Consider the following 72,089-nt stretch of genomic DNA (forward strand, 5'->3'; position numbering starts at 1 on the left):
TCAGCTGGCTGCAGTCTCAGTAGAACTTGGAGATCCATGGGTGAAGTCCAAAGTCTGGGCTCTGCACTTTATTCCCAATCTTCTCTTACAGCAGCACCTCCCCCTGGAGCCTGCAGGGGTCCACGTTGCACTTGAGTTGTGTTTGAAAGCATAGGTGATTCATGCGGCCTTTCTCCATGCTTCTACACTTCTAATCTGCCTCGTTTAAGGGGAAGAATGATGTCTTCTAACCAATCATGAAAAGTAGGGGAAGATGGCAGGGTAGTGGGATCCATGCCCCTGACTCTTCTGGTTCAGGGAATATCATCTGCTATAACATGAAATTTATCCTGTTAAATTGCTCATTGAACACTACATTATTGTCTTCCATGGCATGACAATGGACAGCTGATCCAGAGTTTTGTTATGCTGCATGACTGAAACTCTGTTGCACAACAACCCATTTCCCATCCCCCAAGCTCTACTCCCCCAAGTAGAATGGCATCCACCATTCTACTTTCTATTTCTGTGAGTTTGACTACTTTAGGTCCCTCATAGAAGTAGAATCATGCAGTATTTGTCCTTCTGTGACTGAATTACTTCACTCAACATGATGTGTACTGTGCTAAGTCACTTCAGTCATGTCTGACTCTTTTGCACCCCCATGGACTCTAGCCCACCAGGCTCCTCTGTTCACAGGATTTCCCAGGAAAGAATACTGGAGTAGGGTGCCCTTTCCTTCTCCAAGGGATCTTCCCCATCCAGAAGTCAAACACGCATCTCTTGCATCTCCTGCATTGGCAGGCGGGTTCTTTACCACTAGTGCCACCTGGGAAGCCCCATTTCACTCAGCATAATGGCCTTCAATTTAATCCATGTTGTCACATAGGATAGGCTTTTATTTTTTAAGGCTGAACAATATTCCATTTTATGTACAGACCATTTAAAAAAAATCCATTCATCAATTGATAGATATTTAAGTTGTTTCCACCTCTTGGCTATTGTGAATAATGCTGCAGTGGACATGGGAGCATAAATATCTCTTTGAGAGCCTGTGTTGAATTCTTTTGGCTATATACCCAGTAGCGGCATTGCTGGCTCTCATGACAGCTTATTTCTCATTATGAAGGGAGTCTCCATACTACTTTCTATAATGGCTTTACAAATTTACATCCTTAGCAACCATGTATAAAGTTTTCAATTTTCCACATCCTTGCCAACTCTTGTTATTTTCTGGGTTTTTGAGTTTATTTGTTGATTTTTAAAATAATGACCCTAGTGCTAGTGGTAAAGAATGTGCCTGCCAATGCAGTAGACATAAGAGATGTGGGTTTGGAGAAGGGCATGACAAGCCACTCCAGTATTCTCACCTGGAAAAATTTCATGGACAGAGGAGCCTAGTGGGCAACAGTTCATGGTGTCACAAAGAGTCAGACTGAGCAACTGAACATAGCACAAAATAATGACCATACTAGGAAGTGTGGTTCAGTCTTATTATATTTTTTGCCTACTGCATTTTTGCATATTGCAGGAGTGGGGCAAGATCCTTAGAGGCAAGAGAGACAAAGTACCATGGGGGACACCACATGATTTCGTGGCTTTCTCGTCTTTGAAAGGGATTTGTGTTTACTTTTCTGCCTTCCCAGTGTGGACCATATTTGTTTGTACTGTGACCTTATTCCTGATAAGGAATAGAATAAGAATCAATTGCCTTCCAGAGATTCATGCACTTATGGGAACTGGTCTCTCTGATGAGAGAAAGCTGTGTTGAGGGTTGGAAAAAACTGGCCCAACTTGCCTCAGAGATTGCTCTCTGATGACTGATATTGGACTGTATTTTCAGTTAAATGGGCCTCCTCCTGTTGGTGAGAAATGGTGACAATAGTGGTTCACAAACCAGGTTCAAGGCTCCAACAACTGAAAATGGGCTCTTTCCTTTTCTTTCACATGAAAAGTCAACCACTCCTGTGAATGTGCCTCTCTGACTACAAGCCATAAATGAAGGAGCCTGATTCATAAATGAAGGACTGTTTCATAAATGAAGGACTGATTCATCCAGCACTCCCAGGAGCACTGTCACTGGTCAGAATTGAAATGCCCGCCAGAGACAATACTACCAATGGTCACCACTGCCAAGCCCACTGTCACGGTGCTTCAGCTCTAGACACTGGTGGAGGGGGGGTGGGGAGGTGGGGGAGAGGGACAACAAAATCCATTCTCTTCCAAATTTCAGATGTTCCTGCTCAACTCATTAAGAGAAATGCTGAAATAGAAGCAGACATGGGAATTCTAGTATGAGCTAGTGCTTTTGTGCCAGGAGCCACATAAGAAGCAGGACTCTCAAGCTACTCCTTCACCTTGGAAGAGGCTTAGTGGAGGACACAGTGCAGAGGGAGCTGCTCCAGGGGAAGTGTCCGGCAGGTGCAAACTGTGCATTTCTGTAATTGGATCACTTTCGACTTACAACAGGGAATAGAGAACATGGCTTCTGTTCTGCATGGCAGGTGAGAGCTCCAATCTGTTAGAAAATGAAAAGTATGAAAGGAGTAGCTGTGGGTACCCTGAACATCACCCTCAAGAGCGTGTGGTCATTAGAGTCTGAAATCTGCTTTCTCCTATCCCAAAGGCTGTTAGGATGGATGGTGAGAAATGGGCTTTCCAAAAAGGGCAAAGCACTTCCATGTGGCTTGAACTGCACATGGGTGAGTCCAGGGCAGTTTCATCTGGGGTCCCCACAGCCTTGATGCTTTTGGAGTCTGACTTGCTTATTTTGCTCCTTCCCTTTCCTCAGGTTAAAATGTGTGAGTATTGAGGCGAAATTTCATTCAGATGTAGCTGAATCATTTAGTATGATAAAAAGGTCTAAGGGCCTTTTGACATCGTGATAATTGACAAAACCTTCACTAGCCCCTTTTTTCTGACTCAGAAGCAGAGCCACCACTGCTTCGGCTTCATTTCCGAAGTTTGAAGTCCAGAGTCTTCGAGGAGCACAACTCTGGCAGGAAGTTCATATTGTCCCCTTATAGGGCTGCCCTGGGTTTCAAGATATGGGTTCAATTGGTGAGGGAAGAAACACGTTTCAGATACATTAGGAGGCCCCAACAGCTGGCATCCTGGTTTTGCATGCCTGCCAGATTGGGGAAAACAATAGAATGGGAAAGACTAGAGTTCTCTTTAAAAGACTTGGAGATTCCAAGTGAATATTTCATACAAAGATAGGCACAATAAAGGACAAAAACAGCAAGGACCTAACAGAAGCAGATGAGATTAAGAAGAGGTGGCAAGAATACACAGAAGAACTGTACAAAAAGTTCTTAATGACCAAGATAACCACAACTGTGTGGTCACTCACCTAGAACCGACATCTTGTAGTGTGAAGTCAAGTGGGCCTTAGAAAGCATTACTGCAAACAAAACTAGTAGAGGTGATAGAACTCCAACTGAGCTATTGTAAATCCTAAAACATGATGCTGTGAAAGTGCTGCACTCAATATGCCAGCACATTTGGAAAACTCAGCAGTGGCCACAGGACTGGAAAAGTCAGTTTTCATTCCAATCCCAAAGAAAGGCAATGCCAAAGAATTTTCAAATTGCCACACAATTGCACTCATTTCACATGCTAGCAAAGTAAAGGTCAAGTCCTTCAAGCTAGGCTTCAGCAATATGTAAAACGAGAACTTCCAGATATACAAGCTGGATTTAGTAAAAGTCAGAGGAACCAGAGATCAAACTGCCAACATCCATTGGATCATAGAAAAAGCAAGGGAATTCCAGAAAAACACCTACTTCTGCTTCATTGATTCCACTAAAGCCTTTGACTGTGTGGATCACAACAAACTATGGAAAATTCTTAATGAGATGAGAATACCAGACCACCTTACCTGCCTCCTGAGGAACCTGTTTGCAGGTCAAGAAGCAACAGTTAGAAGTGGACATGGAACAATGGACTGGTTCCAAATTGGGAAAAGTATATCAAGGCTCTATATTGTCACTCTGCTTATTTAACTTATATGCAGAGTACATCATATGAAATACTGGGCTGGATCACTCACAAGCTGGAATCAAGATTGTCAGGAGAAATAATAACCTCAGATATGCAGATGATACCACTTTAATGGCAGAAAGTAAAGAGGAACTAAAGAGCCTCTTGATGAAAATGAAAGAGGAGAGTGAAAAAGCTGGCTTAAACTCAGCATTCAAAAAAGTAAGATCATGGCATCCAGTCCCATCACTTACTGCAAATACAAAGGGAAAAAGTGGCTGATTTTATTTTCTGGGCTCCAAAATCACTGCAGATGGTGATTGCAGCCATAAAATTAAAAGATGTTTGCTCCTTGGAAATAAAGCTATGACAAACCTAGGCAGTGTGTTAAAAAGCAGAGACATCACTTTGCTGACAAAGGTCCATCTAGTCAAAGCTATGGTTTTTTCCGGTACTCATATATGTATATGAGAGTTGGACCATAAAGAAGACTGAGCACTGAAGGATTGATGCTTCGATTTGTGGTTCTGGAGAAGACTCTTGTGAGTCCCTTGGACAGCAAGGAGATCAAGCCAGTCAATACTAAAGTAAGTTAACCCTGAATATTCATTGGAAGGACTGATGCTGAGGTTGAACCTCCAATAATTTAGCAACCTGTTGTGAAGAGCCGACTCACTGGAAAAGACCCTGATGCTGGGAAAGATTGAGGGCAGGAGGAAAAGATGGTGATGGAGTATGAGATGGTTGGATAGCATCACCCACTCAGTGGACATGAGTTCAAGCAAACTCCAGGAAATAGTGAAGGAAATGACACGCCACAGTTGATGTGTTGCAACTTACCAACTGAACAACAAGAACAACAACCACAGGCATAACAGAAGGAAAGGTTTGTGTGCTTGAAGACTTAGCAGTAGGAGCCATCTAGAATGAAACACTGAGTGTCCATCAATGTATACAAAGGATAATACACCAAGATCAAGTGGAGTTTGTACCAGGAATGCAGGGTTGGTTTAACATTTGAAAATCAATGTAATTCATGTCATTAACAAGCTATAAATTAAATGAATATGATCATATCAATAGATGCAGAAAGAGTATTTGACAATATACAATGCACGTTCCTTGGGCATTCCTGGTGGCTCAGTGGTGATGAATGTGCCTGCCAATGCAGGAGAGGGAGGTTCGATCCCAGGGTCAGGATGATCCCCTGGAGAAGGAAGTAGCAATCCACTCCAGTATTCTTGCCTGGTAAATCCCATGGACAGAGGAGCCTGGTGGTCTGAAGAGCAGGGGGTCAAAAAAGAATCAACCATGACTAAGCAACAAGCAAACATTCCTCACAGAAACTCTTAAGAAACCAGAAATAGATGAGAAAATTCTCAGCCTAAACAAAGGAAAACAAAAAGCCTTAGACACTAGAGCTGAATTATAAAGGTTTTAGGCAATAAAATCTCTCCCAACAGTAAACAGTGTATTCCACACAACAGAGAGGAGTAATTTTTAATACCCATTCAATAGAACAATTTTCTATTTATAATTCACAAAATAAAGGAAATAATAATGTCCAGAAAATAAACATAGTATAAAATCTATTGATCATTTTATATCTAATTATAATCTGTAAAAGTGTAAGGGAATTTTTAAGAAAAAATACCTGAAAAGATACAGTTTAAGCAGCCCCAATTAATATGATTTTATTTTCTTTGTTCCATAGTCTCAAAATAACTGACAATTAATGAATTTCACTATAAAGCATATTTTTCAACATCAGCAAGATATTTATGTTCAAATATAAGAAGATGTTTTACTTTTCAAGCTCAAAAATTTTGTACCTTGCAGTGAGTACTTTGTTTCACTGATTTAGACATAAATAAAAGCACATTGTGTGTCTTTACCTTGACAATCTTTATGGTATCACTGTGTATTTAGAATCAACTGTTTGAACGTGGGGTGTCTCTTAGTACCTTCCCTCAGGGACTGCAGGCTGTGCAGGAAGTGGTCTCAAGGCCTTTCAAACCATTAAGGATGCTCTGTGGAATGGAGCAGTGGTAACCATGGCGGCCTGTGTTGATGGCAGCCATCTAACAGGGACTTATCTTAACTAACTCCCTCATAGAAGATAATGAATTTTTAAAGATAACTACTAAAACTGTGGTTGTATGAAATTATATACACACACACACACACACATATATATATATATATACACACACACACATATATACTAAAATTTAGTACCTTGTAAATAATACATAAAATATTAAAACGTGACATAAATGACAACAAACTTTAAAATTTAAACCAACAAAATTTGGTTTTGCAGAGGAAAAGTATTTAATTACTGACATTATTTTAGAATACTGGATTATGGAGATGGTAATTAAAACAGAAACAGCTTTGATTTGGTTTTATTCTTGTACTAAAACTCTTCATGGGCAATGAACCCCAGTATTGCCTGCACTGGATGTGGATCACTCCCCCTGCCCCACCTGTGGGTGTCCACTGCTTCATTCTAAATTCCTTAGCTGCTGCTAAATCACTTCAGTCGTGTCCGACTATGTGCGACCCCATAGACGGCAGCCCGCCAGGCTCCCCCGTCCCTGGGATTCTCCAGGCAAGAACACTGGAGTGGGTTGCCATTTCCTTCTCCAATGCATGAAAGTGAAAAGTGAAAGCGAAGTCGCTCAGTCGTGTCCAACCCTCAGCGACCCCATGGACTGCAGCCTACCAGGCTCCTCCATCCATGGGATTTTCCAGGCAAGAGTACTGGAGTGGGGTGCCACTGCCTTCTCCGAAATTCCTTAGCAAAAAAGAGCCTAATCAATGTTGGCTTTGTGACCTCCAAAAACGCCACTATTTTCCTTCCTTTCTTCCCTCCTTCCTCCCCCTTCTTTCTTTCCTTTTCTTTCTTATTATACAATTGTTAAAGTTTATCTTCCACTTATAGTTATTACAAAATACCGGCTCTATTTCCCATGTTGCAGAATACATCCTTAAGCTCATCTTACACCTAACATTTTGTGCCTCCCACTCCCCTACCTTTATATTGTCCCTCCCCCTCCCCTCCCCTCTGGTAACCAGTAGATTGTTATCTTTATCTCTGAGTCTCCATTTTTGTTATATTTTCTATTTTATTGTATTTTTAGGTTCTATGAGTGATATCATAGAGTATTTGCCTTTCTCTAAGTTACTCTACTTAGTATTATACCCTCCATGTTGTTGAAAAGGGCATTATTTCATTATTTTTATGGCTGAGTAGTATTCCATAGGTCTTTCTTGGTGGCTCAGTGGCAAAGAATCTGCCTGTCAAGCAGGAGATGTGGGTTCAATCCCTAGGTAAGGAAGATCCCTTGCAGAAGGAAATGGCAACCCACTGGAGTATTCTTGCCTGGAAAATTCCATGGACAGAGGAGCCTGGATAGGGTCACAAAGAGTGGGACATAACTTAGTAACTGGACAACAATGAGTGCCCCATAGTACATATATGCCACATCTTTATCCATTCATCTATTATATGATGGACATTTAGGTTGCTTCCATGTCTTGGTGAATGGTGTGCTTCAAGGAACATTGGGGTACATGTGTCTTTTGAATTAATGTTGTGGGTTTTTTAAAAATATATAACCAAAGTGAAATTGCTAGGTCATGTGCTGTTCTATTTTTAGTGTTTTAAGAAATCTCCATACTTAAAACCACCATTATTTTACTCATAAGGACTATCTTTCAGTAAGCAAGATTGAGTTTTTGAGGCTGTAGTTGCTGACATCATATCTTGAGGCGTAATAAACACTACTATAAGGTAGGTGCCCTAGGAGCAACTACTCTGTATGCCTTTTTAGGAAATGGCACTGCCACCCCACACATGACACGGCTCCCCAGCTAAGTTCCCACCTCTGCACTCTCACACAGAAACACCAAGTCCTCTGCCTCTTCTCCCATAGTAAGTTTATCTTTGGGGCTCAGTCTGGACCCAGTTCTTCCCCCTACTTTCTGGCTAACTGGACCTTCTGGTCCCATCTCCAACTCCACAGGACCCATCTCCCTCCCTCCTCACACACATGCCTTCCCTGCCCTCTCTGCGCCACACTATCTATCAGAGAGCTCAGAGACATACATAATTTAACAGCAGGTTGATTTTATTTACTTTTCCTTATTAATGCTGCTGTTGGTATAAGTTTCAATGCCTGTACTGTTGGTCATTTCTTAATGGTGAGACTTCTGAAGATTTCTGAGGTCTTTAGCCATGCTCTGAGGTCCCTGGCTGCCCACTGGTCCAGCTGGATCGGCAGGGGTCTCCATGATCTCTGGGACCTCCTCCAGTTTGTTCTGATTCAGCTCTTCGTTCACCTTGGAACACTGGCTACAGAGCTTTGAACCTCTAATTTTAAGTTTCTTTGAGGTGGCAGTTTTTTGAGAAGCTTTGTTGGCCACTTTTTCTTGAATGTACTTATTCATCTTCACGGTTGCCCTGGTCACCTGGAGAAAACAAGAGAGGGAGCCAGAATGGCATTGGTTTAGGGAAGAGGGTGAAGATGGATGGGAATGACAGCTTCAGGAGAATGGGTGTGGGCAGAGAAGGGGTATGTGCCAGGCAAGGACAGGGGAGGGGGTCTTATGGGATGGTGTCAATGGGCAAGAGGAGCTTGGGTGGATTCAGCTCACCTTGACACTTCCTTTGGACCTCAGTTGACAGGAGGTCTTCATCTTTTTGTCCTGGGTGTCTGGAGTTGGCTGCTCCATAACCTCTCTAGAACTTTGTGGCTTCCCAGTCACCTTGGTCATTTTGAAGTCTCCCAGTGGTCTTCTGCAGAGCCCCTGAGCACCCTTATACATATATACTCCTCCCCAGAGGGCCACACCCTTATGCTTTATGAGGTCAGCAAGTCATTTCCCCAGTCAATGGTGGCCCTGGGTGAGCCTTGACATCACAAAGCCCCATCTTGACACCTCTAGGGGAGGATGGAGAGCAACTCAGACATTTTGGTGGGAGAAATGAGGCATTTTTAATGCCCCTAAAGAGCCCTCCAAACTCACTTGCCATCCTCATCTCTCTAAGTCAACTCTGATGTGTCACATGGCAGGGAGAGTGTGTCTCCTCCAAACCTTGCCTCACAGCCACACTATTCAGAGTTTCAATCTGTTCTCTTACCTTTCACCATTATCTAGTTTTTAATATCTTGCCTAAAATCCTTCCATGGTAATTAGGCTGTATTTAAGTGTCTGTGGAAATGAGAATCACTCCACTTTTCTTGTACAGGGTGGCCTTAATGCACCTTTAAGAATTTAATTCTGGGCCACCTACCAGAAACCTTTTCTATCCCACCTCCTTCTCTCAGTGTTCACATAGCTCTCCTCAGTTTTCTAGTTTCCAGTCTAAAACCCCTGTCTTCAGGCTGTGAGACTGTACTGAATACACTTGCTTTTGCTCCATTTGCATCTGTCTTGTTTCAAGTCTAGGAGTCATGGTCACTTCACTAGGGGTACTACCCAGGCTTGGGTTTTAACAGGGTGATGGGGATGAGGCAGATAAATGCATGCTTCAGGTTGTGCTGGGTGATCCCATTCAGGAAATGACAACCTGAGACTGATTAGCATTCCCAGGAAGGGGTGGAGCTTGCCCAGAGGTGTGTGAGCCTCGTGTGCAAAGGTTTTCTCAACATGTGCCTGCACAAATCTCTTTTCTCACCTTGTTTTCCTGCTGGCAGCTCCATTGGAGCTTACCTCACGGTTGAGACCATGGGGGAATTCATTTCCATGAATAGCTAACACAAGCTTCCAGCTTCTTGGAGGAAACACTGAGTAATCATGTCCTGTCCATCTAGTTCCCAAAGGCTCTCTTTAAGGTTGTTGGCTCTGGAGGAAAGGGGAATGAGTTTGTGTGCTTCACCATACTCCTTGTGTTCCTAATTGGCTAGCAGGGTCAGCCAGCCTGAGGTGTGCCCGTGGGGACAGTTTTTTGGCTTAGTGGGACTTCCTGGGTTTCCTGTGAAGTGCTCACTTCCTAGTATCCACTGGTTGCTTATTCATGCAGGATGAATCACAGTGTCTAAAATTTAAGAGGTAGAACAAAGCACACCAAAAACAAGCCCAAATGATGACTCTTAAAATCTTTAGAACAAGGAACCTAAAACCTGATAGAAAAATATGAAAAACATACAAGCCACAACAGTTTATAAGAAAAATGTAGCACTGACCTTTAACTTTATTAAGAAATGTTTAAAAGACATGAGCAGCCAATTCACAAGAAAGGTATGGAACTAGCCCCTAACCACATTAGAAAGATATTTAATCTCAGTAAGGTAAGAAAAATCAAATTAAAATTCCCTTGAAAAATCAAACTGACCCAGAAGTGGCCTATATTTTAGAATTTGCAGACAGAAACATTAAAATACTTGGAATAATTCTGTTTTGTATGTTCTAAAGTTAAATAGAACAGTATGAAAAGGCAAAATGATAGGATACTGAAAGAGGAACTCCTCAGGTCAGTAGGTGCCCAATATGCTACTGATATAGATCAGTAGAGATCAGTGGAGAAATAACTCCAGAAAGAATGAAGGGATGGAGCCAAAGCAAAAAGAATACCCAGCTGTGGATGTGACTGGTGATAGAAGCAAGGTCCGATGCTGTAAAGAGCAATATTGCATAGGAACCTGGAATGTCAGGTCCATGAATCAAGGCAAATTGGAAGTGGTCAAACGGGAGATGGCAAGAGTGAATGTCAACATTCTAGGAATCAGCGAACTAAAATGGACTGGAATGGGTGAATTTAACTCAGATGACCATTATATCTACTACTGCGGGCAGGAATCCCTCAGAAGAAATGGAGTAGCCATCATGGTCAACAAAAGAGTCCGAAATGCAGTACTTGGATGCAATCTCAAAAAAGACAGAATGATCTCTGTTCGTTTCCAAGGCAAATCACTCAATATCACAGTAATCTAAGTCTATGCCCCAACCAGTAACGCTGAAGAAGCTGAAGTTGAATGGTTCTATGAAGACCTACAAGACCTTTTAGAACTAACACCCAAGAAAGATGTCCTTTTCATTATAGGGGACTGGAATGCAAAAGTAGGAAGTCAAGAAACACCTGGAGTAACAGGCAAATTTGGCCTTGGAATACGGAATGAAGCAGGGCAAAGACTAATAGAGTTTTGCCAAGAGAACGCACTGGTCATAGCAAACACCATCTTCCAACAACACAGGAGAAGACTCTACACATGGACATCACCAGATGGTCAACACCGAAATCAGATTGATTATGTTCTTTGCAGCCAAAGATGGAGAAGCTCTATACAGTCAACAAAAACAAGACTGGAAGCTGACTGTGGCTCAGATCATGAACTCCTTATTGCCAAATTCAGACTTAAATTGAAGAAAGTAGGGAAAACCACTAGACCATTCAGGTATGACCTAAACCAAATCCCTTATGATTATACAGTGGAAGTGAGAAATAGATTTAAGGGCCTAGATCTGATAGAGTGCCTGATGAACTATGGAATGAGGTTCGTGACATTGTACAGGAGACAGGGATCAAGACCATCCCCATGGAAAAGAAATGCAGAAAATGGCTGTCTGGGGAGGCCTTACAAATAGCTGTGAAAAGAAGAGAAGCGAAAAGCAAAGAAGAAAAGGAAAAATATAAGCATCTGAATGCAGAGTTCCAAAGAATGGCAAGAAGAGATAGGAAAGCCTTCCTCTGTGATCAATGCAAAGAAATAGAGGAAAATAACAGAATGGGAAAGACTAGAGATCTCTTCAAGAAAATTAGAGATACCAAGGGAACATTTCATGCAAAGATGGGCTCGATAAAGGACAGAAATGATATGGACCTAACAGAAGCAGAAGATTTTAAGAAGAGGTGGTATTTAAAAAAAAAAAGAAGAGGTGGCAAGAATACACAGAAGAACTGTACAAAAAAGATCTTCACGACACAGATAATCACAATGGTCTGATCACTCACCGAGAGCCAGACATCCTTGAATGTGAAGTCCAGTGGGCCTTAGAAAGCATCACTATGAACAAAGCTAGTGGAGGTGATGGAATTCCAGTTGAGCTCTTTCAAATCCTGAAAGATGATGCTGTGAAAGTGCTCCACTCAATATGCCAGCAAATTTGGAAGACTCAGCAGTGGCCACAGGACTGGAAAAGGTCAGTTTTCATTGCAATCCCAAAGAAAGGCAATGCCAAAGAATGCTCAAACTACCGCACAATTGCACTCATCTCACATGCTAGTAAAGTAATGCTCAAAATTCTCCAAGCCAGGCTTCAGCAATACATGAACTATGAACTTCCTGATGTTCAAGCTGGTTTTAGAAAAGGCAGAGTAACCAGAGATCAAATTGCCAACATCCACTGGATCATGGAAAAAGCAAGAGAGTTCCAGAAAAACATCTATTGCTGCTTTCTTGACTATGCCAAAGCCTTTGACTGTGTGGATCACAATCAACTGTGGAAAATTCTGAAAGAGATGGGAATACCAGACCACCTGATCTGCCTCTTGAGAAATCTATATGCAGGTCAGGAAGCAACAGTTAGAACTGAACATGGAACAACAGACTGGTTCCAAATAGGAAAAGGAGTTCGTCAAGGCTGTATATTGTCACCCTGGTTACTTAACTTATATGCAGAGTACATCATGAGAAACGCTGGACTGGAAGAAACACAAGCTGGAATCAAGATTTCCGGGAGAAATATCAATAACCTCAGATATGCAGATGACACCACCCTTATGGCAGAAAGTGAAGAGGAACTCAAAAGCCTCTTGATGAAAGTGAAAGTGGAGAGTGAAAAAGTTGGCTTAAAGCTCAACATTCAGAAAACGAAGATCATGGCATCTGGTTCCATCACTTCATGGGAAATAGATGGGGAAACAGTGGAAACAGTGTCAGACTTTATTTTTTGGGTCTCCAAAATCACTGCAGATAGTGATTGCAGCCATGAAATTAAAAGACGCTTACTCCTTGGAAGGAAAGTTATGACCAACCTAGATAGCATATTCAAAAGCAGAGACATTACTTTACCAACAAAGGTCCATCTAGTCAAGGCTATGATTTTTCCTGTGGTCACGTATGGATGTGAGAGTTGGACTGTGAAGAAAGCTGTGTGCCGAAGAATTGATGCTTTTGAACTGTGGTGTTGGAGAAGACTCTTGAGAGTCCCTTGGACTGCAAGGAGATCCAGCCAGCCCATTCTGAAGGAGATCAGCCCTGGGATTTCTTTGGAGGGAATGATGCTGAAGCTGAAACTCCAGTACTTTGGCCACCTCATGCAAAGAGCTGACTCATTGGAAAAGACTCTGATGCTGGGAGGGATTGGGGGCAGAAGGAGAAGGGGACGACAGAGGATGAGATGGCTGGATGGCATCACTGACTCGATGGACTTGAGTCTGGGTGAACTCCGGGAGTTGTGATGGACAGGGAGGCCTGGCGTGCTGTGATTCATGGGGTCACAAAGAGTCAGACACGACTGAGCGACTGGACTGAACTGAACTGAACTGAACTGAAAGTTAAATAGAAACCTGAAAACCATAAAGTAGACCTAAATTGATCTTATAGATATGAAAGCTGTCACGTCAGTTGACAAAAACAGTGGATAGAATAGATGACAGATTAAACAGGGAAGCTGGTGTAAACTGTGCACTTGAAGAGGTGGCAGTAGAATGTGTCCAGAATGAAGCACTAAGTCCATCAATATATACAAAGTATGACACACCATGATATATTGAGTTTTGTCCCCCAACCCCCAAGAATGCAGCATTGGTTAAACATTTGAAAATCATTCTGTGTAGTTCATCTTACTAAAGAACTAAATAGGTACTGAAGCTGAGCTCCAATATTTAGACCAATTGATGTGAAGAAGTGACTCATTAGAAAATGCCTTGATCCAGTGAAAGATTGAATGTAGAAAGAGAAGGGGATGACAAATGCTGAGATGGTTGGATGGCACCAGCCATGGACATGCATTTTAGTAACTCTGGAAGTTGGTAATATATTGGGAAGCCTGGCATGCTGCAGTCCCTGGGGTCGTAAAGAATTGGACATGACTGAGAGACTGAACAGAAATGAACAAAAAGAACTAAAAATGAAAAGCTGTAGGGTCATCACAATAAATGCAGAAAAATAATTTGATAAAGTCTAACATCTTCCTCTATTGGGAAGATCTGCTGGAGAAGGGATAGGCTACCCTCTCCAGTATTCCTGGGCTTCCCTGGTGGCTCATATGGTAAAGAATCTGCCTGCCATGTGGGAGATCTGGGTTCAGTTCCTGGACTGGGAAGATCCTCTGGTGGAGGCATGGCAACCCACTCTAGTATTCTTGCCTGGAGAATCCCCATGGACAGAGGAGCCTGGCGGGCTACAGTCCATGGGGTCACAAAGAGTTTGACATGACTAAGTGACTGAGCACATTGTGTATAAAAACTCTCAGCAAACTAGAAACAGAAAACCTCCTCAAACTGATGAAGATAATAAACAGTATAACTAACATCACACTTACCAGGGACCACGCTTGATCACTCAAGAGCTTTTGTGCAGCAGAGTTTTATTAAAGTGGGAGAGAACAGAGAAATCTTCTGACATAGACATCAGAAGGGGGACAAAGAGTGCCCCACTGCTACTCTTAGAAAAGGGAGTTATATACTTTTTCAATTGGTTATTACAATAAATCAAAAGGATGTCTCAAGGATGTAAAAGATCTTACTGGATCCACTCACACAATTTACATTTTAAGATGACAGGATTAGAACTAACAATAGAAAGATCTTACCAGACACACTTCCACAGTATACAAGTTTTAAGATAACAAGATTAGTCAGAAGGTTTTTGTTAAGGAGAAACATATCCTTGAGCAAGATACAAAGCAATGCAGAAAAAAAAAAATGTTTGTCCTTTTCTCCTCCTTGAGAGCCTCAGACTCCTTTCTACTTCTCGAGGGCCCTGGGCCCCTTTCTCCTCCTTGGGGACCCTGGACTTCTTATCAACCTACCTAGGAATTGACTCTCTCATTCCCCCCTTTTCTTTTAGGAGAATTATTTTACCAAGGGAGAGGGGCATTGTTTTCATTCCATAATTACTTCCTGCTGCTGAGGGGCATTGTCCCTAAATTCTTGAAGCAACATATTCTTCTAACCCTCATACTGAGGATCTCTGATTCAGGGGTCCCAAATAATAGTTGAAGGAGGCTGTAGCACTCATAGGAACTTGAACAACCATTTGTAACTTAGAAGCTTTCAAACGGTTAGAAACAAATCCCGTTATACAGTTACAGATGTAAGGTGAAATAGTCATTAAACCAAGTTAAAATATAATCAAAATTAAAAGTTACATTATGTCCATAGTTACATCAGTCCATCTTAGGACTGTTAGATGTCATCAGATCAAGAAGAGACGTCACATTTGATTGGTGTTGGTGAAGGTATATGCAGAGTTGAAGAAAGTCCTTCCCTTGAAGCAGAGAAACCCGCCATGTGAAACCTTTAATTGATGATGAGGGGAGCACTCCGAAGACCCAGCAATTAGACCAATTATGGAATGCAGCATAAGAATGAGCCTATGACAGGAAGGCATTGTCTTGAATGTCAAATGGCAGACTCAGGACTTTTGGAGTCAGCAGATGCAGGCCCACATAGATTATCAGGTCTATTTGAAAAGTAAAAGGTGAATGCATAGAGGATAAAGACATGAAATAACATTGTTTTAGTTTTGGTCAGGGTGCCAGCTTTTAACTCAAGTGTGGTGCACCCAGGAATCAATTCCTGGCACCTTGACAGCTGTGGGAGAAGAAAGAATAAACTGGTAAGGGCCTTCCCAGAGGGCCTTAAAAGATTGCCCTCCAGATCCCAATGTTTTTATCAGGACCTTGGTGCCTGTCTCAAACAGCAGCTTGTTTGACTCAAAGGCTGGGTCAGGAGTTAGCCTCCTGGGAATGTCTATTGAAAAGCTAAAAGTTTAGTCACATAGTTAATTTCAAGGCTTCAGGATCTATGAAGGATCTATGATATCTATGACAATATCTGTGCACAAAAACGGTCTACTATAGAGACAATCCCTTCTTAGGAACAGTTCAAGCCCTTGTTAGAGCTATGGGTAAAACTTTAAACCAACTGTCTTGTGTTTCCTGAGTTAGCTTACACAGATGCCTCTTAATAATGTCATTAGCCTTTTCAACCCTTTCTGAAGATTGGGGTCTCCAGAAACAGTGTAAGTGATATTTTATTCCTAGAGCTTTTGACACCCCTTGAGTTACAGTAACTTTAAAGAAAGAGCATTGTTGCTCTGAACTTTAGAGTTTAAGATCCCATTCATGAGAAGTCAGTACAGTAAGATTTTGTCCATTAGTAAACTTATGAGCTTTAGGCATTAGCAAAACAATAGCAGCGATTTCCCTTAAGAAATGTGGCCATAGCCTTTTTTCACTAAAACTAAACTCCGATCCTGTGGGCAAGATCAAAGTTGGAGCCTGCAAGTGAGCAGTTTGAAGAGTCTTAAAAGCCTTTTGAGTCTTGGGGGACCAAACCAGCTTGTTGGTTTGGCCCTGCTGAGTTTCAGTTATAAGTTTATATAAAAGCCAGGCAAGTTCCCCATAACCCAGAATCCAAATGCAGCAATAGCCTGTGATCCCCAAAATCCTCTCAATTGTCTTAAAGTCATATTTGGCTTGTTTAGGAATTTCAGACAATAAAGTATAAGGATTAGGCACCTATTATTTGTATATCTTGAGCAAGTCTTCATTTATCATTTGACTTTTTCACACCCAAAATAGGAGTGTTGGATGGATTATTACAGGAAATTAATAGCCCCTGTTCCTTTAAATTTTAAATGATGGATTTTAACCCTTAACCTCAGGATTTAATGGATACTGCTTTTGATGTGAAAATAGGTGAGGGTCATTGAGCTTGATAATGATAGACACAGCATTTTGTGTTCTACCCAGTTTTTCCATCAGTCCACACTCTAGGATTTACATTTTGTTCAATTAAGGGGAGAGAAAGAGCAGGCTCCATATTCATGAAAACAGAGGCCTGGACCTTGCTCAGTGTATCCCTCCCCAGAAGGGGTGAGGTAGACTCTGGCATGATTAGAAACTCAAGAAAGTAGTACAGAGTCCTAGTTGCAGCTTAAAGGACAACTAAAATAATAACATTTGACTCATCCAGACAGTCCCATTATAGTAGTGGATTGGAAAGAAAGCAGATCAGGGGCTTCAGTGAGCACAGAGGAAGTTACTCCAGTGTCCAAAAGAAATTGACTGATTGGTACCCCCTCCACAGTAATTAAAATCCAGGGTTCCTCAAGTGTAATTAGGATGGGAGGTTGTTGTGGGGACCCTGGGGCACCTTCAGTCCCAATTGTCTTGAGAGCCTGACCCCTGGGGCCTACACCTTGGAGGGCAGTCTCTTCTCCAATATGGTCCTTTGCAGACCAGACAAGGAGCTGGGGCATCTTAGATGCCTGAAGGCAATCCCACTTGAGATGCCCATCCTTTCCACAGTAATAACAAGTCCATCCCTTTTCACCTGGCTTCCTCTGGATATTTTTCCTCAGGCTGTTTCAGAGCAGGTCAAACAGCCATTGTTGGGGCTTCAGTCTATTGCCTGGTTATTTATTTATTTATTTATTTTTTGGCTCTTATTTTCCTCCTCATATTCTCTACCATAATATAGTATCTGAGCTAGCTGCAACAGTTTTTCTAAAGACTGATTTGGTCTGATGCCTGTTTTAGTAGCTTACAGCAGATATCTGGAGCCGACTGAGTGAGAAATCTATCTTTCAAGATTATTTTTCCCTCTGACTTTCAGAATCAACGTCAGTAAACTTATGGAGAGCCTCCCATAGTCTATATAGGAATTTACCAGGAGTTTCCTTCTCTCCCTGTTCTATGTCAGCCAATTTAGCATAGTTTAAAGTCTTAGCACGTGCTTGCTTAGGTCCTTCAAGAATACATCCAGCAAACCGGCTCTGTTATTGAAACTGTTTGGCTCCCAGTAAGAAGGAGGGCTATTTCATGTTCCCTCTTTTTCCTTGCCTCACGCTTAAGTCATTCATCTCCAAAATCATTTCAGTTAGTTCAGTCACTCAGTCGTGTCTGACTTTTTGTGACCCCATGGAATGCAGCACACCAGGCTTCCCTGTCCATCACCAACACCAAAAAGAGTAGCTTCCCCTAAAACTTGAGTTTTTGAGTCAGGAATCAGCGTCTGCCCCAAGGCATACATTACATTTCTCCAAGAAAGGTCATAAAATAAAATTAGTTCCATAAAGGCTTCTATGAACTTTTCTGGATCCTCTAGATAGTGTTGACCACAATTGGTACTCCTTGCATTTCTACCAAGACCGAGGCAACCCCTCCTGAAAGGGTGCCCCTATTCTCAGCCTGTTCAGTTGGGAACCCCAAATACAGGGGCAAAGTAAGAGGACAGGAGGCAGCTGCTGTAGGTTTCACACTCAAATCTGTACCCTTAGGACATAAGTCTGGCATGTCTTGCAGAGAGATAAAGAGCAACACATATGGCACTTCTAACCATTTCTCTTGTTTTCTACAGAACCGGTCTAATTGTAAAACAGTATTATAATTAAGAGACCCTTCAGCTGGCCAGTGTTTCCCGTCTCACAAAGGATATTGTGGCCATTCAGTATCACAGAATATCAGGCATGTCTTTTTAAGTTCGGAGGATCAAACTTGTCCCAGTTTTTTAAAAATACTTTTTAAAGGATTGGTTCTGGAACTTGTAGCTCCCGTCTGTAAGAGAGAAAAAAGTGGCATCCACAGCCATGGCTTCTTTCCACTGGAGGTGTCCCTCTCTGCTTTAGATGGGGGTGTAGACAGACTTTCCACCAAAGCTTTCCTTCCCTGGCCAGACTTAGTCTTTCCCTTACCGACGCAGGCACCTTACTCATCCCTCCTGGTTCTACCACTGAGGAAGGGTGGAGATGCATCAAGGTAGACCTGATGGCATCCCAGATTGATTTTCAGTTCCTTACCACCACGACCTTTGTTTAATTTGCCCTTTTCTTCTGATGCCACTCAGGTTGGCACAGAGTAGATTTCCAGAATGTTTCCCAAGCTAGGACTACTAGGGGAAGCATCCATCTTACATGTGCCCATGCACATTCCTGAGTACCGTCCTGACCATAGTAGAAGTGGTGAGCCATAAAGGGGTGAACAACAACCAAGATGTCCCTTATGAGTGTCACCACAGCAGTATATATGAGGTCAGCCAGTGAGGAAAAAGTGATTTTTGTCCTCAAGCTACTAGGGTCAATGCTTCCAGTTCATTTCCACAGCTTTCACAAAAGAAATATCTAAAAAGTTGAGACAGAGGCCATTCGAGAGCTTTCTCTGGTCTGTTAAGAGCTAGCACTACCAAAGGAAGACGCCCACTGCACTTCCAATCTAACCAGGTCCTGCAGTTCCCTATCTGTGTCCTCAAAAACCTCATGGTTACCAGCGATGCTTGTATCCACACAGATCAGAAGCACAGCCACGACAGACTCACTTTTAGGTTGCTGGCCCTTGAAGCAGGCAGCCAAGAGATGGACCTCTAGCCTGAGAGACGTTCCTGGAGCTAGAGCCCCGCCTCACTCCCAAACGTGCTCTTGTAACTTTTGGCTCCTAGCAAGGCTAGGCACTTCTATACAAGGGGTCTAAGTAAAAGTATACAGTAACTTCATGGATCACAAGTCCCTTGGAAGTCTATGATCTGACAGAGTAGGTTAGTAGTTCTAATTCCCCACGCAATTATGAAATGGTCAAACAGACCAGGAAAAGGTGATCAAGAAAATAAAGTTTGGACCACACGCTTTGCCCATTTCTGGCCACTCCCTTCACAGGGACCTTGGGTGTCTCTTGGCATTGGCAGGTCCATATAAACCCCTGACAAGGCTCCCCTTTTGGGGGCTGCCTTCAGTCATTACAAGGCACCTCAAAACCGTAGAACAGGACTCATCAATTGCTTCACGCAGGGCATGTCATTCATTAACACAAGCACACCGAAGAGTTAGTAAAGTAAAGCAGAAAACGTATATACTGAGAAATCAGGGAGGCTAGAGCTCTGAACGTTCTTACCTTGTCCTGAAGATCCCAGACGAGCCCCCAAGAAGATAGATTATGGAGAGTGATGTCAGATTCATGATCTCCAAAGAAGAAGATTTAGCTTTAGGTCCAGGGACCAGACTTGACCACTCAAGAGCTTCTGTGTAACAGAGTTTTATTAAAGTGCAAGAGGACAGAGAGAGCTTCTGACATAGACATCAGAAGGGAGACAAAGAGTGCCCCACTCGCGACTCTTAGAAAAGGGAGTTATATACTTTTTCAATTGGTTATTACAATAAATCAAAAGGATGTCTCAAGATTGTAAAGATCTAGACCCACTCTCACAATTTACATTTTAAGATGATAGGATTAAAACTAACAATAGAAAGATCTTACCAGACCCACTCCTGCAGTATACAAGTTTTAAGATAACAAGGTTAGTCAGAAGGTTCTTGTTTAAGAGAAACATATCCTTGAGCAGGATACATTGTTGTATTAACTAAGACAAAGCAATGTAGAAAAAAATGTTTGTCCTTTTCTCTTCCTTGAGAACCTGGATCCCTTTTTTCTCCTTGGGGACCCTGAACTTCTTATCAACCTTCCTAGGAATTGACTCTCTAAGTAGAAGACTGAGTGCTTTTCTTCTAAGATCAAAATAACAAAAAGGTGTCCACTCTCATTGTACTGAATTTCTGTCCCTGAAATCATATTAGAAAATGTATGAGAAGTTATCCATTTTGGAAAAAAATTAAACCGTTTTTATTTGCAGGCGACATCAGTGTAGAATACCCAATGAAATCTACAACAACAACAAATAACAAAAACTAAGAAGTAATTTAAGCAATGTTGCAAGATATACAGTTGATATATGAAATCCAATTAATTATTTTCTATATAGTAGGATAGACAATTGAAAATTAAAATAAAATAGTAACATTAACAATAACATTTAAGTATGAAAAACTTAAGAATCTGGTAAAATATATGAAAGGCAACAATGCAAAAAAATGGACAAAAGATTTGGACAGGAAATTCACTAAATAAAGATATACAGATGACAACTAAGCACTGCACACCAAGATGATGGCTCTAGTGAGAACAGACAAGAACAAGTGTGATGAAGATGTGAAAAAATTTGAACTTTCATACACCATTTATGGGAATACAAAATAGTATAGCCCTGGTGGAAAACACTTTGGAAGTTGCTTAAAAAGTTAAACATTGGGTTACTATATGACCCAGCAATCCCACTCCTAGGTATACACCAAAAAGAATGAAAAAAATGTTTATCCAAGGACTTGAACATGAATGTTTATAACAGTCCTCTTTCTAATAGTCAAAAAGTTGAAGCAACTCAAATGTCCACCAACTGGTGATCAAATAAATAAAACGTGCAATGTAATATTATTTGACCATAAAATGAATGGAGCTCTGATACATGCTATAACGTGCTATACCTCTGAAATGATTGTGTTAATTAAAAGAAGCCAGGCACAAAAGGCTGCATATTGCATTATTCTGTTCATATAAATGAATATGTCCAAGATTAGGTAATTCTCTAAAGACAGAAAATAGAGTAGTGGATGTGAGGGGCCAGATGAAAGGAGAAATGGAAAATGTCTGCCAACTGTATAGCGTTTCCCACTGGAGTGATGAAAATATTCTAGAATATGGTAGCGGTTATGGTTATGTAACCCATGCATAAATTACAAATCAATGAATTGTACATTTTAACTGGTAAATTCATGGTACATGGACAACATGTCAATAAATAAAAAGCTAAAAAATCTCACTAAACTTGACTTCTATGTCCAGGAAAATTACCCTTCAAAAATAAAGGAGAAATAGATATTGTCATATGAACAAAAAATAAGACAATTTACTCTTAACAGTTATCTTGTCTGTAAGAAATGTTAAAATAAGTTATTTCCACCAGATAAGATGATATTAAACAGAAACTATGAGTTAAGAAAGAAAAAGTGTCATAAAATAAATAAATAAATGAAAGTAAAATAAAATGAAGCATTTTTCTTATTCTTAATTGGTAAAAGATAAATGCTTGTTTGGGCTTCTCCATTTTTACTTTTCACTGATTATGAATCTTCATAATTAAAGTCAGTTTCCTGTACCCAACATATATTTTGGCTCAGCAGTAAAGAATCCACCTGCAATGTAGGGGCTGTAGCATACTTGAGCTCCATCTCTGTGTCAGGAAGATCCTCTGGAGGAAAGCATGGCAACCCACTCCAGTATTCTTGCCTAGAGTGTCCCACAGACAGAGGAGCCTGGAGGACTACAATCCATAGGGTCACAAAGAGTTGGACATGGTTGAAGTGTCTTAATGTGCATGCACAAATGTTCGTTTAAAGCAATTACAGCATCAATTGTTTATAACAAACGAATAAGTATATGGCTGCAATATCACAAAACAAAGAATGAAGGAACTAAGAATACTCCACTAATTTTATGAGAATTGATATAATGTCATTTGAGGGTTCAGTTCAGTTCAGTTCAGTTGCTCAGTCGTGTCCAACTCTTTGAGACCCCATGGACTGCAGGATGCCAGGCCTCCCTGTCCCTCACCACTCCCGGAGTTTACTCAAACTCATGTCCATTGAGTCAGTGATGCCATCCAACCATTTCGTCCTCTGTGGTCCCCTTCTCCTTCTGCCTTCAATCTTTTCCAGCATCAGGGTCTTTTCAAAGAAGTCAGTTATTTGCATCAGGTGGCCAAAGTATTAGTGTTTCAGCTTTAGCATCAGTCCTTCCACTGAATATTCAGGACTGATTTCCTTTAGGATGGACTGGTTGGATCTCCTTGCAGCCCAAGGAATTCTCGAGTCTTTTCCAACACCACAGTTCAAAACCATCAGTTCTTCAGCACTCAGCTTTCTTTATAGTCCAGCTCTCACATCTGTACATGACTACTGGAAAAACTATAGCTTTGACTAGACAGACCTTTGCTGGCAAAGTAATGTCTCTATTTTTTAAAATACTGTTTAGGTTGGTCATAACTTTCCTTTCAAGGAGTAAGCGTCTTTTAAGTTCATGGCTGCAGTTACCATCTGCAGTGATTTTGGAGCCCCCAAATATAAAGTCTGCCACTGTTTCCACTGTTTCCCCATCTATTTGTCATGAAGTGATAAGACTGGATGCCATGATCTTAGTTTTCAGAATGTTGAGCTTTAAGCCAACTTTTTTCACTCTCCTCTTTCACTTTCATCAAGAGGCTTTTTAGTTCCTCTTCACTTTCTGCCATAAGGGTGGTGTCCTCTGCATATCTGAGGTTATTGATATTTCTCCCAGCAATCTTGATTCCAGTTTGTGTTTCATCCAGCCCAGCTGATATACTCTACATATAAGTATAGTGCATATATGTAAAGCACATCTACATATAAGTACAGTACATATATGTATAGTACATCTACATACATGATTTACTCTACATATAAGTTAAATAAGCAAGGTGCCAATATACTGTGTTGACATACTCCTTTTCTTATATGGAACCAGTCTGTTGTTCCATGTCCAGTCTATTGTTCCAATTGAGGGTGGGCATATATTATTTTAAAATGTATATTGTAAGTCATATTTTAACGCTAAAATTTTAAAAAAATGAAATACATGTTTTTTTTTAATCAGAAAAGGATCTAAACTATAATCATAAAAAATGTTCAATTAAAATAGGAGAAACAAGAAAGAGACAGAAAGAATCAAAGAAAAAATTGAAAGTAATGAATAGAAAGCAGTCACAAAGATGATAGATCATTAATTACTCTAAATGTGAATTCTCTACCTGTACCAGTCCAAGGCAGAGGTTGTCAGAATGGATAGGACACAACAATAGCAACAACAAAACACAAAACCAAAGTACATGCTGTGTACAAGAAACCCACTTTAATTATGAAGATTCATAGTCAGTGAAAAGTAAAGATGGAGAAAACAACATCATGCCAACACTAATCAAAAGAAAGCTGGAGGGCTATCTTAAATTTAGACAAAGCATACTTCAAAATAAAAAAGATTAACAGGGGATAATGAGGGACATTATATAATGGTAAACAAGTTACTTTTACAAAGACACATAGCAGTCCTTAACATTTATGTACCTAACAACAGAGCATCAAAATCCATGAAGCAAAATGATAGAACTTGAAGGAGAAATAGTCCACCATTACAGTTGGAGATTTCAACTCCTGTGTCATTAATTGATAGATCCAGCAAGCAGAAAATCAATAAAGATATGGATGGCCTGAAGGGTACTATCAATCAACTTGATCTAAGTGACATTTATAGCATAATCCATCCAACAACAGAATAGACATTCTTCGGAGGTTCACATGAAACATTCACCAAGGCAGACTACATTCTAGGTCATAAAACATACCTTAAGAAATCTAAAAGAATAGAAATCATACAAAGTATATTCTCTGACAAAACTGTAATTAAACTACAAATCAATAAAAGAAAGAGGGCTGGAAAATCCCCATGTTTGGAAATTAAAATACACACTTCTAAATAAACCATGGGGCAAAGAACAAGTCTCAACATATTGAACTAAATGAGAATGAAAATACAACCTATCAAACTTTGTGATAGAGTTAAAATAATATTTAGAGGGACATTTATAGAATTACATGCAAATATTAGAAAAGAAGAATGATCTAAAATTAATAACCCATTTCTATTTTAAGAAATAAAGAAAGAGGCTCTTAGGGACTGCGGTCTGCACATCGCTGGAGGCCTGGCCCACCTTGCAGATCGCTGTGGAGAATGGCTTTGTGCACAGCTGGGAGAAGGCTGAATGGCTGGGGAGTGCAGTGGAGGAGTACTTCTTCCACAATGCTGACTTGGAGCTAGATGAGGTGAAGGACTTCCTCAGGGAGCTAATGAAAAATGAGTTTAATACAGTTGTGGGGGGTGGGAGTCTGCCCCAGGTGAGTCAGCAGCTACAGACCATGTTTCACCACTTCCAGAGGAGTGATAGGGCTGCTCTGAAGGTGATGGCCTCTCTCATCACGCAAAGAAAGTGTAAGGTCAGAGTCAATGGACTGACTACAGCCAGAGAGACTGATGAGGATGATGGTGCAAATAGCATGAAGGAGATGGAGATTGCAGCTATGAAATATGGGGCAGCTACAGATGGGATCTGCCCACAGCCTGAACACTTTGGTCCAGACTCCCAGACTATTAAGGAAGAGGATAAAGTGGAGGATGGCCAGACCAGAGAAAGAAATGAGTAGGGCTGGAAACGGTCTGGGTCCTTGTTTGCTTGGGACTGGTTTGTAGGGTTTTTGTTGGAGGGTTGCAGACCTCTGTACTGGTTATCTTATCTCCATTCTCACCCTATTCCCTCATCCAGCTTCTTCCAGGGGGGCAGAAGAATCCAAGGGTCCTTGGTCTTGGGGTTATCTCAGTGATAAGGTCTGGTTTCCTATCAAAGTGTCTCTTGGGTGCAATTAGTGTGAAGAAGGAGGGATGAGTGCCATGGCAGTGACTGGGGGAGAAGCTAGTAACTGGTAGGCAGGGGAATAGTAGGCAGGGGAATGTGTGAAAGGAGAGGACCAGAAGGAGAACCAGTGTTCCTGCTGGGTAAGGCATGGTGAGATGAGCTTGCAAATGGAAGAGAGATTAGTTGAAGATGCAAACCAAAGTAGTTGTGGCACCTCTCCCTCTCCCCTCCTCCCAATCCCCCACCCTCACACAGAGCAGCTCTATGCTCCTGCCCAGAAATCGGAACCTCCCAGGAATGTTCCCTTCCTGCAGCCCAGTATCCAGATCTGGGTTCCTTTAGGATGTCTAAGTCCTTGCCTAGGTAGTGGCCTCAAGGTCCCTTGGCTATGTTTTGTCTCCTCCAACCTGTTTTCAAATGCCTCATCCCATCAAAGTCCAGGGCTGAGACTTAAGACCTCAATAAATAATGCCTTATTGTATTTAAAAAAAAGAAATAGGGAAAGAACAACAAATTAAACTAAAGTAAGCAGAAGAAAGGGAATAATAAAAAAAATAAGTCAGAAATCCATGAAATTGAAAACAGAAAAATATTAGGGAAAATCAAGAATGCTAAAAGGTGCTTCTTTGAAAAGGTGAATAAAATTGATAATTTTCTAGTCAGTCTAATGAATACAAGTAAGAGAGACCCAAATTACCAATATCAGGAATTTTAAAAAAGTTCATCAGTACTGACCCCATGGATATTAAAAAGATAGTACAGGAAAGCTGTGAACAACTGTACAGCCACACAAAGTTAATAACTTAGATAAAATGAACAAATTTTTTGGAAGGCACAAATTATGAATATTAACTCAATGAGAAACAGATAACCTGAAAGTATTATATTCATTAAAATAAATTGAATTAGTACTTGAAAACCTTCCAAAAATAAAGAACACCTGGTCCAGATGGTTATCCTTGTATGTTCTGTCAAAAACTTGAGGAAGACTTAATAACAATTTGACAATATCTCTTCCAGAAAATAAAAGAGGGAACACTTCACAATGCATCTTATGAGGTAAGCATTGCCCTAATATCAAAATAATAAGACATTTCAAGATAAGAAAACCATATACTACCATTTCTCATGAACATAGATGTAAAAATTCTCAATAAAATACTAGCAAATTGAATCCAACAATACATAAAGAGATTGTAATGGATTGTAACTAAGTGGAGTTCATTCCTAGAATGTACAGCTGTTTTAACATTAATAAATCAATCAGTTCAAGTCAGCATATTAACAGATTGAATAAGAAAGGCAATGTGATTATTAATGTATGCAGACAATGCATATGACAAAGTTCTACATACTTTATGATAAAAATTCTCAAAAATCTAGAACTAGAAGGGAATTTTATTATCATAATAAAGTGTATATATATATATGTATATGTATATATATATATGAAAAACCTATAGCTAAATGATACTCAATGGAGAATGACTGGGTCCTTTCTCCCTAAGATAAGCAATAAACAAGGGTGTCCTCTCTCACCACTCCTATTCAACATTGTACTGGAAGTTCTAACTAGGTCAATAAAATGAGACCAAGGAATAAAATGTGTAGAGACTGGAGAGCAATAATTCCTTCATTCAAAGATATATGATTGTCTATAGGAAACCACAAATATTTCACAAAATAGCCCTGAAACTAATGAGTGAATATATGAAGATGGCAGGGTATAACTCAATATACAGAAGTCAAATGCTTTCCTATATGCCAGCAATGAAAAATTCACATTAGATTTTATAGGAAAACAGTACTTATAATAGCACTCCAAAATGACATACTAAGGTATTATTAGTTTAATAAAGTATGTGTGGGATCTGTGCACAGAAACAATAAAATACTGATAAAAGAAATCAAGCTAGATCTAAAGAAATTGAGAGCTAGTTCATGTTAATGGATTATAGGACAATATTGTAATGAGACCAGTTCTTTTCAATTTGATCTGTAGATTCAGCATAATCCAAATTAAATACCTAGCAAGGCTTTCTTCAGGGAAGGTTTTAGATATTGTCAAGGTAATTCTAAAACTTACACAGCAAGCAAAAGACCTATAGTAGCCAACACAATCCTGAAAAAGAAGAACATGATCCATGAAATGAAACGTGAATAACTTTGACTTTTTTACTGACATTAAAATATTTTGCTCTGTAAAATACACTCTTAGGAAAATCCAAAGTTATAACTTGTATCCAAAATACACAAAGAACTATTAAAGATCTGACCCAATACCTCACCAAAGAAGGCATAGAGATAGCAAATAAGTATGTGAAAAGAGGCCCAATATCATCGGTCATTACGGAGTTGTAAGTCAAAACAACGAGATACCACTAACACATCTTAGCATGGCTGAAATCCAAAAAACTAACAATTCCAATTGCCAGTGAGGATGCAAAGCAATAGAAACTCTCATTCATTGCTGCAGGGAATGGAAACTGGGACAGCCACTTTGACAGTTTGGCAGTCCTTTGGAAAGTGGACTTCCCTGGTGGCTCAGACAGTAAAGTGTCTGCCTACAGTGTGGGAGACCCGGGTTCAATCCCTGGGTCAGGAAGATCTCCTGCAGAAGGAAATGGCAACCCACTCCAGTATTCTTGCCTGGAAAATCCCATGGATGGAGTAACCTGGTAGGCTACAGTCCATGGGGTCACAGTCAGACACGACTGAGTGACTTCACTCACTCACTTGGAAAGCTGAATATACTTTTATCATACAATCCACCAATGGTGCTCCTAGATATTTACCCAACTGATTTGAAAACTTATTTTACACAAAAACCTGTACACACATGTTTATTCATAATCAGTCAAATACAGTTTATTTATGGAATGTATGAATATTTATTCATAATCATATGAATAAAGCAGCTTTATTCATAATCCCCCTAAACTGAAAACAACCTAGACGTTATTTGGGAGGAAAATGGATCAACAAACTGTGGTACAGCCAGCAATAAAATGCAATTCAATGATAAAAAGGAATGTGCTATGAAGTAAACTAGTCTGCAAAGGATACACACTGTATGATTCAATTTCCATGACATTCAGAAAAAGACAAGAGACACACAAAGCTGAGTAGTTGTCAGAAGTTTGGGGAGGAGATAACATTGAATAGGTGAAGCACAGGGGATGTCTTATCTTAGGCTCGTGTAACTATTCTATGGTACAGTAGTGGTGGATACACAGCAATGTGTGTTTGTCAAAATCCACAGAACCAGACAGCACAAAGTATGAATCTTTTTTTTAATTGATTGGTAGATCACAAACCCCAACTGGCAGACTGTGACGAAATAACAGTATTACAAATGTACAAAATACCTGCACTGAAGTGGGTAAGGGATAAGGGTGCTGACCTAAGTAACTTTGGAAATGAGTGGAAGTGTTAAGTCTAAAGACAAAAAGAACTGTACACAGCACTGTGTTCTAGTTGAAGTCATTTCCCATTATGTGAGTTAACAATTCTCAAATCCCTGTTCGTGTATAATGTGTTTAAAAAAATAATAAATGAACAGCATATGGTATGAGCCATATTTCTCAGTGTTTGAGTGAGAGGATACAGACAACCAAGGAAGGAAGGCTGGAATGAATCCCCTGGCCCTGGAATAGAGTCAGAGACAATAGTGCAAACTCATGTTTAGCTTGATATAGATATGGATGGAGATACATGCACATATCGACAGAGAAATAACTACAGATATATTAATATGTATATACACAGGTTCATATGTATAGATATACTACGTGCCTCTCTCCACTAGAGAGACAGACTAGAAGCAATGACACCTTCATAGTAATAAGCAAACCAGAATTTAGTTTCTAATTCCATTGTCCAAAGAAAGAAACCAGGGTTCCTTTGAGAAATGGCAGATTCCAGGGCAAGGAAAGGAAATATGTAAGACTGGCCTGGAGGATCTTGTAGGGCTATAAAGTAAGGAGATGCTCAAAAATACAAAAGGATCGGGACATGTCAAAGTGACATAGGAGCCAACCTGAAAAAGCTCCCAATGGCCAAAACTGAAAGTAAACAATGCAATAAGTAAGGGAATATTAGATTATAACTCAAAACATTAAATAATCATTCAAGAGTCTATACTGACATAAATAAAAGATTGAATCAAAAATTAAATGAAAGAGAACAAATCTCCCTTACAGAAGAAGTCCAAATATTTTATATAGTTACTACCCTCACAGGGAAGTAGAGCATCACTCCCCATCCCTTAACTGTAGGCTATGTATGGCGACTTCCTTCCAATGAGGACAATATGAAGAAGAGGAAAGCAGTGGAGAAACCTGATGAACACTACCTCGGCCAGGTGACTGGGGTCAAAGTCAACAGTGAAAAGTCATGTTGATAATATGTTCTGTTGGTATGCTGAAATGCAAAATTATACTTTGCCTCTGTGATCTTCCTCCCCAAAGCTCATAAGCCCTGTCTAATCTTCTGAAAAATATCAGATAAATCCCAGCTGAGTATCTTTTGACAAAATACCTAATCAGCTCTCTATAAAACTGTCAATGTCACCAAAACAAGGAAAGTCTGCAAAACTATAACAGTCAAGAGACACCTAAGGAGTCATGACAACTCCACCTAATCCTATAGGGCTTCTGGGTCAGAAAAAGGACATTGAGTAAAAACTTGGGAAAATCTGATTAAAATATGGGCCTCAGTGATAATAATGCATCAGTAATGGTTCATGAGTTGTGATAAATGTACTAATGTAAGACATTAACAATTGGAGAAAACTGACGTGGAATACAAAAGAACTGTTTGTACTATCTTTATAATCTTTCTGTAAATCTATAACTATTCTAAAGTTAAAATTTAATTTAAAACAAAAAATAAGGTATAACTGTGTTCCATTTGTTCCTAAGTAGCTCCTGTGTGCTGTGCTCAGTTGCTTAGTCATGTCTGAGGCTTTGTGACCCCACAGACTGTAGCCCGCTTGGCTCCTCTGTCCATGGGATTATGTCAGGCAAGAATACTACAGTGAGTTCCCATTTCCTCCTCCAGAGGATCTTCCCAATCCAAGGATCAAACCAGTGTCTCTTATGTCTCCTGCATTGGCTTTACTATTGAGACACCTGGGAAGCCCAGAACACCTATGCTGCTGCTGCTGCTGCTGCTGCTGCTGCTGCTGCTGCTAAGTCACTTCAGCCATGTCCGACTCTGTGCGACCCCATAGACGGCAGCCCACCAGGCTCCCCTGTCTCTGGGATTCTCCAGGCAAGAACATTGGAGTGGGTTGCCATTTCCTTCTCCAATGCATGAAAGTGAAAAGTGAAAGGGAAGTCGCTCAGTCGTGGCTGACCCTCAGCAACCCCATGGACTGTAGCCTACTAGGCTCCTCCATCCATGGGATTTTCCAGGCAAGAGTATTGGAGTGGGGGAACACCTATAATCTCACCCATTTTAAAGGTGAGACTACCAAGGCTTCTCAAGGTAAACTGAGTAGCCCAATATCATAGAGATTTGTACATGAGAAATTAAACCTTCAAAGCACACCCCAGTGTTCCTTTCTCTACCTTAATTACAGGAACCAGGTCATAGAGAAATGCTATGATTTTGTAACTCCTGTTTGGTTTGCATATTTGGATTATGAAGTTGATGGTTCTGCTTTTGTGATTATTTTTTTTCTTTCTGGGTTTCATAATCTGGAGGTTTTCTGACAGATAAAACTTGAAGAGACGACAATAAAGTAAAGATCATTGTTTTGCACAAGATGAAATCTGTATCCTTCTTCTCGGGGGAGAGAACAGAATGGTGACATGATCGCTTCCAGGCTGGCTCAGAACCAAGAAGCAGGAGGCAGAGGCTACTCTCTTGGACCAGCCTGGGCCACTGTCCAGCCAGAAGATGCATCCAGCTCCAAAATTCTCTTCTCACATCTTCCCATTCAATATAGTCTTTTCCAAGGGAAAGGGAGTTCATGGCCCCAAAGATTCTGTGCATTCCATATATTGACTATTTCCACTTCTCTCCCCTCTGGGAGTGAGTTGAGATGGGATGCAGGGTGGAGAGGTGGAGAAAGGGGCAAGTGTCTCTTTTTTCCTTCCCTCAGGAGACAGCAGAGTCAGCGTGACCACAACACCCTTGTCCTCCTCGTTCAAATTTCCTATGGCACTAAATGTAAGTGCACCTTCAAATCGCCCCTATTTACAGAAGACAAACTGAGGTTCGATGGTGTGAAATGACTTGTCCAAGGTCACACAACTAATAAGAGGGACAGAATTAAGGATGGGCCTAGAGAATATACTAGCAGATGGGCAGAGGGAAGTTGAAGTAAAAATACATGCCTTTTCTCTCCATTTCCTCAATAAAGTAGGAACACAAGAGGAAATAACTGTCATCATGAGGTTTGGGTTGACGAGGCAGCCAGCTTGTGTAAAATGCCAGACACCCGAGAGTGTCCTTGTCAGGTATGTGTGCAAGTGATGTAGAGTGCAGGTGCCAAATCAGATACTTCAGGGCAATAGTACTTCTGTCCCTAGTTTGAAAGAGACAGGCAGAAGGAAATCATATAAACCAGTTGTGTGACAAAGCCACCAGTTGATTGTCTGATATTTTTCACTTTTCCAGTGACTCTCTTGGCACTGATATAGACAGCCTGAGGTCAGGCCCCCAGGTCTGTAATTACACAGGCCACAAAGTCGGTGCTTTCCTTAATTACACAGGAAATGAAAGATAGGCGGATTTTTTATTTTTTCAACCTGAATTATACAGTGTGAACTGCCAAAATGTGCAAGACAATGCCAGTCCTCTGGACTTGGCAGCCTGGATTTGTGTGTGTGAGTTGCAGTGCCTTGATCAACTCCTGCACTGAGCCTACCTGGGAATTACTGCCTCCCCTTCCCCTGCTAGCCAGTTTGTAATGTGAAATATTTTATTACCTAAATGCTTTTTGAGGGCAAATACGTTACTTCCCTGTGTTGAAAATGCAATTGATCTCCTGCTGAACATCAGCCATAACATTTAACTGCCCTGGAATCCTGATTCAATGAAAGCTTAGTAATTTGACTTAAAAGGTGATTATGGCATCTCAACTGAGTTTTGCATCCTCTTCCCTCTATACAAATTACATTGCCATTGAGTAGGCATTTAAAGGGAAGTTAAAAATGTCCATCCATGCAGAAACAATTTCTCAACTCAGGAAGGAAGAGCTATTAGGTAGCCAGATTGTCTCATGGGCCCCAAACACTGAAGGGCCTAAGTGTGACAGCCCGTCAGAGCCAACTAGATGAGCTTCTCACCTTGCTGCTGGGCCTTGGCCAATGAGGATCTTAATGACCACCATGGTGATCAAAAGAGTAGAAGTCCTTCCTAAGTTCACTGAATTGAGTAAGCCGTGGTGTTCTTTCCAGATGCATTGGTAGTGAGGTGGATCTCCTAAGAAAATCAACACCAACAAAAATGATGGAGCTCTGTGACAGGCAGAATAATGGCCGCCAAAGTTATCTATGTCCTAAATCCAAGACCTGTGAATATGTTACCTTACATGGCTGAAGGGAATTTGCAAATATGAGTAAGGTTAAAGACCTTGAGATGGGGAGATGATCCTGGACTGGCTTGACTCCAATCACAAGTCCTTAAAAGCAGAGAATATTTTCTGACTGTAGTCAGCAAGAGATGTCACAATGGAAGAAGGGTCAGAGAGATGCAATATTGTTGACTTTGAAGACTGACGAAGGAGCCATAAGCCAAGGAGTGAAGACAGTCTCTAGAAGCTAAAAAGAGCAAGGAAACAGATGCTCCTCCAGAGCCTCTGGAGAGGAGCACAGCCCTGCTAATACCTCTATCTTAGCCCAATGAGACCCATGTGAGACTTCTGGCCCCCACAACTGGAGGATAATAAATTTCTGTTGGTTTAAGCCACTAAACTTCTGCTAATTTATTCCAGCAGTCATATAAACCAGTACAAGCTCAGCTATTGATCAACAAAGACCTGGTCAGGAAGCTTATTCTCCCTACTAGAGGACAATAATGATGCATCAAGGGATAGTCTGTGCCTTTCTAACCAGTAGAAATGAATTCTAGAATGAGTAAAGCGGAGTTCAAGCCAACCATCAGGATTTTGTGAAACAGACACACATCCAGTTGGTTGTTTGGACATTGGACCGTCTGAGCCCACACAACTTTCCAAAGCTCACTGGTCCCTTGCCCAGGCAGTTTCTAAGGCAGATATACCTCCAATAACAGGAAAGGAAAACTAATATCAGGAGAGGGAGAGGAGGCAAAACAAAGAGGTGCTGCCAAATGTTTTTGGCTCAATTCAGACTATTTGAGTTTGAAACCCCCTTTAAATATACATTTTGAGTTTTAATGGCTTAATCTAAAAATGTAGTCTCATAATATGCATCTTTTATTCTCCCTGAGCATATTATCTAATACCTGCATTTCAAATTGCCCTAAGTGGTTGACATGCATACACATGTACATACACACACAATCACACACACACACATATAATCACTCACATATGCCAATGTGCCAAACTGGGTAAAAGCAATCTTGAGCTTCATTCTGTGAAGAACAGAACACGAATGTAAGCAGTCACCCAGAGCATGGGTTTAACGGACACTGTCATTTTCTCCAATTTTGCCCAAATGAGGTTTTCTTTTTTACAAAAATATCATGTTAGAAGCTCTTTCTTAAGATGTTTGTATGTGCGGTTGGATTATTCATTCTCTATTCACAGAGCCATCCTAATCTACTGTGTAACAAGAGTCTAAAAGCTAATCAATAATGGAACACAGCTCTGCCTATGGAAGTACCCGTGGCTCCTCCGAGAGGAAGCTACACCAGAGAGTCAGCCTCCGAGGGCAGTTCCAACTTTATGTTTATTTTATGATGACTCAACTCCATGTGTAATTCTTTGTATTGTCACTTCCAATTATTTTTGGAACAAAAACACCAGGGAAACGAGTTACTCATTTCAAAAAGTGCATTCATATTTGATAAATAGCTTACAGATTAGAGAGAAGATGTTTACTGAAACCAGGATTCAAAGAGCTTTTCCTGGGGATCAGGCTGACTCGCTAGATAAAGGATGACAAAGCTGCATCACCCAGATCGTCTGAAGCTATTATCTCAGGACTGTGATGACTTTCTCGTGAAGGCAGTTCCCTGGGAAATAGCATTATGACAATAAGGCTTTCAGGGGGTTCTGGCCAGAGGCAAGACCCTGGGAGGCCTGCAGCCATCCCCCAACTTCCTGTTCAGCGTCTCTGGTGATAGAGGGGTCAGGGCCTCGCCAACTTCCACCTTTATTGTCTCATCCTTCAGTGCCTGGCTGCCCCTAGCATCATGCACCTCTGTTCCTGAGTCCTCAGTTCCTCTCCCATTTCCAATTCAAGCCACAGCAGAGATTTGGGAACCAAGGCATTATTTCTCTGTGCCCTATAAAGGTAGAAACGAAAACCCTCTTCTTACTTACACGCTTCTATTGGTATATTTAGGTATTGGATTGTCTCAGCCTGTTCGGGCTGCTATAACCAAATACCACAGATTGGATGCTTTATAAATAGCAGAATGTTATTTCTCAGGGTTCTGGAGACAGGGTGTCCAAGATCAGTGTGCCACATGGTCATGTTCTGGTGAGAGCCTTCTTCTGAGTTACAGACATTGGACCTGCTTTTCCTCATGCGAAGGAAGGGGTGAGGGATCTCTGCTCAGCTTCTTTTATAAGGGCACTAATCTTATTAAAGGGCTCCATCCTCGTGACCTAATCACTTCCCAAGAGTCCAACCTCTTAATACCATTACCTTGGTGGTTAGGATTTCAACATATGAACTTGGGGAAGACACAAGCATTTGGACCATAGTGTGAATTATTTACCATAAAACTTTGCTGAAAAAATATCATGCTTCATTCATTCACTCACTTGTTCACCTGGCCTACATATACTTTCTCAGTGTTATTTTCTATGCTGGGATATAGACCAGATGATGGGGTTCCACCTCATTTACATAACTCATTTCCCCCAAAATAATGCTTCTCCTGTTTGTGGTGTTTTTTTTTTTTTTTTTAATCTTAATCTCTGTTGACCTCAGTTCACAAGCAGAGGGCAGTTTGTCTGGACTGGGAAGATGACTTAGCAGCATCTCCTACATCAGGGTTATTTTGCTGATTGAGAAACTGAGTAGCTACAGGAACCTCATTCCAGCTGCGGTCTAGAGAAGGATTGCTGGAAGACTTGACCTCTTTGAGCATCTACTTCATAGGGCTGTTTGTGAGCATTAAGTGAGTAAATACACATTAAGTACTTAGAATTATTCCTGACTTGGAACAAATGCTTTGGGAATGAAAGATACTATTTAAAATTTTGAAAACTTGGGACTTCCGTGGTGGTCTAGTGGTTAAGACTCCATGCTTCCATGACAGGGGCCCTGGGTTCGATCTCTGGTTCAGGGAAATTAAGATCCTACATGCTGAAATAAATAATTAAGACCTGGTCTATTCCAAGTGCAGCCTGGAGCCAAACAGCTGCCCAACAGGTCTGAGGAATCCTAGTAATTTTTTGAGGAGGGACTAAGCTCTAGCAGGCGAGGAAGGGTTTCTGTCTGTGGTGGTCTGGCCATTCAAGGCTGATCTAGAAACACCTGCATTGGCTCTAGGATGGAGACCTTGGCTTTTAGGTCTTTCTATTGCTGACACCAAGCCCTGCAGCTTGGCAAATGCTGTGGCAATGTTGAGGAGTCATGTGGGTTGACTCAGCTCAGTTCAGTCACTCAGTCGTGTCCAACTCTTTCCGACCCCATGGACTACAGAACCTCAGGCTTCCCTGTCCATCACCAACTCCTGGAGCTTGCTCAAACTCATGTCCATCGAGTTGGTGTTGCCATCCAACCATCTCATCCTCTGTCATCCCTTTATCCTTCTGCCTTCAGTCTTTACCAGTATCAGGGTCTGTTTTAATGAGTCAGTTCTTCACATCAGGTGACCAAAGTATTGGAGTTTCAGCTTCAGCATCAGTCCTTCCAACGAACATTCAGGACTGGTTTCTTTCAGGATTGACTGGTTGGATCTCCTTGTGGTCCAAGGGACAGAGGAACCTGGAGGCCTACGGTCTATGTAATTGCAAAAGAGTTGCAGATGACTGAGCAATTTGAGCACACATACACAAAATATATTAAGGATGTAATGGTACTATGCTAAGTGCTTCACATGTACAACCCATCAATCTTCACAAAAACTTTGTGAGCCTGGTCCTCTTATTCATATTTTACTGATAAGGAAATTGAAACGCAGAGGAAAATTATTTTTCTAATCACATGCTACTATTAGGTAGAACAGAGAAGGCAATGGCACCCCACTCCAGTACTCTTGCCTGGAAAATCCCATGGATGGAGGAGCCTGGTAGGCTCCAGTCCATGGGGTCGCTAAGAGTCCGACACGACTGAGCGACTTCACTTTCACTTTTCACTTTCATGCATTGGAGAAGGAAATGGCAACCCACTCCAGTGTTCATGCCTGGAGAATCCCAGGGACAGGGGAGCCTGGTGGGCTGCCATCTCTGGGGTCCCACAGAGTCGGACACGACTGAGGCGACTTAGCAGCAGCAGCAGCAGCATTAGGTAGAAAGGGTTGAAATTTGAATCTGGAGTTTTTGGACTCCAGAAGCCATCCCATCATTATCTTTCCCAATGAGACTACATTCTTCCTGAGAGCAGGAGCTCAATCAGAGATTTTCTAAAGATCCCCACCCTACTCAAGTGAGTCCGAGGTGACTGACAGCCTGGTCAGCCAGAAACCTTCCAACACTTGGTTCACCCCCAAGACCTCTTGACTGGATGCTGGTAGGGATCAAGCTGGAGTCAAGTGCTGGGAGATCCCAGTCTTCACTCCATGGGGTGGTTTTTTGCCTTTTTAATGGCTTTGATTGTTTTACATGCATCACAGATTGTAGGTACCTCTTTCCAATTTAAATGGGAAGATGATTGGTTCCATGTTTGAAGCCTGTTACAAGACTGGTGATCTTTATCTCATCCAGGATAAATACCGTTATGGTTATTGAACCCATCGATCATTAAGGTGTAGCTGAGTCTTCTTGACTGAACAGGTGGCATGTTATGTTACTAATAACGTGTTAATATGGGGGGAAAAAAAAACTTTTAGCTACAAAAGAAGGGCAAAGTGGGAGTCACTTGTGGATTCCTGGTGAATTTGGCTGCCATTTCATGCTAAGCTTAGAAATCAAGGTAGCATCAGTGTGAACACAAGTCCCTTAGCAATCAGCAATACTGTAGACATCACTTCAGAATGGTTTTGTATTCAATCAGAATTGCAGCACAGTGCCATGGTTTATAGTGTACTTTTAAAAAATTGTAAGAAACACATTAACATAAAATTTACCATCTTAACCATGTGAAAGTAGGCAGTTCAGTAGTGTTATGTATATTCACGATATCTAAAGCAATCTTCAGAACTTTTGCATATTGCAAAGCTGAGACTCTATTCCAATGCTGTAGCCACTCCACATTCCCCCCACCCCCAGCCACTGGCAACCACCATGCTTCTGTCTCCATGAATTTGACTACTCCAACTACTTCAAATTAGCAGAATCATACAGTCTTTGTCTGTGACTGCCTTATTTCACTGAGCATAGTGTTCTCAAGTTTCATCCTTGTTGTACCATGTGACAGAATTTTCTACTTTTTTGAGGCTGAATCATAGTATACTGTGCATATACACTGCATTTTGTGTGTCTGTTGGTCCTCTGATGCACACTTGTTGCTTCCACCTCTTGTGTATTGTAAATAATTCTCCTATGAACACAGATGTGCAAATATCTCTTTAAGATATTGCTTTCAATTCTTTTGGGTATATACCCAAAGGTGGACTTGCTGGATGATAGAGAAATTCTCTGGTTAATTTTTTGAGGAACTGCTGTAGCATATTCCATAGCATTGACACCAGTTTATATTCTGCCCCTTAGGGGTTACATTTTCTCCATATCTTCACTAACACATGTTATTTCCTATTTTTTCATAGTAGCTCTCCTAATGGGTATGAGGATATTTAAGCATTTTAAATTTCTTTTTTTTCTGTAATAATTTCTTAACATATGAAATGTGGACTACTTTACAGAATTTCATCAAAATACTGAGGGACAATATACCCTGTGTGTGTGTCAGCAGTGCCTCTGGGAGACTTGGTCTGCTTACTCTGGAGGAAAGCCCCAGTAGTTGTTGTTTTAAGTTATTTTAATCTTTACCTCTAATGCAAAAGTCTCCTTCTCTTTTTTTAAACAAATTATTTATTTATTGGAGTATAGTTGATTTACAATGTTGTGTTAATTTCATGTCTACAGCAAAGTGATTCAGATATATATATATATATATATATATATATATATATATTCCATATGGCTTATCACAGAATATTGAATATACTTCCCTTTGCTGTAAAGTAGGATGTTATTGTTTATGCACTTTATATCTAATAGTTTATATCTTTTAATCCAAAACTCTTAATTTATCCTTTCCCTGTTTCCCCTTTGGTAACCATAAGCTTGTTTTCTAAATGTGTGAGTCTGTTTCTGTCTTGTAAATAAGTTCATTTGCATCATTTTCTAGATTCCACATATAAGCAATATAATATAATATTTGTCCTTGGCTTACTTCACTTAGTATAATAATCTATAGGTCCACCCATGTTGCTGTAGGTGGCATTATTTTTTTTTTTCTTTGTGGCTGAGGAATATTCCATTGTATATATAGACTACATCTTTATCCATTCTTCTGTCTGTGGACATAGAAGTCTCCTCTTCTTTGATGCTCTCTGTAAACACTGCAAGGGGAGCAGTAACTGGCCCCTGGCTATGTGGCATCATATTGCTGTTAGTTGTCTACATGTCTGTCTCTCTTCTCTAGCTTCTGAGCAGTGTGAGGTAAGGTGGCTATTTTTCTAACACCTACTAGATCTGAGCCCTTTGCTCTAATTCACCTCAGGGCCTGCTTAGCTCTGCGCTGTTTCTGGGTGTGTGTCCACACAGTGTAGCAGTTATACATGTGGGCTCTGGAGCCAGACTGCCTGGGCTTGAATCCCAGCTCTATTATGATTTGCTTTGTGACCTTGGACAAGCTACTACCACTCTCTGGGCCTCAATTTTCTCATATGTTAAATGAGGATAATAGTATCAATCCCATAGCCTTGTTATGAGAAGTACATTAGCTGCCATGTGTAACATGCTTAGAACAATCCCAGGACATCACAGACACTCACATTTGTCAGCTGTTATTGTAGCTGTAAGGAGCCATCACTGTGTTCCATTCCAATCCAGTGGTCTGAGTCCTGGTAGCTGTGTTCTGCCCTGATTCCCTGGGTCTATCCTTAGAAAAGGTGGATTCTTAGATGATAAGTAGGTAGTGGCCTTGTGGAGGACAGCAAAGGGTAAGGGGACATGAGCTCTCTTTAAACTGGCATTTCTGAGTCTCCTGGTTAGAGTCGTCTCTCTGAGCTACTACTCCTGGGTGCTTGCTGAGATTGCTTTTGTGGAGATTGTAGGTGGGCTGGGAACTAAGATGGGACAGGGCCAAGATACTCTCCAGAGAATAAAACAAAAGTTGCAAGATAAATGTCTAGATTCCTAGCCTAGTTTTGTTAATTTCCCCATTGCTATTCTTGAGCCCTTAATAAAGTCCTATAAAGTCTTATGTAAATGCGCCAGCCATGTCTCTGTTGCGGGCAAAGTCCCATGTCTACACTCAAGCCAGAATGATGGATAACAGGACAGGCCCACTGCCACCACCATGCCCACTCTCAGCCTCCAACAAGGCCAACGTATGAGCCACATCAGGAATCCATCAGAAGGTCAGATGATGAATGGGGCTTTTGGGTTTCAGTTCAGGGTAAGGTATAGCTTGGAGAGTCAATGTTTTCACTTGAAGGGTCTCCCTCTCGTATGAGGCTTGTCTTAGTCAGCTCAGGCTGCTCTGAGAAAAATATCATACAATGGGTGGGCTTAAACAACCCAATTATATGTTTCATAGTTCTGGAAGCTGGAAATCCAAGATCAGGGTGCCATGATGGTTGCTTCTGGTGCGAGCCCTCTTCTTGTTTATAGATGGCTGTCTTCTTATTGTATCTTCACAGGGAAAAGACAAGGGCTGGTTGTCTCCTCAGTGTCTCTCCTTGTAAGGGCTCTAATCTCATCCTGAGGGCTCCACCCTCATGACCTAATTGACTCCCAAAGGCCCCACCCCCAACACCATTATGTTGGGGATTAGGGCTTCAGCATATGAATTTGGGAGGAATACAGTCAGTTTATAATAGGGATTGCCAGCCTGGAAGGATGTAAATTTTATATTGTTAAAGAAAGTAGCAATTTCCTTAAAGAAGTCAGAGCCATCAGTACAAGTTTATGAATACAATTTCACTTATAACTATTCAATCTTATGGTGGCAAGACTGATCTTTAAGACTGGCTGGTCTGCCCCTCATTTCCTAGTCAGAAATGAAGGCTCAAAGAAGAGAAGCCTTACTCCCAGGCCCAAAGCTAGAGACAGTAGAGCTGGGAGGAGGACCCAGGCTCTTACACACTTTCTACTCTACCTAGATCTGTCCCAGGCTCCCCAAAGAAGTCACAGCAGGAAAGTCAATTGACATCATCTTGGCCAAGTATTCCTAGCTGGGGACACATGCAGTTCAGGGGCTGCGGCTCCCAGAATTTTTGTGAAGACACTACTCCTTTCCATGGACATTTATCTTTGAGTGTAGATTAAATAATAAAGACATTTAAAGTGTTTAAAAATCTAGTTTTTTAATTAAAGTATCCTCATTTTTTTTGCTGATTCTGTTGCCCTGCAGGCATCCTATTTCCCCACATCCAGATTCACTAATTTGAGCAGTGATTTTGGCATTAGGGGAAGAGGCAGAGACAGTCTACATCTGCACGAAACACATCACATTATACCTGGAGCCCCATACTAATAACAGGGAACATTTCTTGAGGCCTTCTGACGTGGCAGGCACATAGGATTTTACCCGGATGAATTCATTAAATTCTCATGACAACTCTCTATGTGGGAGGTGAGTCAGGTTTCCGCCTTTTGCAGATGAGGAAACTGAGACACACAGAACATAGGTAACTTGCCCTAAATTCACACAAGTGCTGACAGTGCGTATCATAAATTCTTAATAACATGCGCTATTCTTACATGATTATTATGATTATTACTGTTGCTGAAAGTTTTGAAGTAAGATGTTGAATCTGAAGGATTGTTTAGACACTGCATCCAGGCCCTCACTTTCCTGATGGAGAAACAGATCCAGGAAAGGGAATGGGGTGAGGGCATGGAAGTGGGGCTCATGACTCTAAGATGGCACCATGAGCTTTCCCACCCACGACTGCCTCAGGTCGAAGGACAATTCAACATGAGGCATTTCAAAGTCACTTTACCTACCTCCTCTCTTGCTCATCAAGAGCAGCGTCTGAGGACTGAGGCTGGGTGAAAATGTGCTTTTCAAAACTACTCCACAAGACTGCTGGAATGACTGTATCAGGAAACCCTTGGAAATGAGAGTGGAAAAGACGTTTTTGTTCCCTCTTCCATGAGTAAGAGAAACAGTGACCATAACTCAGATCATACCAGGAAGATTTAGTATCACATTCGTTTTTTCCAGAGTCCTTTAGTTTTTTAAATCTCCTTAATTTCAGGACCTTTTCCCCACTGGCCCCTGACCATCAGCTCTGTGATTTGAATGGAGTCCACTCTGAGGCCTGGCACCCTCAGGGAAGAGCAGCTCCTCTTTGCAAATGTGGATCATCACACAGAATGCAAAGCAGTTGAAGATTAAGAAAATTTAGTGGGAGTCTTAGGAGCTTTCTGAACTTTTGAGGATTTATCCAACATGAACTTTTACTCTTTTTTCCAATTCATCCTCAGCTAATAGAAATAAACCAGTGAGTGAAAATCTCTCAGTCATGTCTGACTCTTTGTGCCCCTATGCACTATAGGAATTCCCCCATGAAATTCTCCAGGCTGGAATACTGGAGTGGGTAGCCTTTCCCTTCTCCAGGGGATCTTCCCAACCCAGGAATCAAACCCAGGTCTCCCTCATTGCAGGCGAATTCTTTACCAGCTGAACCACAAGGGAACCCCATAATCTCTGTAGACAATACCTTTCTGGCGAGCTGACCTCCCTCCCTCAATGCATGCAAACACACTGCACTTTCAGGTTGCAGAAAGTGCTCTCATTTTAGAGACGAGGAAAAAGCAATGTGCTTTGAGGGACAGCATGAAGGTTGGATTCTAAACTCTGGGTCAGCCTCAGACACAGGATACACCTCACCTTGGGACACATTTCCCTAGGCCAAGGTCGTACCAGGATGGGAAGAGCCCTGTGCTTTCTCCAAACACTACAAAGGATCAAGGTGATGCTGCCCAGGTATGAAGGCCTGGGTTCCCATCTCAGATCCATCACTTTCTAGCTGAGTCACTTAACTTCTAGGAGTCCCTGTTTTGTATAAAACAATCTTTACACTACTAATAAGATGACCACTAATAATAAAAGCCCAGTAGTGAATATTAGTTGAGTGCTTATCCTGAGTTGAGGATTTTTATTTTTCTCAAAACTTTTCCTGGGCTGTATCATTGAATATTCCCTGCAATTCAATGAGCAAGGTAATGTTAAGTTGAATCATACAAAATTACCATTATTTGACCATTTCTGACCTACAAAAATACAATTTCATAGAATTAATCTAATACAGCCTATTTTACAGATGAAAAAACTGAGGCATATAAAAGCTAAGTAACTTGGACCCCAAATTCAAGAGTTATAGAGGTAGTAAGAAATGATATCTACCTCTCAAGCTTGTCTTAAGGATTAGGTGAGATGATGCATGTAAATCACCCAGCACAATGCCTAACCAGGTTAATTGCTCAATAAATAATAGCTACTATTATTGATCAATCTCTGCTGAGGCCAGGGTCAGCTACCTAACTTGCAATACCCAGAACAATTTAAAACTTGAGGCCCCTTGTTCAAAAGTCAGGTTAAGGTGCCATTAAATTAACAAAAATATAAAACTTATTTCCTTTCTCCCACCATCTCTCTGGACCTATACTGGTGATCTTTATTTATTCTTTAATGTCACATTCACTTGATACTTGTGAGGCAAATATAGACCCTTGAAGGTGCCGTGAGGGCACACAATGCCCAGCTGCCAGATTCTTTCTCCCACCTAGCTGGCAGATGTCCACACAGGGCCCTGGCTGGGGGCTTGAGGGCAGGAAGTCAAGCTGGGCATTTCTCTTTGCCACCCAATCACCACTCCACCCCCATGGCATACAGGAGACTTCCACTCCAGGACAGACTCAATCCCCGGCTCAAGGCAGATACAGGCTCACCTCTGCCTACTTGCTGAATATATTGTGATGCTGCCAGCCTGGAGTGGGGACTGTAGCTGCCACATCCCACCCTGACACTACATAGTACATGCATGCCTAGTTCTGCGCTTCCCCGTGCCTACTCCCAGCTCCAGCTGGGGATAAAAGGCAGGAGTGGTTTCTGGGAGGGGCATGGAGGGAGAGGCCAGGTGGTGCCCAGGAGGACCAGGGCCCCAGAAGCAGGGAGGTGAATGAGGGATGGGAGGTGAGGTGAGGTGAGGTGAGGCTCCCAGGTTTACTAGCCCACCAGACTTCACTTACGAAATGTAAAGTCAGAGATGAACTGATTTAGAATTTCAAGACAGTGGCCAGAGAACATTAAGCCAAGCCCAGAGCCCTTCTCAACTCAGATGCGTGGGCAGCTACCCAGAGTCCCAGCCCATGGGTCTGGATTCCAGGCCAAACCCCCTCCCCCATTACCTCCACCTGGCTACTCCAGGCTTCTAACATCTCCTCAAGCATAGACCAAAATGACGCTGTGAATTTTGGTGAGATGTAAACTCTTCTTTCTTCTGTCATTCCTGTGACAAATAATAAAACCCTCTACTTTGCATTTCCAAACTATAGGAAAGAGTGTCACTCCTCTCTACGGGAATGACTCCTGGGCCCTTCAGCAGACCTCATTCTAGCTCCCTATTGGAAAGATGGGCAATGCAGAGGCTCACAGAAGAGGCACTGTGGAGTTTCGCTAGTTAAAATGGTTGAAGCACTTTGAAGATCTAATGTGCTACATTAATTCTACATTCCATTATTACTAATAAATGCTCAACCTTCGCACATTGGAATATCTGGAAAGGGACATTTGATTCATGATGAGTCAAGAGTGATTTAAAATGTTGACCCTAGCTCTAAGCATAGCCAGAGTTTTATGTGCATCATATAATGCAATAATTGCTATGGTAACTGCTCATTTATATTAATTAGAGGAGTAAATAGAGTTCCGTAATATATATATTCCAGACTAATGCCGAGAGCATAAGTAAGATCTCCCCATTGAAAGGTTTAATTGATGCACTTGCCTTGTAGGAAAATTTGCTTTTTTTTTCCTTCATAGGTATATTTAGCCCATTTAAAGCAATTTTCTTTTATTCTCCATCTCCCTTCTGCCTTGCACTGCCTCTGGGATTCCAAGGCAATTAGCCATTTGTGTGGAGAAAAAGAAGGCTTAATGTGCAGCAATCCTGAGATATTTTTGCTCTGTGAGCACTGGAGACATTTCATGAGTAAATAACAGGAACCGATCCTTCTGAAGCCTTGGCCATTGGAGCAAATCTTCTAAGCATGAAGCGCTTAAAAATTTACACCTAAGTCATCAGGTGATCCTAAGCCTGAAATTGGAAAGACGATAGGTGAGGCCTATTCTCTGCTCCAGTTCATTTGATTCTCAAATTTATCAGGAGGAAAATGGGAAACCTGAACTACAATAGGACATCACCTGCACGCATTTCTCAAGAGGATCTCTGTATGGCTGTGATGAGCAGAGCTCCCCAGTCTGAGTGGTACAATATAACACAGGTCTGGGTTTTGCTCCTACTGTGTGTTCACCAGGGGTCAGCAGAGTTCCTATACTGGTCACAGCCTTTCTGAGACTCAGGACAATGGAGGTCTCATCTCAGCATGAGATCTCATCATAACCTCAGTAAGAGGAGAATTCAGCAAATTTCACCCAGAAGTGGCAAGTTAACTGGCACTCATATCGCATGGGCCAATAAAGTCACATAACCAAACCTAGCTTCAAAAGAGGGCTTCCCTGGTGGCTCAGCTGGTAAAGAATCTGCCTGCAATGCAAGAGACCTGAGTTTGATCCCTGGGTTGGGAAGATCCCCTGGAGAAGGGAAAGGCTACCCACAGTATTCTGGCATAGAGAATTCCATGGACTGTATGGTCCATGGTGTCACAAAGAGTAGGATATGACTGAGCTTCAAAAGAGGGTAGGGAAGTGTTGGAGGAGGATAAAAAGGGATCATACCGTATTCAACAACTCTATCCCTCAGGATTCTAGAAAGATAAAGGTAGTTTTTAAATTTTGCTTTTCTTTCATATTTGAAGAAATATCTTTATTGTTATTATTAAAAACATGTCATAATGCTCAAAACTTACGAAAACACAGAAAAAAAAAGAAAACAAAAATCACCAATAATCACATGATAAGCACTTGTAGGCATTTGAAAATCTCTCTTCACCCTTTGTCTTGTTTTGTTCTGCTCTGTTTTTCTTCTTTTCCTGAATCTAAAACAACATGAACTTCACTGAGCATTCTCATGTCTCTACTTTTTGGTCTTAGTTTTGTTTGTCCTCTGGCCTCTCCATAGGCCTCTCTCACTCAGATCATGTTGATTTCTTCCTGTTTTCCTCTTGATCAACCTGGAAGGAAAAAGCCCTCAGTGAAATATCTATAAATAAGCAGAACTTTAGCTGATATTTACCAGTGTTTATGGAATAATTGTCTGAGATTTTACATCAAAGGCCTCCAACTCTTTCTTATGACTTCCCAAAGCCCCTTCCAGGAAGGAAGTGTGGGAGGGAGAAGCTCTGCCATGAGTGTTGGTGGAAGCCTCTCTTATTTCTTACATGAAAAAAACATGTTTTTATCTTACGTTTAGACTTAAATGTTTATCATTTAAGTTTATCTTGATATGAACTCTTGTTATAGTGAATGATTTTGCTTACTCCCAGGCTATAAACTTTTAAAACATATTAACTTCTCATTGACTTTTTTTTTTTTTTCTGGATTAAAATTTTTATTTCATTTAAAAAAAATGAGGTATAGTTTATTCATAATTTTATATAAGTTTCATGTGTACAACATAGTGATTAACAACTTTTAAAGACTATATAGTTACTATAAAATATTGGCTATACTCCCTGAGCTGTACAATATATATTTGTAGCTAATTTTATACCTTGTACTTTATATCTCTTAATGCCCTACCTCTGTCTAGCATTTGTTCCCCTTTCTTCTTCTCACTGTTAACCACTAATTTGTTTTATATATCTGTGAAATCTGTTTTGTTGTATTCTCTAGTTTATTTTTTACATTCCACATATAAGTGATAACATGTGCATTTTTCTTTCTCTGACTTATTTGTCCAAGCATAAAACCCTCCAAGTCCATCCATGTTTCTACAAATGGCAAATTTTCATTCCTTTTCATTGACATTTTAAAAATTAATGTTATTGGAGTATAGTTGCTTTACAATGTTGTATTAGTTTTTGCTGTACTGCAAAATCAATCAGCCATACATAGACATGTATCCCCTCCTTTTTGAACTTTCTTCCCATTCAGGTCACCACAGAGCACTGAGTAGAGTTCCCGGTGCTATACAGTAGGTTATCATTAATTATCTATTTTATACATAGTAGTGTATTTATGTAAATTCCAGTCTCCCAGTTCTTCCGACCTCCTTTCCCCCTTTATATCCACACATTTGTTCTCTATGTCTGTGTCTCTCTTTTTGCTTTATAAATAGGATCATCTATACCATTTTTCTAGATTTCATATATATGTGTTAATATACGATATTTCTTTTTCTCTTTCTGACTTACTCCACTCCATATGACACTCCATAGCCCACCAGGCTCCTCTGTCCATGGGATTCTCCAGGCAAGAATACTGGAGTGGGTTGCCATTTCCTACTTCAAAGTATCGTCCTGACCCAGGGATCAAACGCACTTCTGCGGCTCCTGCATTGGCAGGTGGATTCTTTTCCACTAGCACCACCTACACTTGGTTTATTCAAATCAGAATCCAAATACATTATAAATTTATACTAATATTGCAATTCAAACTCAGGATTATAGGTTTTATACTTTTTAAAAAAGTATGTTTCTATTACTGCTGTCTTGTACAGAAAATCCCAATTGCTAATGACATTGACATAAGTTCTTACTTGCTTTATAACCTATTGATAGATAAATGTATAATAGATTCAGAAGAATCATACCAATTTAAAAAATATTCATTTATTTTTGGCTCCAGTGGGTCTTAGTTGCAGCATGTGGGCTTCTCTCTAGTTGCGATGTGCAACATTTAAGATCTCACTTCCTTGACCAGGGATTGAATCCATGTTCCCTGCATTGCAAGGTGGATTTTTAACTACTAGACCACCAAGGAAATCTTCAATGAAACCAATTTGTCAATTACCAATATGATAACTGAAGACAGTACAAGAAGTTTTTTGTTTGTTTGCTTGTTTTGCTGTTCTGGGGGTTTGGGGTTTGGTTGTGTGTTTTTTTGTTGTTCTTGTTTGGTTAGTTTTTTTTTTTTTTTTTTGATCCTAGAGTATATCCCACTAGTGATGAACAGTGAAATTACTGCCACTTGGAACAATTCCATTCTGTGTGTTTCTGCCACCGACTCAATAACACAGTTCATTTGTTCAAGTTCATTTTCAGTTTATAGGAATGGTTTTCGTTTTCAGTTTCATTTAATTTTGCCTTATAATTAAATTTAAATTATAAATTTTCAAAAAATTTATATCATTCCATTCAATATGCAATCTGAATATATAAGTCCAAGAGGTATGACTTTTATCTCTTTACTCTCATCCTGTGTCCCCTCTTTCCCTATAAGGGGCCATTTGAAAAACATTATGATTATTTTTTGTGAGCTATAGTTGATGTACAATGTTATATAAATTATAGGTATACAATATAGTGATTCACAATGTTTGAAAGTTATACATCATTTATAGTTATTATAAAATACTGGCTGTGCTGTACAAATACATCCTCGTAGCTTATATATTTTATACATTTGTTGTTGTTGTTCAGTCACTCATTCACGTCTGACTTTTTGCGACCCCATGGACTGCATGCTGCACACCAGGCTTCCCTGTCCTTCACTATCTCCTGGAGTTTGCTCAAATTCATGTCCATTGAGTCAGTGATGCCATCCAACTATCTATCCTCTATCACCCCCTTCTCTTCCTGCCTTCAATATTTCCCAGCATCAGGGTCTTTTCCAATGAATCAACTCTTCACATCAGGTGGCCAAAGTATTGGAGCTTCAGCTTCAGCATCAGTCCTTCCAATGAATATTCAGTGTTGATTTCCTTTAGGATGGACTGGATTGATCTCCTTTGCTGTCCAAGGGACTCTCAAGAGTCTTCTCCAACACCACAGTTCAAAAGCATCAATTCTTCAGCACTCAGCCTTCCTTATGGTCCAACTCTTACATCTGTATATGACTACTGGAAAAACCATAGGTTTGATGATATGGACCTTTGCCGGCAAAGTAATGTCTCTGCTTTTTAATATGCTGTCTAGGTTTGTCATAGCTTTTCTTTCAAGGAGCAGAGATCTTTTAATTTCATGACTGCAGTCACCATCTGCAGTGATTTGGGAGCCCAAGAAAATAAAGTCTGTCACTATTTCCATTTCTTCCCCATCTATTTGCCATGAAGTGATGGGCCAGATGCCATGATCTTAGTACAATTTTATACACAATACATTGTATCTCTTAACTCCTTACCCCTATATTTCCCCTACCTACTTCCTTCTCCCCACTGGTAAACACTAGTTTGTTCTCTATATTCATGAGTCTGTTTCTTTCTGTTGTATTTACTAGTTTGCTTTATTTTATAGATTCTACATATAAGTATCATACAATATTTATCTTTCTCTACCTCACTTATTTCACTTAGCATCAGTTCAGTTCAGTTCAGTCACTCAGTCGTGTCCGACTCTTTGCGACCCCATGAATTGCAGCACCCCAGGCCTCCCTGTCCATCACCAACTCCCGGAGTTCACTCAGACTCACGTCCATTGAGTCAGTGATGACATCCAGCCATCTCATCCTCTGTCGTCCCCTTCTCCTCCTGCCCCCAATCCCTCCCAGTATCAGAGTCTTTTCCAATGAGTCAACTCTTCGCATGAGGTGGCCAAAGTACTGGAGTTTCAGCTTCAGCATCATTCCCTCCGAAGAAATCCCAGGGCTGATCTCCTTCAGAATGGACTGGTTGGATCTCCTTGCAGTCCAAGGGACTCTCAAGAGTCTTCTCCAACACCACAGTTCAAAAGCATCAATTCTTCGGTGCTCAGCTTTCTTCACAGTCCAACTCTCACATCCATACATGACCACAGGAAAAACCATAGCCTTGACTAGACGGACCTTTGTTGCCAAAGTATTGTCTCTGCTTTTGAATATGCTATCTAGGTTGGTCATAACTTTCCTTCCAAGGAATAAGAGTCTTTTAATTTAATGGCTACAGTCACCATGTGCAGTGATTTTAGAGCCCCCTAAAATAAAGTTTGACACTGTTGCCACATCCATGTTGTTGCAAATGATAAATTTTCATTTTTTTTTTTTAAATCTTTTTTTCTCTGTGCTGACTTTTAGACGGGTTCTTCAGTGTTATCCTCCAGGTTACTAATTTGCTGTTTGACTCTTACCTCTTTCCCATCTATTGAGTTTTATTTTAGTCTCCATATAAGTGCCTCTCTGTCTCTGTCTCTTTCTGTCTTTGTATCTGTCCCTCTTTCTATATGTATTTTCTATATATATTCATATATCATTTCTATTTCTAATGTATAAATATTTTATTTCTCCATATATCTTTTTCATAATTTGTTGTTCATTTTATCAGTTACTCTTCCCTTTCTCTTTCTGTTGTTGTCATTTAGTCACTAAGTCATGTCCAAGTCTTTGCGAACCCATGGTCTGTAGCCCTCCAGGCTCCACAGTCCTTCGGATTTCCCAGGCCAGAATACTGGAACAGGTTACCATTCCTTCCTCCAGGGGATCTTCCTAAACCAGGGATTGAACCCCTGTATCTTGTATTGCAGGCAGATTCTTTACCACTGACCACCAGGGAAGCCCTTTCTCTCTTAGAGGACTAGAAACATACTTATTTGAAAGTCCCCATCTCATGATTTTGCACTTGCCTCCATCCAGGCTCCCAGGCCCAGAGTCTAGCATGGGGCTCCCCTCTCGTCTGTGATACTGGGACTATTGCAGGTCCAACCATAACATGAGCATCCTGGCCCAAGACTTGGATGAGTAGTTTATTCTGCTTCTCTGCCTGGATGTTTGGTGCAGCTTTATATAAGCGGTAGCTGCAGGTACAGTGAATCATTGGTTTCAACCTCTTTTCTCAAGCAGAAAGCCTTGCTCCTTTTCTATATTGTGTGCTGTATTCCTGTACTCATGACCCATCAGGTAGTGAACTCCTAGACACTTCTGGTTGCTTTCAAAACCAGTGCCCTGTGGACCCTTCTGGACACTTCATCCCTGCTCACTACTTTTTCTATACCATTTTAAGTCCAGAGATGTTATTTTGTTTTGGAGTGTGGCGATATATTCTTTTATATTTTCTCTCTATGTGTCATTTCACATTGGTGTGTGTGCAGAATGGGACAGGAAAGGATGATGTGGCCAGACATCTGAAAGTATGAACTTACAATGGCATCTCCAAATTTTTCTTGGCAAAAATACTCTTGCATTATCATTTTTTGTATAATGGTGAATCAGTGTTTTCTATCTTTTTTTATAATCTGCTATATACTGAACATTTCCATGTGCCATTAAATATTCTACAACAGCACACTTCTATTCATGCTGCTCAAACTGGATTGTTCTTATCTGCATGTATATCCCCTGCTAGACTTTCATACCTGAGGCTTGGATGAGGCTTTGTTCATCTCTTTCTGTATCCCCAGGGCCTATCACAGAGCAGGCCTCAGGGAATAGGTATTGAATGAATGAACGAGTCAATGAATGTGAACTTTAACTCAATGTGTGCACTTCAAGTTAGACTTATTGTGTAATTGCTTACAGGGATGTTCAAGCATGGATAGCTGAGACTATTCCAGGCAAGGGGACTAGTGATATATTTAGAAGATGAAAACTCAGTTGGTGATGAAGGTGTTACTTTTCATGCTGTCTCTCTTTGTCTTGCTCATATAACTCCATCATTTAGCTCTGTAGTGTTTCTTGGACTCTGATAGCTGTTGTTGTTGTTTGGTTGCTGTTCTGTCACTAAGTCGTGTTGGTTTCTTTGGAACTCGATGGACTGGAGCACTTCAGGCTTCCCTGTCCTTCACTATCACCTGGAGTTTGCACAAATTCATGTTCATTGAGTCAATGATGCCATCCAACTGTCTTATCCTCTGTTGCCTCCTTCTCCTCCTCCTTCAATCTTTTCCAGCATCGTGGTAATGCATCCTAAGGCCCACTTGAATTCACACTCCAGGATGTCTGGCTCTTGGTAAATGACCACACCATCATGGTTATCTGGATCATTAAGACCTTTTTTGTATAGTTATTCTGTGTATTCTTGCCACCTTTTCTTAATATCTTCTGTTTCTGTTAGGTCCTTGACATTTCTGTCCTTTAATGTGCCCATCTTTGTATAAAATGTTCCCTTGGTATCTCCAGTTTTCTTGAAGAGATCTCTGGTCTTTCCCATTGTATTGTTTTCCTCTATTTCCTTGCATTGTTCATTTAAAGAAGACTTTAAAAAAATCTGCCCTTGCTATTCTCTGGAACTTTACATTCAGTTGGGTATATCTTTTCCCTTTGTCCTTTGCTTTTTGCTTCTCTTCTTTCTTCAGATATCTGTAAGGTCTCCTCACACAACCACTTTGCCTTCTTTCATTTCTTTATCTTTGGGATGGTTTGGTCACCACCTCTTGTACAATGTTATGAACCTCTGTTCACAGTTCTTCAGACATTCTGTCTACCAGATCTAATCCCTTGACTCTATTTGTCACATCCACTGTACAATCATAATGGATTTGATTTAGGTAATATCGATTGGCATACTAGTGGTGTACTATTGGTTTTCCCTACTTTCTTCTATTTAAGTCTGAATTTTGCAATAAGGAGCTGATGATATGAGCCACAGGTAGCTCCATGTTTTGCTTTTGCTGACTATATAGAGTCCATCTCCATACAGAGTCCAAGTTCTCCATCTTTGGCTACAAAGAATATAATCAATATGATTTTGGTATTGACCATCTGGTGATGTCCATGTGTAGAGTTGTCTCTTGTATTGTTAGAAAAGAGTGTTTGTTATGACCAGTGTGTTCTCTTGACAAAACTCTGTTAGCCTTTGCCCTGCTTCATTTTGTACTCCAAGGCCAAACTTGCCTGTTATTCTAGGTATGTCTTGATGTCCTACTTTTGCCTTCTAATCTCCTGTGATGAAAAGTACATCTTTTTTGGTGTTAGCTCTAGAAAGTCTTGTAGGTCTTCATAGAATCAGTCAACTTCAACTTCTTCAGCATCAGTGGTTGGAGCATAGACTTGGACCACTGTGATGTTGAATGGTTTACCTTGGAAACGAACTGAGATCATTCTGCTGTTTTTGAGATTGCACCCAAGTACTGCATTTTGGACTCTTTTGTTGACAATGAAGGTTATGCCATTTCTTCTAAGGGATTCTTGTCCATCAGTCCGTTCAGTCACTCAGTCATGTCTGACTCTTTGTGACCCCATGAACTGCAGCATGCCAGGCTTCCCTGTCCATCATCAACTCTCGGAGCTTACTCATACTCATGTCCATCAAGTCAGTGATGCCATCCAACCATCTCATCCTCTGTCGCCCCCTTCTCCTCCCACTTTCAATCTTTCCAAACCATCAGGGTCTTTTCCAGTGAGTTGGTTCTTCGCATCAGGTGGCCAAAGTATTGGAGTTTCAACTTCAACATCAGTCCTTCTAATGAATATTCAGGACTGATTTCCTTTAGGATGGACAGGTTGGATCTCCTTGCAGTCCAAGGGATTCTCAAGAGTCTTCTCCAGCACCACAGTTCAAAAGCTTCAATTCTTCAGCACTCAACTTTCTTTATAATCCAACTCTCACATCCATATATAACTACTGGAAAAACCTTAGCTTTGACTAGATGGATCTTTGTTGGCAAAGCAATGGCTCTGTTTTTTAATATGTTGTCTAAGTTGATCATAGCTTTCCTTCCAAGGAACAGGCGTCTTTTAGTTTCATGGCTGTAGTCACTATCTGCAGTGATTTTGGAACACCCCCAAATAAAGTCTCTCACTGTTTCCGTTGTTTCCCTATTTGCCATGAAGTGATGGGACCAAATGCCATGATCTTAGCTTTCTAAATATTGAGTTTTAAGCCAACTTTTTCACTCTCCTCTTTCACTTTCATCAAGAGGATCTTTAGTTCTTCACTTTCTGCCATAAGGGTGGTGTCATCTGCATGTCTGAGATTATTGACATTTCTCCAAGCAATCTTGATTTCAGCTTGTGCTTCATCCAGCCTGGAATTTTGCATGATGTACTCTGCATGTAAGTTAAATAAGCAGGGTGGCAATATGCAGCCTTGACATACTTCTTTCCTGATTTGGAAACAGTCTATTGTTCCATGTCCAGTTCTAACTGTTGCTTCTTGACCTGTATACAGATTTCTCAGGAGGCAGGTCAGGTGGTGTGGTATTCCCATCTTTTAAAGAATTTTCCACTGTTTGTTGTGATCCACAGAGTTTTGTTTGTTGTGATCCAAGCCAGGCTTCATCGGTACATGAACAGTGAACTTCCAGATGGTCAAGCTGGATTTAGAAAAGGCAGAGGAACCAGAGAGCAAATTGCCAACATCTGTTGGATCATCAAAAAAGCAAGAGAGTTCCAGAAAAAACATCTACTTCTCCTTTATTGACTATGCCAAAGCCTTTGACTGTGTGGATCACAACAAACTATGGAAAAATTCTTGCCCATAATAGTAGATATAATGGCCATCTGAATTAAATTCGCTTATTCCGGTTCATTTTAGTTCACTGATTCCTAAAATGTCAGTGTTCACTCTTGCCATCTCCTATTTGACCATGTCCAATGTACCTTGATTCCTGAACCTGCCCTTCCAGGTCCTGATGCAATATTGCTCTTTATAGCATGGGACTTTACTTTGACCACCAGACATGTTCCGTGTTGTTTCTGCTTTGACCCAGCCTCTTTATTCTTTCTGAAGCTCTTAGTAATTGTCCTCTGCTCTTCCACAGTGGCATATTGGACACCTGTAGACCTAAGGGGCTCTTCTTCCAGTATCACTTTTTTTTTTTTTTTTGCCTTTTCATACTATTCATGGGGTTCTTGACACAAGAATGCTGGAGTGGTTTGCCATTCCCTTCTCCGGTGGACCACATTTTGTCAGAACTCTCCACCATGACCTATCTGTCTTGAGTGGCCCTGTAAGGCATGGCTCATAGTTTCATTAAGTTACACAAGGCTGTGATCTATATGATCATTTCAGTTAGCTTTCTGTGATTGTGGTTTTTGTTCTGGAGGATGTGGTATCATAGTTCTTGGGTCTTCTGTCTGCCCTCTGATGGGTGAGGATAAGAGGCTTGTGCAAGCTTCCTGATGGGGGGTACTGGCTGTGGGGGAAATGGGTCTTGCTCTAGTGGGTAGAGCCATGCTCAGTAAATCTTTGTTCCAGTTGTCTGCTGACAGATGGGCCTGTGCTCCCTCCCTGTTGTTTGGCCTGAGATGACCCAGTCCTGGAGTCTACAGGCTCTATGGTATGGCTAGTGGCGACCTCCAAGAGAACTTATGCCAACATGTGCCTCCCAGGCCTGTTGTTGCCAGTGTTCTCATCCTCACAGCAGGTCACTGCTGACCTCCTCCTCTGCAGGAGACCCTCAGTCATGGGTAGGTCTGGATCAGTCTCTTGTGAGGTCACTCCTCCTTTCACCTGGGTCTTGGTGTGCACAAAGTTTCATCCTCCGAGAGTGTCTGTTTCCCACAGTCCTGTGGAAATTCTGTAATCAAATCCTGCTGTCCTTCAAATTCAGATTCCCTGGGGGTTCCCAGTCCCTTTGCCAGATCCCCAAGTTGGGAAGTCTGATGTGGGAGCCTAGAAGCTTCGCAACAGTGCAATAATTTCTTTGGTATTATTGTCCTCCAGTTTGTGGGTCTCCCACTCGGTGAGTATGGCATTTGATTTTAATGTGATTGTGCTCATCCTGCCATCTCATTGCAGCTTCTCCTTTGTCCTTAGATGAGGGGTATCTTTTTTTGGTGGGTCTTAACGTCCTCTTGTCAATGATTGTTTAACAGCTAGTTGCAATTTTGATGGTCTTGCAGGAGAAGATGAGCACATGTCCTTCTACTCCGCCATCTTGGTAGTCCTCTGACAGCTGGGTGACCACAAAAGCAACAATAACACTTGCTGAAGATTCCCAAGGTTGGAGTAAAGCCAGGACATTTCCTTTTGGGATGAGTTCTTGTGTTAAAACAGCTAACAATGAATTGTCCTTTCTTGTTTTCTAAGGCAATCATGCTATGGCTGGAAATCCCAGAGTTCATACCTGGGGCCCTGTTGACAGCTACTTTCTGACTAAGACTTTAAAGTTCTTAAAGATTCCCAATTTAATTTCAGATTCTTAATGATCTTCATGGTCTTTTTCCCCATTACAAGTGTGTATCCCTGTAAATCTGGAAGCTGCTCAGCATGGATGCTGTCAACCACTAAAAATGTCAATATGTTTCAAATAAGTATTGTAGCATCTTGTAAAAGTCTGTTCTTCATGAAAACCCCCATTAAATCAATATCATCCATTATTAGAGTCTATCTGCTGTATTTCACAGACAAATGGTTACTATGAAGGGCCAAGAAATCATGTAGTCAATCAAAGCTTTGCCTACGAAAATCAGGGAATGCAAATCAACCTCAGTACCTCTCTCCATCTGTTTCTTTGGCCTCAGAGTTAACCGCTCATTGTTCTAGATCCTCTGTTTCTGAAATAGTTCCTGAACTTTGGGGGAATTTTGTGGAGAACTGAGACTCTGCTGTCTGAACTTAGAAGAGCAAAGTCAGTTTTTCACTGTACAGCTAGAGATGCAAACAAGCTAAAAGACAGACCTACCACTCCTGTTAATCCTTCTTCCCTGAGCTGTGACATCCAGGGATTTGGTATTTTCACCTACCTCAGTGCTGTTGCATCTCAAGCTGCAGCAGCCTTAATGAGGTCACTAGTTATCACGATGCTAGAAGACACACTTGGAGAACTTTAACACTGTATCATGCCCATTGTAAAGGTAAGACATATAAACTTGGGCTGTACATTTTGGGTAACACTTGGTTCTCTAACAAACAACACCCCCCCGCCCAATGTCAACAGTTTAACACAATCAGTGTTTCTCATTCCAGTAACAGTGCACCATGCACATTGCTGACGGGCAGCTCAGTCGCTTCCAACTCTTTGCAACCATATGGACTGTAGCCCCACCAGGCTCCTCTGTCCATGGAATTTCCCAGGGAAGAATACAGGAGTGGGTTGCCATGCCCTCCTTCAGGGGATCTTCCTGACCCAGGGATTGAATCTGCATCTCTTATGTCTCCTGCATTGGCAGGTGGGTTCTTTACAACTAGCGCTACCTGGTAACCCAGAACCTTTCTATCTTGTGGCTATGCTACAGCTAAGACCTCAGACAACTCTCCTTCCAGCTGACAGAAGTGGAAATAAAAGTTTCACAAGTCCTACCTGCTCTTTACCCAGCTTGGTCTGGAAACAACTGACTCCCATTCCATTCATTCCATTGATGGGAACTGGTCTAACCCCACGTAGATGTAAGGAGAGCTTTAAATCCAGTCTTGTGTTGTAATCCCTCCCTCAGACATGAATGAGCATGTCATCTGTGCCAGTTCCCATCCCTCAGGAGATCATCTAATTAGGAGCACTTTCTGACATTTTTTAAGATCCCCTTCCTGTGCGTGGGACTAGCCAGGGCCAGCAGTGCCCCCTAACCATGGTATCCCAGGCCTGGGATAGGTCCTTGGTGGTTCTGATCACTACAAACGCCTTCCTTGAAATGTCTTAGTCCCCTTCCAGGGACCAGTCAAATGGGCAGTCCATCTGAGAAGGGCACTGTGATTCTGGACGGAGACCCAGGCCGGTCCCAGTCCTCATTTCTTATTTCTGTGCACCCTTCAATGATTTCACTATGGTACCCTCACTCTGGATTGTAGGGGCAACCAGAGGCCCCAAGAAGCTCCTGGACTCATATCCATGGGTTGTGTTGTGTGACATTTCTTTCACAGCATTGTGCAAGATTGGGTTGTGATAATTATGTGACATGCTGGCTTGATGTGACTCTCATTTGTGACTGACACAAGATGAATTCAGGGCTCTGGGCTCTTGTCCATCCACCACCAACCATTGGGCTTGAGTTGAATGTGTGAGTCTGTTTATGGGCCCTTGATCATCTCCAGTCTACAGCAGCTGGGCAGGAGGTAGTAGCAGGAGTGCTGATGTGTCCTCTTGTCACCAGGATACCATCCCTTCTGTGAGTCTGTGACATTTGTGAAGAACTCATATGGAGGTGATGGTTGCCTCATTTCTCCATGGGCCCTTCTGATAAATGTTCTCTTTCATTTACAATCATTTGATGATGTCACGTTCATTCCTTACATAAATGGGACCACTGTTCTTGCTCTAAAGATAGTATCCTCAGCTGTCCTCTCTTCTGGTGGTGGTATGTGGAATGCAGGGTGTGTTCAACATGGAGAAAGTTCCCATTCTAGGAATGCAGTGATTACATCCTGGGGAGCTCAAGAGAGGACATAGTTGGAAGATGTGCTGTTCTCCATTTACATTACCAAATTCAAAGAACAAATTGACCAGAAAACGACTTATCATTTACACTTTCCTGCATAGTCTGGGGAAGGCTTGTGTTTGTGGTCATCATCCATGAATCATAGTCACCATGTCTGAGAGTCAGTTCAGAGATGGTGTCCACAGGTGGCCTGATGGATCATGGCAGCATCACCATGAATGGTGTAGCCAGCATTGAGCTGATGACATCAGGGACCTGCAGAGCCATGGCATGTGAGTAACAACAGCAATACTTCCTTTTCTTCTTAGTGGGAGATGTTGAATTATCCATGCACCATGCCCTAGACAATAAGGAACACGAAGAGGTGGTTCCTGGACATGAACAGGAAGACATGAAGCCTGAACCCTACATGGACCCCACATGTACTGACAGGACAACAAGCACACAGGGAACTTCTTCTTCTCTCCCCATTGTCCTAAATCTTAAGCACCAGTTCACTATACTTTGAACAGTGATTCAAAGGCCCATGAAGTTTGTTGTACCTGTTTTTCATCAAACTGTTTGTGTAGAGAGGAGTCCAGCATCGGCCAAGCTGGGGAGAAGGTCTCCCACATCAGATATGACCCCCGTATTCCCCAACACCCACATTGGCTGTGCCGGCTTACATGAAGCTCAGAACAGGGGGAAACCTCCTAGCAGGTCGCCATGTCTCCTGCCCATGGTTCCTGCTTCTTGTGCGACCTCTGTGATCTCCCTTTGAGACATGGAATTTGTTCTCACGGTGGCTTTCCTGTCTGAGGCTCTCTGGAGAGAGGCTCCTTGAGGATCCTTCCAACCCACCCTTCAGGTGCAGCCTCTCTGCCTGAGGGGCCTCCCTTGCCTTCTCCTCTGTCACTCAGATTTCATTAGGCCAGCATCACCAGTAAGTGCACATGAAAGAAATGACCTTGCCAAGAAAAAGAGTGGAGTTTTCATTTTCTCAACCAAGTTCCCATTTAGTGAGCGCTTTTAGGACCACTGCTAGTCGTTGAGCGTGAATCAAGCCAGTGGCCCTAAAATGTACTGCTCCTGCTGCTGCTGCTAAATTGCTTCAGTTGTGTCCGACTCTGTGCAACCCCAAAGATGGCAGCCCACCAGGCTCCCCCATCCCTGGGATTCTCCAGGCAAGAACACTGGAGTGGGTTTCCATTTCCTTCTCCAATGCATGAAAGTGAAAAGTGAAAGTGAAGTCACTCAGTCGTGTCCAACTCCTAGCGACCCCATGGACTGCAGCCTACCAGGCTCCTCCGTCCATGGGATTTTCCAGGCAAGAGTACTGGAGTGGGTTGCCATTGCCTTCTCTGCCTAAAATGTACTAGGAGTGTTTATATTCTTCACTATGCACTTGCAGTTAGCAAAAAAAAAAAAAAAAAAAAAATGCAGTTTCACTTAAGAATGTCCTTGATAAAGTAGAAAAACAATTACTAATCTTATGAAAGCTCAAACCTTGAGTCTGTGTCTGGCAGGAACTCTGTAAAGCCATCATTATGTGGCGTGGTACCATTGTTGACTCAAAGTAAATTACTTGTGCTATTGAGCTATGAGCTAAACAGGCTGGCTTTCATTTTTTCATGGAACTTTCTTTTTTCTTTTTTCTTGACAGAATGAGGGACAGACCATGGTTATATAGAGTTGGGCATTTAGTAGATACCTTCCTGGAAATGAACAAAGTGAGCCTGTCACTTTAGGGAAAACAACTGGTACTCACCTTTTTCCAATGATAATATCTGAAATTTCCAGCAAAAATCAGAAGTTTGGAAAACTTGGATTCACCACTGTGAGCTTGATGGTTTCCAGGACTTAGACTCTCCCCATCAGATTGGTAGTGCTATTAACAAAAGTGACCTGTAGGTATCGCATGGCAGAAGGGGTCACCATTTGGAAGATGGGCATAAGTCAGGGCACCAGTGTTTTCCAAGTGACCCGTGCGCAACATTACAACATCATGATGGCTCAAAAGACCTATTCAAAGTGAAAGAGAGACCAGTGGATTTTAACACGGCAGAGTGCAATTTTTTTTATCACTGTGGTTTCAGATCTTTATTGTTACTAACTTTTCCAAAACTCTTCCTGTTGTTGACATTTTCATGTTGTAGCAGAGAAGAATATCCACGATTATCTGAAAATCTATTTAAATAGCTCTTACTTTTCCAAATGCATATCTGTGTGTATTTTCCTCTTAGACTTCAACTAGAACAACATATTTTAACAGATTCAGTGCAGAAGGAGAATATTAAAAGTTTGCAAGACTGTAAAATATTATAACTCTTCTCTTGTCACCAAGTTGTTTTTATTTTGGAAAATAGAGTTATTCTTCTTAAAAAAGATGTTATTTATGTTACCAGGTACAGAGTTTCTTTTATTTTAAAATGAATTAACACATTAATATTTTTTAATCTCAGCTTTAATATTTAATAATAGATGATGCTGGATGTAACACACATAATGCACATAAAAAATACAAACTCTTTGGGGGTCCTCAATAATTTTGAAGAATATAAAAAGGTCCCATGTTAGGAAAAAGCTTGAGATCTACTGTTGGAGAGGAAGGAGTGAGCTGTTAAAACCCACAGATCACTTAGCACAGGTGGTGTGGGAACCTCTTGTCTGCCTCTGCTTGAGGAGGGCAGCCTGTTGCATTCATTTCTGTGTCCTCCACATTTGGCATAGCGCCTAGCACATAGAGGGCATCCTGTGACTGTTGAGGTCATGGAGAAATAAGTGGAGAAAACACTGGAGAGCTTCAGAGAAGACGGAGGCTGAGAAGTCTGGCAGATCATGAAGTCAGGCCTGGATGGGACTCACCAATGAGCCTGTACCTGAAGCCCCAGTCCAGCTCCTTGACACGTGTTGCCTATGCCTTTGGCTTCTCTCAGGCTGATCCCACTGGCCAGGTTGAGTCCTAGATACCCTGGGAAGGACTGTTACAGAACGATGAAACCTCATCTGATGTGCTTTGCTTGGCTCTGTAGCAATGACACAATTCAAAGGGAAATGGGCATCATCCGGTTGCTGCCACCATACTCACCAGGTTCACACAGGATCTGCATGGACACATGCCTCTGAGTGGAACCCACTCGGCAACAGACAAGGCTTGACATTGTGCCAGGGTGACTTATTTAATTGCTTCTGGCCTGAATTTACCTGCATCATGCATGCTCTGTAATGACCACTGTCATGTGCAACAGGCCAAATACATTAATCAAGTTCCCACGTAGACAAGCTAAGGACCCCAGCCATTCCTGCCACATAGGTGTAGAAAGGTTGCCACCCTGAAAAGGTCTTTCATGGTTTGGCTGGGCCAGAGCCTAGCACCCCAGACAATAGAAATTTTTTAATTAGACAGAAATGTCTCAATATATTTTAAAATATTAATGCAGAGCCATAAAAGCTTTGGTGCATTTGGAATTTGGGCAATTGTTTGATGGGGCAGCAGCTGAAGTCTGCCCAACGCCCATAGGAACTGGATCATTGAGAAATATGCCCCTAGCTTTCTAGGCCAGAGAGCAGCTGCCAGGTCTGTCCTGTTCCTGCATATTCTTCCAACCGACTGCTTCCAAATAAGCCTACGTATGTGCTTTTTAATATCCTCCCCACCATGAACTTCCTGCCTTATAATCTTAACATCTTCCCTATGAGGAAGACCTTCAATTTTTCCGCCCCTCACCTTGGACTCACTGGGTGCTAATAAGCTCCCAGAAACTCTCATGGGGATTGGTTTTCTGCCTGACCCCTCTGTGGTCCCCAAACCCCTCTCTTGGCATGAGCTGGTCCTTTATTGGCCATTGTTTTATCTGTTTGTGGAAGGACCTTGATGGCTTTTGCATGTCCCTCTGTAGTAAACCAGGCCGGAGTGGAAAGGACCAGAGACTTGGGTGTGCTGGTTTTGGCTGTTGGGACTTGTGGGGGAGGGGTACAGCAACCCTGAGCTTCCCAGGCCTCATATAGAACTTCCTCCCAGGGAGATTTGGGGCCCTGCAAGGCCAGTGGTTTATGATATCATTTGGTATTTAAGCGGGACGTGATAGCCTGTTTGTGGGTGATCTTTTTGGGAAGCTTAGCTTTCTCTTTCAAAAAATAAGTGTGGCTCCGAGAAAGGAGGTATTAACTAGACAGAGGAAACAGTAGGAGATTTTCAGGTAAGAGTCCCTTTCAGAGCATCAACTCTGGGCAAGGCCTTGTGCTAACTGCCGGGAAGAAGGAGATGGGGGACATAAAAGTGTTGCATTTGCCAGGCAGAGATGGAGGGCTGGGCATTTCAGGTCAGGAGAATAATGTGGTCAAAGAGGATATTTTCTTTGGAAAGTGGAAAGTGGTTTGGTATGGCTGGAGTGGAGTGCATGTCTGAGGGACAGCTGGGGAGGTGGGTGATGAGAGCTGAGATCAGTGGAAGACTCAGCTGGAATATTTTGTTCTAAGCTGTGTGGACCCACATGCACTGCCTTCCCTTCTGGTATCATGGCTGGACCATCGGTGCTCCCGTCCAGCACACAGCTCCCACTTTTCCGATCTATCCCCTCTCCTACCATCCTCAATGCCTGCTTTAGCAGCACTGACAACAGCATTAGAGAAGCCAGCTGAGATTGTCCTCTGCCTGTCTTTGTCACCTGAACAGAATCTCCACGACCTTCACTATGTCATTTTGTTTGGTTGTTCAACAATGTTGTGTTAGTTTCAAGTGTATAGCGAAGTGATTCAGTCATATATATATATATATACACACACACATGCATCTGCTCTTTTTCATATTATTTTCCCATTTAGGTTATTACAGAATATTGAGCAGCATTCCTTGTTGGTTATCTAAATATAGCAGTGTGTATATGTCAATTGCAAACTCCCAGTTTATCCCTGCCCCCACTTATCCTCTGGTAGCCATGTTTGTTTTCTACATCAGTGACTCTCCTTCTGTTTTGTATATAAGTTCATTTGTACCCTTTTACAATTTTTCTACATATTACAAATATCATAGGATATTTGTCTTTCTGTGTCTGAGTTACTTCACTCAGTATGGCAATCCCTAGGTCCATCCATGTTGCTGCAAATGGCATTATTTTGTTCATTTTCATGACTGAGTAGTATTCCATTGTATATATGTACCACATTTTCTTTATCCATTCCTCTGTCAATGAACACTTAGGTGGCCTCCATGTCTTGACTATTGTGAATAGTGCTGCTATGAACATTGGGGTTCATGTGTGTTTTAGATTAGAGTTTTGTCTAGATATATGCCCAAGAGTGGGATTGCTGGGTCATATGGTAGTTCTATTTTTAGTTTTTTAAGGAACGTTCACACTGTTCTCCACAGTCACTGTTCATTTTGTCTTTTTGTTTGCAGTGATCTATTCTCAACACCTAGATAACTCAAAGTGCTAAGAAAGCACTCAACCAATGGTTTCTGAATTAAGTTAATAACTGTTCAACAAAAGCCATTGTCAAACACCTTTGAGAATTTGAGGGTTAACCATAAATCATCCCTTTCCCCTGGTAGCTCAGCTGGTAAAGAATCCACCTGCAATGCAGGAGACCCTGGTTTGATTCCTGGGTTGGGAAGATCCCCTGGAGAAAGAATAGGGTACCCACTCCAGTATTTTGGGACTTCCCTGGTGACTCAGACAGTAAAGAATTCACCTGCAATGTGGGAGACCTGGCTTTAGTCCCTGAGTTGGGAAGATCTCCTGGAGGAGGGCATGGCAACCCACTCCAGTATTCTTGCCTGAAGAATCCCCATGGACAGAGAAGCCTGGCGGGCTACAGTCCATAGAGTCACAAAGAGTTGGCCATGACTGAGTGACTAAGCATATCCCTCTTCCAGGGAATTTGAAGAGTCTTTAATATGCTAACATGCAAGTGAGATATGATGGTGGCTTGAACCAGAGTGGAGGCAGTGGACGTGGAGACAGGAAGTGGTATTGGAGGTAGAGTTCATAGGACTTACTGATGCATTAGACGTCAATGTTTATGGCAAGGGGAAAATGCAAGATAACATGTGTGTGCATGTGTGCACGTGTGTGTGTCTGTGCATCTGTGAGTTCCTGAGTTGATTGCTGGTCTATTCAATGAAGCTCTAAAGGAGCTGGTAATTGGTTGGACAAAATGGGGGGAAAACAGCTGGAGAGCAAGGCAAGGGCCGGGTTCTCCAGGCTTTGTCAGGTCATGCTTAGGCTTCTGGACTTTATCTTGGGCTAATGGGGAGTCTGTGAAGGATTTGAAGTGGGGAATGGTATAATCAGATTTGCATGTTAGAAAGATGCCTCTGTTGTAGTTCTGAAAATCACAGCCTCTGCATTGTGCCATGACCACTCTATTGGGAGAGAAAATGTAACTGTGATACAGTGCTGGTGTGAGCCTGGACCACTGGGGAGTGTGGGTATTGAACTCATGAGGGGTCCAGTCATTCAGAGGGACCGGGGTTCAGTTGTACTAGTGGCTGGGTGGAGGGGTGAGGCTGGCCAGATGTGCATACATCTTCCAGCTGCAGACGTCAGAGCTGGGTGAGCACTTAAGACACATCCGTTCCAACCCCCTTCATCTGTCAACAGGGAAACTGAAGTTCAGGAACTATGCATAGTTGGACTGTACGACTGCACAAGGGGAAGAGGACAGCCCAGCAAGGAGGAAGATGGGAAGGCCACCCAGAGTGTCCGGAGATCTGCTTTAGACCTCTCGCTGCTCCGAACTCCCTGGGCCTCAGTTTCCCTATCTGAGCAATGAGAGGCTTGGGCTGGGATTCAAATGCACCATGTGGTCCTTGGCTCCTCATCCAGGTTCACCTTCCCCAGTCCCCACTTGTCACCCTGCCCACGATGATGGGCAAGGGTGAGGTTTCCAGGACAACAGGTTCAGACTGTCTCCTTCAGGATCCCATGGACCACCAGGAGCATCCAAGAAAAGCAACCAGATCCAAGCCCTGGGAATGCAATGAGGTGGAAAAAATAAGTCCTACCTGCTCCAAAATTTACACCTGAGCAAAAAGAAAATTTTATCCAAACAGCAAAGCTGCTAGGCTGCAAGTTTAATAAGCTATTAAACAGCACCATCTGAAACCTGCAATCAAAGCAAAAACACTGTAAAATAAATCAAGAGAGATAAGAAAAGATTTCACATTGTTAAAAGTTTATGCTATTTCTGACTTCCTTAAATGTTACCATTAACCTGGGAGTTAATCAGAGTTTTTCATTTACCCATTGTTCAGAGCCATAATGATCACTTTAACAGGGTAAATAAAAAGATCTAAAGAAGCAATAAACTCGAGTGTCACAAGTGGCAATCATCTACCTTGCCACGCTCCTGCAGTACAAAGCGTTGCACAGCTGGAAACAAATGATTCCTCGGAACACTGTAAATAACCTCCAAGCCCACTCCTAATTAAAGTGAAGCTCCACTTTCTCATGGGCATTGAATCTATGAACCAATTAAGGAAATATCATTTCTTTCCTGAAAGGGCTGTTTCCCTCCTTCCCTTCCTCCCTCCCTCTCTCTCTTCAACCCCCTCTTTATCTCCTCTCTCACTTGCTCTTTCTCTCTCTAAAGACTTTCCACCAAATAGCTGGCCCCCTGATGTTCCCATACTGTAGTAATGAGACATCCCTGCTTTAAGCAAATTTTGCACCTGTAACCTGCAGAAATATAGCCGTAGCATTTGAAAAATTACCTCCATGCTGCACAGTGCCATGAAAATTTATCTTTGAGATGATTTTATTGCATGGTTACCCTAGGCAATTAAATCAATAAATCTTAACTGTCAGGAACGTTGGCCCCATGCCAGAAATAAATGAAATGCGCGAAATCAGTAAATAAAAGGTTCCTGACAACTCATTCCAGAAATTATTTAGCAGTTGGGGTGGTGGTGGGGTGGTGGCTTCTGTCTCACTCCCCAGCCTTTATTGACATGCTTTCTGAGAAATGATTATGCTAACAAACAACAATGGCTCCACTACAAAGAAGTCAGAGTTTGCTGGGCCATAAATTATAGGCCCTGAAAGGTAGGAAGGAAATACAGCCACATGGGCAGAGGTGGTGGGCCAGGCCCCGGCTGGGTTGGGGACAGGTCCAGGGAGCAGCTGGCTTCCTGATTCCCCAAGGAGGCCCTAGCCCTGTCTCTCCACCTCTGCTGCTACAGCCTCATCCCACTGGCCCTTGCCCTGACGGGAGATGCCCTCTTCTGCAGGAGCTCAACTTGCTTGTCCTGACTTGTCACCCTGTACCACCTGTGGTCTGCTAGCAATCTATTGGTCTAAGCAGGTTTACCCTTGTGGGTAAGGTTTGTCTGCTGGTCCCAGAACCAATCCCAAACCCAATCCCACATGTGAGTGTAGTGGTGGTGCAGGGTGTAGGATGTCTCTGTTAATGATCATATACTTAGGAGTGATTTCTCCTGTGTTATACCCTTTAAATGGGTTCAATACTGGGAGATATCTTTTTGACCACCCTCCCTCTTTTCCAGATGAGAAAACTGAGACTTGGAAAGGTTAAGTGATATGTTCAAGACGACTTGGCAAGCAGCAGAGGGGTGATTCCGATCCATGTCAACCTCATAACTCTGAATCATGACACCTCTGCTGTGCATAAGAGCAGGTCTCATGGACCCAAGTTGCTGAGAATGGAAGCCAGTGTCTGGACACTCCCATTTTCGCCTCAGCTTTCAGGCTTTTTTCTCATCTCAATTTCCCTTCCCTGGTGATAGATGCAATCAATGAAAGGTCCTTCGGGGGTGCACTCACAGAGGAGACAAGTGCTAAATGGCACTGTTGTGTGGACTGTGACGCTGATGGGCATGTTTGAGGGCCATCTAAGAGCCTGAGCAGAGCCCGTGGCAAGTCCTACCACAGTTCTACCCAGTCCTCTGTCCCACAGTTGACCACTAGTTCCCACAGTGGGCTAGGGAGGCAGAGGCTGGGCCTTGGGGAGCATTCTTGAGGAAGAGAATGGACTCAGGAGGATTGTGTCGAACTGGGAATGAGGTGGGCACTTCCCCAAGGGATGAGGGCTAAGCCCATTGAACAGAAAGCCCACAGGACCCACACGGGAGACAGCGTTGCAAGAACACAGCTCCAGAGGGGATGCAGAGCCCAAGGGAAAGGGACAGAAGTGTGCAGGAACTTGAGACAGAGGCTCGGAGGAATAGGGCCTGGCCCCTTGGTGAGTCTATCTGGGGAGTACAGCTCAGCTCTTCTGGGAGGGCCTGGGAAGCAGGGGCCAGGAAGGCAAGTTGCCCCTGACGAGTTCCCAGGCCAAGAAACCTCCAATTATCCTAGGGCAGCTGCAGCTGTAGTCAAAAGGAAAGGCCGCTTGGGCTGCATGTCTCGCATGGAGACCCTGAGGCCCCTGCGGGAGTTGCAAGGTGCTAAAGCCAGTATACCACATCGTCATTATGCAGCCCCTGGAAGGGGAGGTGGCATCGGATGTGGATATTTCCCCCCTGCTTTCAGGCTGGTTCTCCTCTTTGAGCTTCAGCTAATGTGAATCTCTTTTTATAATTGCTGGCAAGTTCCCAGGGCAGATCATTCCCCATCAGCACATCATGAGAACCAAGGTGGTTATTTTCAAATTAATGGTTTGAAGCAAAACAGGGGCATTGTTTTTGAACTGGGGGCTGAGAGATGGCAAAGGTACAGTGTCTAATAACTAAGTGCAAACTCTGCAATGACAGCCACAGGATTTCAAAATAATAATAATAATTTGCATTTGATAGCACTTTTCTTCCAACTAATGAGCTTAACACAATTAATTCATTAATTTGTTATGCTCCTCTAAGTAGCACAGAAGTAAGGCTTGCTTGAATAGTTTTCTGCTTGGAGAAACTAAGGCAGAGAGAAAAGGCCTACATGGATGGCAGGGTCTGAGTTCCAGAAGCTCCAGGTCCACTGCTCCAGAGGTCATGGGGAGGGCGAAGAGTTCACTGAGCAGGAGGTGGTCTTCTGGGGCCCAAGAGATGTGTGGTGGGTGGGAGGCTAAGACAGCCCCCCCAGACCCCCTCCTACAGTGTGCATGCCCTTTGGAAGCTCCCTTGAGTGCTCAAGTGAGTGCTAAGTCATTTCAGTTGTGTGATCCCATGGACTGTAACCCACCAGGCTCCTCTCCCCATGGGATTCTCCAGGCAAGAATGATTGAACCCATGTCTTTTATGTCTCCTGCATTGGCAGGTGTTTTTTTTGTTTTTTGTTTTTTTACCACTAGTGCCACCCTTGAGGGTGGGCCCAAATCAAAAATCAGATTCTCTGGGGGTGGACCCCAGGAATTGGTAAGCCATCCAACCCAGTCAAGGTTGAGGTGCCTCTGCCCAGAGGGCTGGAGATGAGCTGGGCCCTAAGTCCAGAGCCTATGCAGAGTCTCCCTACCCCACAGGCTGGAGGGTGGTGGCTGGGGGGTGCAGACAGTAGGGTGCGAGCTAGGCCTGAGTGATCAGGGGCTCCAGGGTTGTCTAGGCCACCCTTGAGGGGAGCTGGCTCTTTCCCAGTGAGAGCTCTGCTTCAGGATGTGTTTGGTGGCTGGTGCAGGACTCGGTTCAGTGAGTCGAGGCCAAGACTGGGCCAGTTTAGGGGGTGTCTGGGGTGCTAGGAGGCTATCAGGAGGGGACCCCATGTGGAGTCTACCACCACTCCCTGTCACTTGATCCTTCAGGATTCTTTCTGCCACCTGGATGTAGTGAGTTCAAGGGATTGGCGGGGGGTTGGGAGGCAGGTGGGGATGAGGGCTTGGGGGGTGGGGGCCTGTGAGTGAGGAAGAAGACACGGCCACCAGGTAGCAGTAGCTCACAGCAGGCTTCATCTCAGGGCCCCTCTGGCACGTTTTTGTGTGGGGGTGAGGTGTCCCTCACAGGATGAGACCTTCCGGAGGCTTCCAGCTTCCACTCAGGATCGGAAGAAAACAACAGAATTCCCAGGAGGTGGTCAGAGTGTGGGTGGAAGTATCTCAGTGATGTGCTCAGTGCCTTGGGGTCTTTAAAGCCCCGGGGTTTTCCTTATCCAGGGCAATCAGATGTTGGGCAGTTTCTAGGCTCTGTAAAGCATGCTCTCCAAAGGGAAAAATGTGCTTCTCTGGGCTCTACCTGAAACAAATGGATGTGTAAAATGTTTGAGCTTTTCATCAGCGGGCTTTTGAGCTAACCAGTTTCAGCCAACAGAACCTCAATGAGGGACGCTCTCCTCCTGCTCCCTGGATTATGCTGTGTCCTCAAAGTCAGGAATTCTGAGAGAATCTCAGCTCACCACCCATCAGCCTCTGCCCAGGTCCAGCCCTGCCCAGGACAGTGTTTCCAGAGAGGTGCAGCCGCCCCTTCTCGGGCTAACCTCACATCTCTGGGTCACTGCAGGGTCTGTCTTATTTGGGAAATGAGAATATGTTCAAGTGAACTGTGGTCGGAACTATCTGGGAAATTCCTGGAGAGTTACAAAAGCGGGGGACACATTCCCTTTCCTGGAGAAGAGGACTCTGAGCTTGGGTTCCTACTGGATGTTTTCTCTAGGGCACTACAGTCACCATCACCTTCTATTCCCTCTTAACTCTCAAATTCTTCTTCCCCCACCCCAAGGAAGTGGGTAGAACGAAGGGTGGAGAGCCGCCACTAGAAAGACAGGGCTCGAAGGTCATTTCCTGCCTTCCACTTGCCTCCTGGTCCTATGAGTCTCAGTCCCAGTAGACCCCCAGTTCACAAGCCACACAGAATCCATCCCACGTTCCAAGGGCCTGGAGAATGCATGTCACTTTCCAAGGTCCATACCTGAAACTTATGGGCAAAATTCCCCTTAAGAAATTACGTAGATCCTACTTGTATCACAGCTAAAGATTTTAGATTTTATTTCCTTTACTAAAAAGGGGGACAGGGGACAAAATCGCCCACTAAGCCTGAAAGGTGTTTCCTGGAGAAACTCACAAATCTCAACATATTCTTGGACCAAAGCAAGAGTCTCAGTGCTTCCTGCCTCCACTCTATGCCTGTGTGGAACATTCTGCCACATCTACCCAGTTGTGGCACAGCCCCAGCCAGCGAGGCAACCAGGTGGTTGCCCCATTAACACCCTCAGGGGTGAAGTTTGCTGACCTTGATAATGGCAGCATGTTGGGGGAAATTCTTTTGGGCAACACAGTCCTCAGAGTTGCCAGGAGAGGATGTAGGATGAGAAACACCTACATTGATGACAGCTTGCTTATCTCTGGAAAGTGGGGAGAATATTGATATTATCAACTCCATTTTGTAGAGGAAGGAAGTGGGGCATAGACAGGTTAAGAGTTTCCTTTATCAGGCAGTAAGAGCCTGACCTAAAAATCCTCTTTCAAAGCCCAGGACACTTGCTCCCCAGGGATGTTCTGCCTCCCTTCTGTGCATACGGGTCACAGGGGTTAAGCCACACCAGGTCTGCCTTCCAAGAGGACTGATTTAAAGCTCAGACAGCCAAAGACCTAATCATGACCCCAACCAGAGCGTCCAGCTGGCTGACAAGATGGTGCTCTCTCTTCTATTTGCTACTTCCAGGCATAAGGAGTCCCATCTCACCACCTCTCTCCTGAGTTGCTGTCTCCAGCCAGGTCCTGATCTCAGTCTTCATGGAATGAGGCATTTCTGGAAGACTGGCCCCAAGGCCTCTCCTTTAGAGTCCTCTGACTCTAAAGGATAGTAAGAAGCAGTAGATGGTAATGGTTAAGATCAAGGGCTTTGGGGCCGTACTGTCCAAATTCTGATTGTGTGACATTATGCAAGCTGCTTAATCTTGTACCTCTGTCTTATCATCTATGGAACAGGAGTATAATAGTATTGATACTTATCTCATAGGGTCATTAGAGGATTACATAAGTTAATATAAGAAAGTGCTAGAACAGGGCCCAGCACACAGTAACCACTACATAAACTGATCAGTTAGCATAATCCCAGTACTCCAATTTTGAAAAATGTCCCTCTGCCTTTTTCTTCCTGGGTCTTCTCTGCATGCAGGCTCACATTTACCTAGGCATGATTATAATTTATGACATCTGTTTTTTCGAGTGAAGGCGAAAACAACTTGGTTGCTCAAGAACAAATTTATACTGTTTAGCTCTATTTACTCAGATTAAACATTTCTTCATTATCTCCTAAGAACAATGCTCATATTTACCGACATTGTGGACTTCAAATTATGGAAAGAATTTGGAATGCTTGGTGATAGTGTTACAAGCTTCAGTTTCAGCCACAGTTAGCTACAGCAGTGTTCTTACCTGGATTATTTCAGCAGGGTCAGAATATCCGGCCACGCCAAGTGCATTTCACTGGCTCACAGGAAGTTCAACTCAGCTGGTTGTTAATTTCATGTTCACATACAAGTGCTTTGTGCCGTGTAGTGTCTTAGCATTGCAATTGCTCATTTTGCATGCCTAGGGAAGAGATTCTTTATAAATGAAAATTCTAGGTAGCTGAAACATCCTTGGCACTGCCTGGAAAATGTTAAACATTTTGAAGGTAATAGTTCTAAATGTTTGGCTCTCCTGCCTTAGTAAAAAGGATATACGTAAAATAATTGAACTTTTTCCTGATGACTTGACATCATTATTGTCACCTAAAATGATTGCTTATGCTGCCCTCCCAGGCCAGTGACTGCACGCCTCCACCGGAAATGGCCATAGTCATTGGCTGTGCTTTTAAGTGAGTCTAGCTTTATAATTTAAAAACCATTGCAATTATG

General features: G+C 42.2%; 1 non-coding gene across 1 annotated transcript; it reads left to right on the forward strand.

Annotated features, from left to right (window-relative positions):
• Positions 1-19,131: 19,131 nt before the first annotated feature.
• On the forward strand, positions 19,132-25,232 carry LOC102266223 (pre-rRNA-processing protein TSR2 homolog). The gene is made up of 2 exons (XR_011463278.1): positions 19,132-19,169; positions 24,692-25,232. It is a non-coding gene; the product is annotated as a pre-rRNA-processing protein TSR2 homolog (transcript).
• Positions 25,233-72,089: the final 46,857 nt, after the last annotated feature.

Source organism: Bos mutus, chromosome X (genome assembly GCF_027580195.1).
Source record: "Bos mutus isolate GX-2022 chromosome X, NWIPB_WYAK_1.1, whole genome shotgun sequence".
NCBI lineage: Eukaryota > Metazoa > Chordata > Mammalia > Artiodactyla > Bovidae > Bos > Bos mutus.